The sequence below is a fragment of the Rutidosis leptorrhynchoides genome, chromosome 3, assembly GCF_046630445.1.
Source record: "Rutidosis leptorrhynchoides isolate AG116_Rl617_1_P2 chromosome 3, CSIRO_AGI_Rlap_v1, whole genome shotgun sequence".
NCBI lineage: Eukaryota > Viridiplantae > Streptophyta > Magnoliopsida > Asterales > Asteraceae > Rutidosis > Rutidosis leptorrhynchoides.
Genome location: NC_092335.1, coordinates 606,058,642 through 606,119,589, shown reverse-complemented (window position 1 = coordinate 606,119,589; position 60,948 = coordinate 606,058,642). Strand labels below are relative to the sequence as shown.

Sequence of the window (60,948 nt, the reverse complement as noted above, 5' to 3'; positions counted from 1 at the left end):
TCAAACTTCATTATATTATTGTTGTCAAACGTTAAAAAAAATAGAACCGGTAAAAATATAATTCGCAAAATCGAATCCTAGTCTAAGAAAAATCCGAAAAAATCCGATCGAGATCCGAAAAAGAACCGGTTCCGGAAAAAAATCCGAAAAAAATCCGAAAAAAATCCGACGCCGAGAACCGGAACCGGATCCGGAACCGGTTCCGAAAAATCCGGACAAAAAAATCCGGTTTTTTTTTTGTCCGAATCCGGTTTTTTATCCGGTTTGTGCATCTATATGTCCGATGGATGTCCCGGAATGATAGGGAATATTCTTATATGCATCTTGTTAATATCGGTTACCAGGTGTTCCATCCATATGAATGATTTTTGTCTCTATGCATGGGACGTATATTTATGAGAAATGAAAATGAAAATCTTGTAGTCTATTAAAATTATAGAAATGATTGATTATGATAAACTAATGAACTCACCAACTTTTTGGTTGACACTTGAAAACATGTTTATTCTCAGGTATGAAAGAAATCTTCCGCTGTGTATTTGCTCATTATAGAGATATTACTTGGAGTCATTCATGGCATATTTCAAAAGACGTTGCATTCAAGTCGTTGAGTTCATCAAGAATATTATTAAGTCATTTATAGTTGGATATATTATGAAATGGTATGCATGTTGTCAACTTTCGATGTGATGAAAGTTTGTCTTTTAAAAACGAATGCAATGTTTGTAAAATGTATCATGTAGAGGTCAAGTACCTCGCGATGTAACCAAATGTAATGTATTCGTCCAAATGAATTGGGACGGGTCATGAAATTAACCAAAACATATACCACTAAAATTTACAAACTTGGTTAACTCGACGTACGGGACGCGTTAACATAATGCAACAATAGTCAACAACTATGATTACATAAAGAAAAGAAACAAATTACCAGATTTAAATACGTAGTAAATACCTTTCAATCAAGATAATCAATTGTTCTCCTTGTACAATTAACGTCAGTACAGTAAAAGCAATAAAGATTGGAAAAAGATATCAATAAGATAAACGAGGCTCATATGTTTTTAAAAAGTTAAGCAACAGAAAGTGGTCGCCATGGCTGCAACCTATGGGTTGCCCCGCCAAGATAGGACGCCATTATTTCTTACAGCTCAACTCAGTTCCCACTTTTTCATCATCGTAGCCCCCTTTTTATAAAGATTATAGAGGATTCATTATTTCTCACAGCTCAACTGAGTTCCCAGTTAATCATCATGGGAGCCACATTTTTATAAAAACAATATGAACTCTCAATAATTCGGCAACATAGTGGTAAGATCTTTGTTAAAAGTTAAGCAAGATAAAGTAGCTCGCTATGGCTGCAACCTATTGGTTACCCCACCAAAATACAAAGTTATAATTTCTCGAAGCTCAACTTCGTTCCCACTTATTCATCATGACAACCCTTTTCTTAAATAAAAGAAAAGCTAATTGACAATGTCAACCGACTGCCTAATCGAGAATGGGGATTTCAATCAATAAGCACAGCTATTACGCCTTTTATAGGAGTGAAAAGTTCAGATTAGAACATGATTGAGCATAGCTGCAACTTAAAAGTTGCCCCGTCAATACATCAACCATTTTTATGTTATTGAAATGTAAAAATAACATAAACTCATTATCTTGCTCCTAGAACCAAAATATTCAGGAAAGTAACTCATATATTAAAGCAGTATGATGCAACAAAAACAATATAAGAATCAACATAATAGCATTTACTGTTTCGTGGAGTACATTTGCTGAAAATTTCAAAACAATTTAATTATGAACCCAAATAAAACTTCTTTGAAAACCAACAATTATCAATTCTATATTTTTCATTCATTATTCCTTCATTTGATTAGTTCAAAATTCAAAATATAATACCCAAATTATATAATGAATACATTTATAATAAGGAGTTACAATTATAAAAGTATACCTTCATTAATCAAGGCAGATGGAGGACTCGCAAGCGACAAACAACCTTAATTTATGCTGGAAAATGATTGGTATAGATAGTAAGAAAATAGGGCACCTGAACGCACATCCATAGCTGCAAATATTGTCCAAAAAAAAAGTCACAAAATGAAAAAGAGTAAACAAAAAAGGATTATGGTTAAAACTCCAAATATTAGGCTCCAGTTCTAGCTAATAAATTCATCCATGATTCTCAATAACAATCTTCGTCAATCTTAAATCCAAAAAGACCATAGTAACGAAGTGTAAGCTCTGAATATTCAGCTTCTCCTACCAGACACACTACTGTTTACTACGGACTCGCAAAACAAAATAAAACAAAATACTGACATCTTTATTAGAATAGAAACCACAAACTGAAACCTATGGACATGGAATGATATGAGTTAACTGAGTCAAAAGATAAGAGGTGATTCAAAGTTTGTTGTATTGAGTTAGTTATTTTTCCTTTGCGTTGAAACATCATAGAAGAACATGTATAAGTATAGCATTTTCTCATTTTATTTGCTCTAATAAATAATGGGGGCTAGTGGTTGGATGGTTATTGAGGCTTACGCGTGTTGAATTAAGCTCCAACATAAAGACTAAAAACTTATCCTTTTTATTGACTACCGCTATAGTGTCTCTGCAAAAAGAGAAAATCAAACTACATCCTAGTCAATAACATCAACCTCAACTATTCAATTAGGTAACGGGATAATAGATTGGTGTTATCATCCAAAAATCACCATTTTATCTGTCAGTTAGATTGAGATATGTATCCAGATTTGTTACCATCTCAATTTAATAGCAACTTTATCTCAATCTAGATAGTTGTCTAAAAACAATAAACCAACCTTTCAGATGATGAGAACTGTCATGCCTTTTTATTTTAAGAAGCATCTATTGGAAGCATAATTTTTGCACCTGCATGACAAAATGATCATTTGCATTGATGAGTTGGGCAGAAAAACTTTAATAAATCAAGGCTTCTTGAGACTACAAACCTTTGCATAGACCATAACTATACCTTAGACAAAAACAACAACAAAGTTTGTATATGATTATTGCAATGGGAATCTTTTAGACCCAACGTTCACGCGTAGTATTCCTCAAGCCTTCCTCGCAGCAAAATAAATCATTGTAGCAATTACAAAGATATAGATCAGAAACACATGTACAACGTAAACAAAAAATAACTTAAAAGTATAATAAAATACTGTAATTTTAACATTAATAAAATGATGGAAGTAATAATAGATTATTCATCATTATGCTAGTTTTAGCACCTCATCAGAATGTCCTCTAAAGTATCATATCATTATCACAAAACTTAACACACAATGCAAACTAACAGGGATACACAATCACATATATTAAAGTAATGGAGGACCATTAGCTGCATAAAAGATGCCCAAAAGGGACTTTCAAAAACAGTACCCAATACGAAAATACCAAACAAAATATATAAACAAAGGAAAAGTAAAATCAAACCATACCCTCAAAAGTTATTCGAGAACGATAGTTGACGAAGTACAAACAACATAATTTTCAACATCAATGGCTTCTCGAGTACGATTTCGTTGTTGTATAATACGCCTCCTATTGCAGTTAAGCCGGAAAAAAAAAAAGATCTGGACACTACAACATTAGAACACAATTAGCACATGTAAACAGCAATGTGGAGATTGACCAAAATGAAACACATGTAGAAACTAATAGTTAGGCTGAAAAAAACAAAAGATCTGGACACAAACAACATGCACAAAGTTTCATATAGAACTTACAACATGTAAAAATTAGGTACAACAAAATGAACTGCATTTGTATACTTTCACTATGGTCAACAAATAGTTCAGCTTATAACTATTTAATAATAGAATGACATTTATTGGCACATGTAAATGTTCAACTAAAAAAACAAAATCACATATGTATGCACATTCAAAGAAAACAAACAGGTGGCAAAACTGACCGAAACACACAAAAGAAATTCTGATATGTAACAAATATAGTCATTAACTTGTAGTATATGTGGTAAAGCTAACCCAAAAGACAATGGGCAGATGTAAAAAAATAATTATTTACAGTCATCATTTATACATATTAGGTGTTTTGATGTAAACGTGCAGATGCACCAACCTTTTTAATTTGTGAATGTATATTCAATACAACTATTAGAAAAAGTAATGAAACCTGATGCTACATGGCCCAAATTAAGGTCATTGGACAACTACTTATCACCACGTGGCCTAGATTAACATAAAGTCACCACACAATGCAAAGTTAAGAACTAATATTATCACCTCAAAGTGCATAACTTACCATGGGATGACTCCACATCAAGAATAAGATCAAGTGCTTAATCAAAGTAAGGAACTTGACTGCTTAATCCACATAAGTTAAAATCATCTTGAATATACTCATCATCAACTTCACAGAAAAACTCATTTCCTCTCAAATTGCAAAACCATGAAATCCAAGAAGTATCATCCTCGTCAGAACCACTAACGTCAGACTCCTCGCTATCAGTTTCAGATTCCTCTGCAACATATAAACACATCATAATATTTGTGTCATAAGTCATAAAATTTAACCAATTAGACATAACCAATTCATTTCATTTTCATTAAAATAATTACATCATCAAGCTTCATTAGACAAACTGTTGATGTTCCTAAAATACTCTTGAATGTCATGAACTACACCAAATGCAAACCCATAACCAAAATTAGTTTTTTAGCCCCAGCATCCATAAATCTGATTTCTTACAAATTAAGTTTTCAAGTCAATCATCCATTAAATCTGATTTAAACCCTTAATTGAACAAAAATCAACATCTAAAGGTATTAAATAACACAAAAAATATATATATCATACCAGAATCAGCGAAGAGGAGCAGGGCGTAACAACAAACCCTATTTCGCTAAATTACCATTCATCAACACCACATCTGGACTTCAAATCCATCACAGTGATACAATCAAGCAAACCCTAATTTTTTTTCATTCGGTGGGTTCTATTTATCACCAACAATAAAGGTTAGAAACTCGTTCGGTTAAAAACCTGTAATCTTCAAATCGTCGGTAGAAAGAGAAATAGAAGAAACATTGAAGGAAAAGGGGCTTAGGTTGCTTTGTGTTGGTGTTCGTCGTAGATGGTGTTAGTGGTGGTGAGGGAAGGTAAGCTGAAAATGGAGGTGAAGAAATAGAAAGGGATTAGGGAGGTAGGTTCCAGAAGTTGAGGGTAAAAAGGCTCGTGGGTTGTATACGTAAGGGAAAAAAAAAAGTAAATAAAAAAATAAAAATGCTACAGTACTATTTGCGTTAATAGTGATTTTAAGGGTGTAGGATCAATCACATCTTGACATCATTTACCACAATTTATATATATATAAATTGTTACTTTAAACTATTATATTATATTACTATATTAACTATTAGATAAAAATGATGATTAGTAATAAGAACTTTTTGTTCTTTTAACTTTTTTTTTTTTACTTTTTCCTTCCTTTTCCTAAATAAAGCCCTTCAACTTTGTTCAAAAAATAAAATCGACCCCTCAAATAGGGGGTAAAGTGTCAAATAACTATTTTCATAAAAAATCTTAACTAAACTCCACCCAAATATTCAACGGGTCATATCTTCTCGCTCGCAACGAGTTAAATTTTTCCGACAACATCGTTAAGCTCGAAATAATTTTAGGAACACAATGTCACTAACTATAGGCAAAACGAACGCTTTTTAAAAAACGATAAATATTTGAGAAACTTTTCATACACGTTGATTTTGCGTTAAATTTTTAAAAGTCGACAATTCCATAGCGAAAAGCAGAGATGTAAAATAACATTTAAATCTTTGACAGGTTATACCTTTTAGTTCGACTCGAGTTGCGCTTCAACGACATGATCGTTAGCCACGAAATAATCTTACAAACTAAACACAATAAAATAAATTGAAAATCGAACCCCCGGCGCGAAGCGAGGGTTCGATAACTAGTTATACATTATTACAATATAAATTTTGTTAGAAACAATATAATAAAATAGAATATAATCCATGTTATAAGGGAGATGATTCTCACACACACTTTTTTTATCCTCACACACCTATTTTAACCTTTTACTCTTCTAATAATACTCAATTGGTGTGTGAGGATCAAAAAAGTGTGTGTGAGAATCATCCCCCATGTTATAAGGGTATTATTTTGCGGTTTAACGATTAATTTAAATTGAAATAATAAATAGAACTTAGAAGCATCATTTTGTGTCTTTAGAGCACGATGTATCTATGTTTATTTTTTAGTGTTCATTTTGATGTTCAAAATGAAAGTTAAAATTGACTTTCAGTTAGCGAATAAATTTGATGGTTGTGGTCCTCTTCTCATATTACTCTCAATCGTTTATTTCTAAATTGTATGTGATTAAACTTCCCTTGAATATGGTACTTTCTACACGGATAGAGTAATAGAATTATCAAAAAATCGTACTAATGAAGAGACCCGTGGAATCACGGGATTGTAAAGGAAAATTTGTTAAGTATATATTATAGTTGATGAATTTTATTTAACTAAAATATGGATCTTATATAACCAACATGTAGATAAAATAGCATAATTCATCAAGTTCGACAAAATAGAAAACAACAATGTTTTAATGAATACTCAAAACAACCACATTCAAAAACTACAATCAAAACCCATAATCTCAAAATACAAAACCTTAACATGATATATTACATTACATGATATATACATAGTAACCACAATTCATTCTCTTCACATCTATATTTTGTTATATCACCCGCTTCAATCATTAGTGCAAAATATAAATCCACTATATTTTTCATATCGTACATACCTCTATGTATGACCGGGAAAAAGCTCACATAGCTTATTGTGTATACCTGTTGCAAGTATCCACTAACCAACCCTCCAATGTAAAAACTAAATAGATCTTTGTAATTGCAATTTATATATACAGCATCAAAACATAACTTTAAATATTACACATGTTAATGGGTCCGGATTAGGTAAACAAAGTAAATACTACAAACAGAAAATGGGTCAAAACACAGTTTGGCCAAACTATATGTTTTTGGTAGTAAGACATGGACACAATAAAAACATATGTAATACGGAGTAGTTGGTATAGATAAATTGATAGTCAAAAACTCAAAATCATATGGGTCCAATGTAAATTGGTCTTAAAAAGAAAATGGGTCAAAAAGTTCTCAGGCTGACCCATTCAAATACATTCCAAGTTCTTGAAATATTCTTATAAAAAGAATCATATCAATTTCAAACCACATTCAGCATATCCTAAAAAATAAGGCCAATAAACAACCTGTGAGACTAACCACAATAAACTCTTGAAATGAGTACATGACCACAAACATATATACCAATTATAAGAAAGAAGAAATCACTAATCATAATTATCCCAATGGCAGACACATCTCTAGCTCTCTTACATCACAACACCACCAAACATAAACCATTATTTAGTAATAAAGACTCAAGTCAAAGTTAAAGTTAATATATTGTTTAAAGACTTCATGCCATTAGAAATAAAATTATCTACCAAGTGTTAAAAAGTCAAAATACAAACTGGGTAATGATATATCTATGTTAAACTTGAATTCAATCAAAATTGATGCCAAATAACAAATAGTTTTGCACTACGTTTATGAAGTAGAGCCTTGTTTGCTAATACATTTGTAATGTTTCTAAAAGCCTGATACATCATCAGAGTATATTTTATCCATATGCTAGCCAGTTAACTATTCAATAAAAAATGCACAACACAACAATTTGATTGCCATCAGTCAACTTGGCTCAAAACTATGACACATACTGAATGAACTACATCTGAAAAATGAAAAAGCATATCATCGTTAACTCGTTTAAAATTTGGCATTTAATCGTAAAAGAGAGTAATATGGTCCAACCGCATTACTTCTAGTTGTATTTCAATACAAACCACATAATAATGTATATATGTTTACGGTGAAAACGATTAATTTTAGCACTATCAAGTTTGGTAAAGGAAATCAAATGCAATTGTAAACCCATATACCTTAATGAAGTTGAAGTGCATTCAATCACAAGTGTAAGTATTATATTGTTAAGCTGATAAGCATGTAATCTTTCATTATCTACTACCACTAACAAAATATTTACTCTCTTTTGGTATAAACATAAGAGATTCAAAGTTCAGGGTAAGTGAAGACACTTACATATATACATATAGATAGAGCATAACGTCTCCCAACTCATTAAATTAATGAGAGGTCAAGTAGCTACCTCCAGGTAAAGTAAAACTACCAAAAGAAGTTCCTTTGTATACATTGTAGTTCCTTTGAATACCAGTTGTATGCCAAGTACATGCACCTAGCAAAATTTTTGACCCACTTATGAAAACTAAACTTCATTACTAAAAGAAATAGCGGTTAAAAGTGATATTTGGTATCATTAATTGTTTATGTAAATAACAATGACTGTATTACCTGCAAATATTTCCCTAACCTGCAAATCTATAGATAGAAGTCTGATGAAAGTCTGGTAACATAACTTATCACACCTGCATATAATCGTATTAAAAGTCTGATGAAAATACTACATTGTCATTTGTCTATACATAAAGAATAACCTATGGTAATCAAACAATCAACAATTAAGATAAAATACCAGTTTAATAGCTACTTGTTCAACATCTTGAATATTGACACCTGAAATATCAACAAAAATAACATCAACATGAAGATCTAATATATTAATTTCTAGAAAAATAATTTCCTAAAAAAAGTATTGAATCGTACATGAATAAAGTTCACCAGAAGAATATATAATCCATTATCGTTTCATGAGCTAACTCTAACCCAAATTCAAGATCTGAACAAATCTGCAAGTAAACCATTTCTCTCATCTTTGGTTACCTAAAAACCGCAACCTGCAAGTAAACCCTTTTAGAAACTCTAAACAAATCTAACACCTATAATTAACTCAAACATTCAAATTAATTAGACATAAAGTACTAAAACATAACGGAACTAACCTTGCTAGTAATCACCAACTATTAAGACAACAAAAATCGAACACAGAGCAAGCAAATGTTACGGATCTAATACCATGAAGCGCTGGGAACGACGGCAATAGCAGTAAGGGTAGCGACGATGGCAACAACGGCGGTGGCAAGGGTGGAACCCTAATTTCTGCCCACATATGCAACCGAGAACAATGAATCTGATAAAACCCTTAATTACCTAAGTGATTTTTATAGGAAGACAAAGATGAGAGAAATGGAGACTGAGATTGGAGCAGGTCAATAGAGAAAGATGATGAACTGTATTCAAAATATGATTTAAATTCTTGATTAAAGAGAAAAATGGGATTGTGTCAACTTCGTTGATATGGGTGTATGCGCAATTTAGGGATGCCAACTGATACCAGATCCAGATCCAGATCCAGATTTAGTGGATATCCATCCGATCCACTCGATTATTCGTGGATATGGACGATCTAAATGGATATGGATATGGATGTGGATGTGGATGAAAAAATTTCATCCATGGATGAACCCGCTTTCACCCGAAATAACTAAATATATAAATTTATCACTCAAATTAGTATCATTTATGTAGTGATATTTCATTAATTATATTCATATTCATCTTTCTTTATATTTTCTCTAAAAATATAACTTTTTTCTTATATTTTGTTTTGTTTAAATAATCACATGTATTTATCGTACTTTGGTGGTTCAAATGTGATTCCATGTAACTAAAAGTAAGCAAGTTACATGTCGATATCTTTACACGTTTAATAGGTTATCTATTGAATATTTGTTATATACATTAGTAAAATGTGACTTTCGGTCGCATAAACTATTAAAAATACTATTTTTGATCGTATATAGTGAACCACCGCTTATAATTGTTAAAAATAAAATAAATTTAAACGGATATGGATAATTATCCATTAACCCGCTTCACCCGACGGATATGGATATGGATGGATGAAAAGTAAAAAAAAAAAAAATGGATATGGATATGGATACGGCCTCACCCGATCCATATCCGATCCATTGCCATCCCTAATGCGCATGCTCTGTATTTGTAATTTTGTGTGTCTCAAGAAAATTGGCGGTATTGGAATAGATACAGAGTATAACTCTTTAATTGTTGGTTTAATCTTTTTAAACTTTTCCATCGATTTTCTTTTGCTTATAAACTGATAGTAAATGATTTTCTAATTTGAATTTTAATTGTTTAGTTACAAAATAATCACCCTTAATGACATCATCACCTTGCCTAGATTTTTTTTGCTTTTTATTTTGATTTTTTTTTAAGCTTGATTAAAGCTTATTAATGACATCACTATCTTAGCCTTTTATAAGATTATATATTAGATATTAGATTAGATATTAGATTAGACAGATATACACTCAATTTCTATATATACTTCGGTCTAATCAATTTTTACATAACAAAGATAGTAACTTAATTAACATATTTATCTATAAATCCTCTATAACAAATGTCTGAACACAAGTACAAATTTATACAACCACCCCTTAATTACCTTCATTTTTATTTTTATTTTTATGAATGTTCTATGTATGTATGTGTCGTTTATGTTATTGTCGATTATGTTAGACGAGACATTATTTGTAAGCCCAATGGGCCGTATTTAGCATTACTTGTTCATCACCCTTAGATGTGCTAGGTCATTTATCTAGACTCTATATATGTGATCCGATGTATTATGTTTCATTCATTCAAAATAATAACAAATGTATCATTTCCATCAATATAGCGTATTTCAGTTTCTAACATGGTATCAGACGACCTCTTTCAAACTTAACCCTAATCGCCTTTCTTCTTCATCTGCGGCTACCCATTACCATCTATATTCATCATGTCTACACCTGGTATATACGATAAAATCTATACCGTAACTTCGGTTACTCATCTTATTCCCATCAAACTCGATCTCGCTAAACTCAATTACACACATTGGAGCACCCTTTTTATCACGCATTGTGCTGCGTTTAACGTGCACACCTTTCTTGCTGAGTCGACTACTTCTGATCCGCCAACAGAGGAATGGAAAAAGGCCGACGCTCTCGTAATGGGGTGGATTATTCTAACGATATCTGAATCGCTCCTCGAACGTCTACTTAACACCCAACCAAAAACGGCATGTGAAGCATGGGACTTTCTCAAGAAATTGTTCCAAGATAATAAACGTTCCAAGACCGTGGAACTAATAGCAGAACTTCAGTCTTTATCAATTGCAGATCAAACCGCATAAGCTTATTTTCCCAAGATTGATTCAATAGCAGTCATGCTTCAAAATCTTGGCTCAAAAATGGAAGAAGATGAGCTCGTAACTTATGCCATCAACGGGCTCAATGACCGATTTCCACACGCCACAATATCATTCTCCACAGTGATCCGTTTCCCGACCTTAATACCGTTCGTTCCATGATCACCTTGGAAGAGATGCAACTCAACCGTACAAAACGTATCAACAAAGAATCGACAGGTACCCCCTCTGCACCCACTGTTCTCCTTGCTTAAATAAATACTGGAAATACAAGTACTTATCGACCACAAAATACCGCCACTCAACCATGTCGGAACTTCAATCGAGGTCATTGCCGGTTTGGTGAAAAATGTCGGTACCTGCATCAATTGAATCGTAACAATATTGGGCATAATGTGGCCAACAGTGGCCAAAGTCGAACCAATGGGAACAACCAGGCTCAGCTATTAGGGATTATTGCAGCCCAACAACAACTCATAGCCCAACAGCAACTTTCGAGGCCCAATTCTGCTGCCTCTTCAACGTTTGGGCCGAGGACTTCACTCTCCCAATTAATAAGCCCGCCTGGTTTTGCTTCTGTTGGGCCTCAAGCGAATTACATCAGTGGGCCTCAATATTTATCACAGCCTCATCCTCAGACTAGGCCTCAATACTCGCCACAACCCAACTTTGGTGGACAGCAACAGCAGATCAGTGGGCTTTATCTTGGGCTCCCTCCACAACCTGTTAATTTGCATGACATTTATCACCCTGGACCTCCATCTGTTTACAGCTCACACGTAGCACATCAACAGCCCACTCAGGAGACTTTGTTACCCCAAGCCTTCACTATCAACACTCTTCCGGATCATGGTAACTCGAGTTGGACGATGGATACTGGTGCGTCAACCCATCTTACTTCTAGCATTAATACTTTGAGTACCGTTTTTAATCATTGCATTTATCCTTATGTTTCTGTTGGTGACGGGAATCTAATTCCTGTCATCTATACTGGCCATAACGTTTTGCCTAATATTCATCGTCCCCTTCACTTGTCCAATGTTCTTGTTACGCCAAATATAGTTAAAAATCTTATTTATGTTCTCCAATTTGCACGTGATAATAAAGTTTCTGTTTCATTTGACGAGTTTGGTTTTTCTGTGAAGGATTACTGGACCAACCGCCTGCTTCTCCGATGTGATAGCACCGGAGATCTCTACCCGCTCACATACCCGACATCCACTCCTACTCATCATGCACTCATCACCACTCCCAGCATCTGGCATCAACGTCTAGGACATCCAAGCATTGATGTTTTTCGTCGCCTTGTTTCTAGTAGTTCAATTTCTTGTAATAATACGAAATCTCCCGTGCTTTGCCATGCATGTCAACTTGGCAAGCACGTCAGACTTCCGTTTAATAATTCTGTTTCTAATGTTTCCTCATTATTTGAAATTGTTCATTCGAATTTATGGACCTCACCAGTTCCAAGCATTAGTGGTTATAAATATTATGTTATTTTCTTAGACCATTATTCACACTACTTTGGGTTTTTCCCCTACGCAACAAATCTGATGTCTTTAATATTTTTGTACAATTTTGTGCCTTTATTAAAACCCAATTCAACTGTGAAATTAAAGCTTTTCAATGTGATCATGGTGGGGAATTTGACAATAATCAAACCCATCAACTCTTCAAACAAAATGGCATTCAAATTCGCTTCTCATATCCAAGAACTTCACAACAAAATGGTAAATCTGAACGTATGATTCGCACTGTAAATAACCTTATACATGAAATGTCCCGTTCATATTGATTATAAACGTTCCATATTAATTGATTTCGTCGCGAGGTTTTGACCTCTATATGAGACGTTTTTCAAAGACTGCATTCATTTTTAAAACAACCATAACCTTTATTTTATCTATAAAGGTTTAAAAAGCATTACGTAGATTATCAAATAATGATAATCTAAAATATACCGTTTACACACGACCATTACATAATGGTTTACAATAAGAATATATTACATCAAAAATAAGTTTCTTGAATGCAGTTTTTACATAATATCATACAAGCATGGACTCCAAATCTTGTCCTTATTTTAGTATGCAACAGCGGAAGCTCTTAATAATAACCTGAGAATAAACATGCTTAAAACGTCAACAAAAATGTTGGTGAGTTATAGGTTTAACCTATATATATCAAATCATAATAATAGACCACAAGATTTCATATTTCAATATACATCCCATACATAGAGATAAAATTCATTCATATGGTGAACACCTGGTAACCGACATTAACAAGATGCATATATAAGAATATCCCCATCATTCCGGGACACCCTTAGGATATGATATAAATTTTGAAGTACTAAAGCATCCGATACTTTGGATGGGGTTTGTTAGGCCCAATAGATCTATCTTTAGGATTCGCATCAATTAGGGTGTCTGTTCCCTAATTCTTAGATTACCAGACTTAATAAAAAGGGGCATATTCGATTTCGATAATTCAACCATAGAATGTAGTTTCACGTACTTGTGTCTATTTTATAAATCATTTATAAAACCTGCATGTATTCTCATCCCAAAAATATTAGATTTTAAAAGTGGGACTATAACTCACTTTCACAGATTTTTACTTCGTCGGGAAGTAAGACTTGGCCACTGGTTGATTCACGAACCTATAACAATATATACATATATATCAAAGTATGTTCAAAATATATTTACAACACTTTTAATATATTTTGATGTTTTAAGTTTATTAAGTCAGCTGTCCTCGTTAGTAACGTACAACTAGTTGTCCACAGTTAGATGTACAGAAATAAATCGATAAATATTATCTTGAATCAATCCACGACCCAGTGTATACGTATCTCAGTATTGATCACAACTCAAACTATATATATTTTGGAATCAACCTCAACCCTGTATAGCTAACTCCAACATTCACATATAGAGTGTCTATGGTTGTTCCGAAATATATATAGATGTGTCGACATGATAGGTCGAAACATTGTATACGTGTCTATGGTATCTCAAGATTACATAATATACAATACAAGTTAATTAAGTTATGGTTGGAATAGATTTGTTACCAATTTTAACGTAGCTAAAATGAGAAAAATTATCCAATCTTGTTTTACCCATAACTTCTTCATTTTAAATCCGTTTTGAGTGAATCAAATTGCCATGGTTTCATATTGAACTCTATTTTATGAATCTAAACAGAAAAGTATAGGTTTATAGTCGGAAAAATAAGTTACAAGTCATTTTTGTAAAGGTAGTCATTTCAGTCGAAAGAATGACGTTTAGATGACCATTTTAGAAAACATACTTCCACTTTGAGTTTAACCATAATTTTTGAATATAGTTTCATGTTCATAATAAAAATCATTTTCCCAGAATAACAAATTTTAAATCAAAGTTTATCATAGTTTTTAATTAACTAACCCAAAACAGCCCGCGGTGTTACTACGACGGCGTAAATCCGGTTTTACGGTGTTTTTCGTGTTTCCAGGTTTTAAATCATTAAGTTAGCATATCATATAGATATAGAACATGTGTTTAGTTGATTTTAAAAGTCAATTTAGAAGGATTAACTTTTATTTGCGAACAAGTTTAGAATTAACTAAACTATGTTCTAGTGATTACAAGTTTAAACCTTCGAATAAGATAGCTTTATATGTATGAATAGAATGATGTTATGAACATCGTTACTACCTCAAGTTCCTTGGATAAACCTACTGGAAATGAGAAAAATAGATCTAGCTTCAAAGGATCCTTGGATGGCTTGAAAGTTCTTGAAGCAGAATCATGACACGAAAACAATTTCAAGTAAGATTTCCACTCGAAATAAGATTGTTATAGTTATAGAAATTGAATTAAAGTTTGAATATGATTATTACCTTGTATTAGAAAGATAACCTACTGTAAGTAACAAAGGTTTCTTGATCTTGGATGATTACTTGGAATGGATTTAGAAAACTTGGAAGTAAACTTGCAATCTTGGAAGTATTCTTGATTTTATGAAACTAGAACTTTTGGAATTTATGAAGAACACTTAGAACTTGAAGATAGAACTTGAGAGAGATAAATTAGATGAAGAAAATTGAAGAATGAAAGTGTTTGTAGGTGTTTTTGGTCGTTGGTGTATGGATTAGATATAAAGGATATGTAATTTTGTTTTCATGTAAATAAGTCATGAATGATTACTCATATTTTTGTAATTTTATGAGATATTTCATGCTAGTTGCCAAATGATGGTTTCCACATGTGTTAGGTGACTCAAATGGGCTGCTAAGAGCTGATCATTAGAGTGTATATACCAATAGTACATACATCTAAAAGCTGTGTATTGTACGAGTACGAATACGGGTGCATACGAGTAGAATTGTTGATGAAACTGAACGAGGATGTAATTGTAAGCATTTTTGTTAAGTAGAAGTATTTTGATAAGTTTCTTGAAGTCTTTCAAAAGTGTATGAATACATATTAAAACACTACATGTATATACATTTTAACTGAGTCGTTAAGTCATCGTTAGTCGTTACATGTAAATGTTGTTTTGAAACCTTTAGGTTAACGATCTTGTTAAGTGTTGTTAACCCAATGTTTATAATATCAAATGAGATTTTAAATTATTATATTATGATGATATTATGATGTATAAATATCTCTTAATATGATATATATATATACATTAAATGTCGTTACAACGATAATCGTTACATATATGTCTCGTTTCAAAATCATTAAGTTAGTAGTCTTGTTTTTACATATGTAGTTCATTGTTAATATACTTAATGATATGTTTACTTATCATAATATCATGTTAACTATATATATATATCCATATATATATATATATATGTCATCATATAGTTTTTACAAGTTTTAATGTTCGTGAATCACCGTTCAACTTGGGTGGTCAATTGTCTATATGAAACCTATTTCAATTAATTAAGTCTTAACAAGTTTGATTGCTTAACATGTTGGAAACACTTAATCATGTAAATAACAATTTCATTTAATATATATATAAACATGGAAAAGTTCGGGTCACTACAGTACCTACCCGTTAAATAAATTTCGTCCCGAAATTTTAAGCAGTTGGAGGTGTTGACGTATCTTCTGGAAATAAATGCGGGTATTTCTTCTTCATCTGATTTTCTCGTTCCCAGGTGAACTCGGGTCCTCTACGAGCATTTCATCGAACCTTAACAATTGGTATCTTGTTTTGCTTAAGTCTTTTAACCTCACGATCCATTATTTCGACGGGTTCTTCGATAAATTGAAGTTTTTCGTTGATTTGGATTTCATCTAACGGAATTGTGAGATCTTCTTTAGCAAAATATTTCTTCAAATTCGAGACGTGGAAAGTGTTATGTACATCCGAGAGTTATTGAGGTAACTCAAGTCGGTAAGCTACTGGTCCGACACGATCAATAATCTTGAATGGTCCAATATACCTTGGATTTAATTTCCCTCGTTTACCAAATCGAACAACGCCTTTCCAAGGTGCAACTTTAAGCATGACCATCTCTCCAATTTCAAATTCTATATCTTTTCTTTTAATGTCAGCGTAGCTCTTTTGTCGACTTTGGGCGGTTTTCAACCGTTGTTGAATTTAGATGATCTTCTCGGTAGTTTCTTGTATTATCTCCGGATCCGTAATCTGTCTATCCCCCACTTCACTTCAACAAATCGGAGACCTGCACTTTCTACCATAAAGTGCTTCAAACGGCGCCATCTCAATGCTTGAATGGTAGCTGTTGTTGTAGGAAAATTCTGCTAACGGTAGATGTCGATCCCAACTGTTTCCGAAATCAATAACACATGCTCGTAGCATGTCTTCAAGCGTTTGTATCGTCCTTTCGCTCTGCCCATCAGTTTGTGGATGATAGGCAGTACTCATGTCTAGACGAGTTCCTAATGCTTGCTGTAATGTCTGCCAAAATCTTGAAATAAATCTGCCATCCCTATCAGAGATAATAGAGATTGGTATTCCATGTCTGGAGACGACTTCCTTCAAATACAGTCGTGCTAACTTCTCCATCTTGTCATCTTCTCTTATTGGCAGGAAGTGTGCTGATTTGGTGAGACGATCAACTATTACCCAAATAGTATCAAAACCACTTGCAGTCCTTGGCAATTTAGTGATGAAATCCATGGTAATGTTTTCCCATTTCCATTCCGGGATTTCGGGTTGTTGAAGTAGACCTGATGATTTCTGATGCTCAGCTTTGACCTTAGAACACGTCAAACATTCTCCTACGTATTTAGCAATATCGGCTTTCATACCCGGCCACCAAAAATGTTTCTTGAGATCCTTGTACATCTTCCCCGTTCGAGGATGTATTGAGTATCTGGTTTTATGCGCTTCTCTAAGTACCATTTCTCTCATATTTCCAAATTTTGGTACCCAAATCCTTTCAGCCCTATACCTGGTTCCGTTTTCCCGAATATTAAGATGCTTCTCCGATCCTTTGGGCATTTCATCCTTTAAATTTCCCTCTTTTAGAACTCCTTGTTGCGCCTCCTTTATTTGAGTAGTAAGGTTATTGTGAATCATTATATTCATAGATTTTACTCGAATGGGTTCTCTGTCCTTCCTGCTCAAGGCGTCGGCTACCACATTTGCCTTCCCCGGGTGGTAACGAATCTCAAAGTCATAATCATTCAACAATTCAATACACCTACGCTGCCTCATATTCAGTTGTTTCTGATTAAATATGTGCTGAAGACTTTTGTGGTCGGTATATATAATACTTTTGACCCCATATAAGTAGTGCCTCCAAGTCTTTAATGCAAAAACAACCGCGCCTAATTCCAAATCATGCATCATATAATTTTGCTCGTGAATCTTCAATTGTCTAGACGCATAAGCAATCACCTTCGTCCGTTGCATTAATACACAACCGAGACCTTGCTTTGATGCGTCACAGTAAATCACAAAATCATCATTCCCTTCAGGCAATGACAATATAGGTGCCGTAGTTAGCTTTTTCTTCAATAATTGAAACGCCTTCTCTTGTTCATCCTTCCATTCAAATTTCTTCCCTTTATGCGTTAATGCAGTCAAGGGTTTTGCTATTTTGGAGAAATCTTGGATGAATCTTCTGTAGTAACCAGCCAATCCTAAAAATTGACGTATATGCTTCGGAGTTTTTGGGGTTTCCCACTTTTCAACGGTTTCGATCTTTGTCGGGTCCACCTGGATAACTTCTTTGTTCACTATGTGACCGAGGAATTGAACTTCTTCCAACCAAAATGCACACTTTGAAAACTTAGCGTACAGTTTTTCTTTCCTCAATACTTCTAGCACTTTTCTCAAATGTTCTTCATGCTCTTGATCATTCTTTGAGTAAATAAGTATGTCATCGATGAAAACAATGACAAACTTGTCAAGATATGGCCCACACACTCGGTTCATAAGGTCCCTGAACACAGCTGGTGCGTTAGTCAATCCAAACGGCATAACCATAAACTCGTAATGACCATAACGCGTCCTAAAAGCAGTTTTTGGAATATCATCCTCCTTTACTCGCATTTGATGATATCCAGAACGTAAATCGATCTTCGAATAAACCGACGAGCCTTGTAGTTGATCAAATAAGTCGTCAATTCTCGGTAGTGGATAACGGTTTTTGATGGTAAGTTTGTTCAACTCTCTGTAGTCAATACACAACCTAAATGTACCATTCTTCTTCTTGACAAACAAAACAGGAGCTCCCCATGGTGATGTGCTTGGTCGAATGAAACCACGTTCTAATAGTTCTTGCAGTTGGATTTGCAGTTCATTCATCTCGCTGGGTGCGAGTCTATAAGGAGCACGAGCTATTGGTGCAGCTCCTGGTACAAGATCTATTTGAAATTCAACAGATCGATGTGGAGGTAGTCCCGGTAATTCTTTCGGAAATACATCGGAAAATTCTTTTGCGACGGGAACATCATTGATGCTCTTTTCTTCAGTTTGTACTTTCTCGACGTGTGCTAGAACAGCATAGCAACCTTTTCTTATTAGTTTTTGTGCCTTCAAATTACTAATAAGATTTAACTTCGCGTTGCTCTTTTCTCCGTACACCATTAAGGGTTTTTCTTTTTCTCGTATAATGCGAATTGCATTTTTGTAACAAACGATCTCTGCTTTCACTTCTCTCAACCAGTCCATACCGATTATCACATCAAAACTCCCTAACTCTACTGGTATCAAGTCAATCTTAAATGTTTCGCTAACCAGTTTAATTTCTCGATTTCGACATATATTATCTGCTGCAATTAATTTACCATTTGCTAATTTGAGTAAAAATTTACTATCCAAAGGCGCCAATGGGCAACTTAATTTAGCACAAAATTCTCTACTCATATAGCTTCTATCCGCACCCGAATCAAATAAAACATAAGCAGATTTATCGTCAATAAGAAATGTACCCGTAACAAGCTCCGGGTCTTCCTGTGCCTCTGCTGCATTAATATTGAAAACTCTTCCGCGGTCTTGTCCATTCGTGTTCTCCTGGTTCGGGCAATTTCTAATAATGTGGCCCGGTTTTTCACATTTATAACAAACTACATTGGCATAACTTGCTCCGACACTACTTGCTCCGCCATTACTCGTTCCGACACCATTTGTTCCTTTCGTTCTGTTAACCCCTAGTCCGTAGACCTCACACTTCACCGCGCTATGACCATTTATTTTACACTTGTTGCAAAATTAGGTGCAGAACCCCGAGTGATACTTTTCACACCTTTGGCATAGCTGCTTCTGATTGTTGTTATTGTTGCGGTTGTTATTGTTGTTGGGATGATTGTTGTAGTTGCTGTTGTTGTTGTTGTTGTTGTTGTTGGGCCGTTTGTTGTAGTTGCGATTGATGTTGCGATTGTTGGGATAATTGTTGCGATTATTGTTGTAATTGCTGTTGTTGTTGTATTGGTGATTCTTATCACCGTTTTTCTCCCACTTTCTTTTGACTTGCTTCATATTGGCCTCTTCAGCAGTCTGTTCTTTAATTCTTTCTTCAATCTGGTTCACTAGTTTGTGAGCCATTCTACATGCCTGTTGTATGGAGGCGGGCTCGTGTGAACTTATATCTTCTTGGATTCTTTCCGGTAATCCATTCACAAACGCGTCGATCTTCTCTTCCTCATCTTCGAACGCTCCCGGACACAATAGGCACAATTCTGTGAATCGTCTTTCGTACGTGGTAATATCAAATCCTTGGGTTCGTAACCCTCTAAGTTCTGTCTTGAGCTTATTGACCTCGGTTCTGGGACGGTACTTCTCGTTCATCAAGTGCTTGAATGCTGACCACGGTAGTGCGTACGCATCATCTTGTCCCACTTGCTCTGGATAGGTATTCCACCATGTTAACGCAGAACCTGTGAAGGTATGCGTAGCGTACTTCACTTTGTCCTCTTCAGTACACTTACTTATGGCAAACACCGATTCGACCTTCTCGATCCACCGTTTCAATCCGATCGGTCCTTCGGTTCCATCAAATTCCAAAGGTTTGCATGCAGTGAATTCTTTGTAGGTGCATCCTACACGATTTCCTGTACTGCTAGATCCAAGGTTATTGTTGGTATGTAGCGCAGCCTGTACTGTGGCTATGTTTGAAGCTAGAAAAGTACGGAATTCCTCTTCATTCATATTCACGGTGTGTCGAGTAGTCGGTGCCATTTCCTTCAAAATAGTCAAATGGAACAAGTTAATCATACAGAATATTAAGAGTAGTTAATAGTATTTCGTAGCATAATATGAACTCATTTATAAAAGCTTTTTCTTCATATTAGCGTTTTATAAGTTTAAATTCGGGTAGTACCTACCCGTTAAGTTCATACTTAGTAGCTAATATACAATTCAACTACTATAATTCTATATGAAAAACTGATTATAATAATATTTCGCGTTCAAACTTTTATACAATATTTTACAAACTTACAATACCGCTTATTTTACATAAAGCATGAAATATAGCACACAATAACTTTGATACAAGATAGTTGTGAAGATAATTCTAGCTAGTACACAAGTCGTTCAGCAAAGGCAATAAAGACACGTAATTCATACGTCCAGAAATAAGTCATGCATTCTGGTTTTACTAGGACTACTTCCCATCCTTGGTCTTGTGGAACATAACCGTTATGGCTGTTGATAAGACAGCGTGTTGTAACGTCGTCAAAGGGACGAGGGTTACGTAATGACCAACAGTCTCGTAATAACCTAAAAACCTCATTTCTTACCCCAATTACCGACTCCGTCACTTGTGGGAACGTTTTGTTTAATAGTTGTAGCCCGATGTTCTTTTTCTCACTTTGGTGAGAAGCTAACATTACTAACCCGTAAGCATAGCATGCTTCTTTATGTTGCATGTTAGCCGCTTTTTCTAAATCATGAAGTCCTATATTCGGATACATTGAGTCAAAATAATTTCTTAACCCGTTGCGTAAAATAGCATTTGGGTTCCCCGCAATATATGCGTCAAAGTAAACACATCGTAACTTATGAGTTTCCCAATGTGATATCCCCCATCTTTCAAACGAAAGTCTCTTATAAACCAAGACATTCTTGGAACGTTCTTCGAATGTCTTACAAACTGATTTCGCCGTAAATAGTTGTGCCGAAGAATTCTGACCGACTTTAGACAAGATTTCATCAATCATGTCTCCGGGTAGGTCTCTTAAAATATTGGGTTGTCTATCCATTTTGTGTTTTTATACTGTAAAATAGACAAGAGTTAGATTCATAAAAAAAAATAATTATTAATACAAGCAATTTTTACATATATCATAAAGCATAAGCACACTATATTACATATATTACACCACACGAATACAACTATCTTATTCCGACTCGCTCGTTTCTTCTTCTTCGGTTTTGGTTCGTTTTGCCAAGTTTCTAGGGATATATGATGTTCCCCTAATACGAGCTGTCATTTTCCACAACGGTTTAGAAAAACCTGGTGGTTTAGAGGTTCCCGGGTCATTGTTACAACTTAAGGACTTCGGGGGTTGACGATACATATAAAGTTCATCGGGGTTGGAATTAGATTTCTCTATTTTTATGCCCTTTCCCTTATTATTTTCTTTTGCCTTTTTAAATTCAGTTGGGGTAATTTCTATAACATCATCGGAATTCTCGTCGGAATCCGATTCATTGGAAAATTGGTAATCCTCCCAATATTTTGCTTCCTTGGCGGAAACACCATTGACCATAATTAACCTTGGTCGGTTGGTTGAGGATTTTCTTTTACTTAACCGTTTTATTATTTCCCCCACCGGTTCTATTTCCTCCTCCGGTTCCTCCTCTTCCGGTTCCGATTCTTCTTCCGGTTCTGATTCTTCTTCCGGTTCTTCTTCGGGAACTTGTGAATCAGTCCAATATATATTCGACTCTTCGTTATTATTAGGTGAGTCAATGGGATTTGTGCTAGAGGTAGACATCTATCACACAATATCAAACATGTTAAGAGATTAATATATCACATAATATATACATGTTAATAATATATAGTTTCCAACAAAAATGTTAAGCAATCATTTTTAAAGAAAACACGGTCGAAGTCCAGACTCACTAATGCATCCTAACAAACTCGATAAGACACACTAATGCAAATTTTCTGGTTCTCTAAGACCAACGCTCGGATATCAACTGAAATGTCCCGTTCATATTGATTATAAACGTTCCATATTAATTGATTTCGTCGTGAGGTTTTGACCTCTATATGAGACGTTTTTCAAAGACTGCATTCATTTTTAAAACAACCATAACCTTTATTTTATCTATAAAGGTTTAAAAAGCATTACGTAGATTATCAAATAATGATAATCTAAAATATATCGTTTACACACGACCATTACATAATGGTTTACAATAAGAATATATTACATCAAAAATAAGTTTCTTGAATGCAGTTTTTACATAATATCATACAAGCATGGACTCCAAATCTTGTTCTTATTTTAGTATGCAACAGCGGAAGCTCTTAATAATCAACTGAGAATAAACATGCTTAAAACGTCAACAAAAATGTTGGTGAGTTATAGGTTTAACCTATATATATCAAATCATAATAATAGACCACAAGATTTCATATTTTAATATACATCCCATACATAGAGATAAAATTCATTCATAAGGTGAACACCTGGTAACCGACATTAACAAGATGCATATGTAAGAATATTCCCATCATTCCGGGACACCCTTCGGATATGATATAAATTTCGAAGTACTAAAGCATCCGGTAATTTGGATGGGGTTTGTTAGGCCCAATAGATCTATCTTTAGGATTCGCGTCAATTAGGGTGTCTGTTCCCTAATTCTTAGATTACCAGACTTAATAAAAAGGGGCATATTCGATTTCGATAATTCAACCATAGAATGTAGTTTCACGTACTTGTGTCTATTTTATAAATCATTTATAAAACCTGCATGTATTCTCATCCCAAAAATATTAGATTTTAAAAGTGGGACTATAACTCACTTTCACAGATTTTTACTTCGTCGGGAAGTAAGACTTGGCCACTGGTTGATTCACGAACCTATAACAATATATACATATATATCAAAGTATGTTCAAAATATATTTACAACACTTTTAATATATTTTGATGTTTTAAGTTTATTAAGTCAGCTGTCCTCGTTAGTAACGTACAACTAGTTGTCCACAGTTAGATGTACAGAAATAAATCGATAAATATTATCTTGAATCAATCCACGACCCAGTGTATACGTATCTCAGTATTGATCACAACTCAAACTATATATATTTTGAAATCAACCTCAACCCTGTATAGCTAACTCCAACATTCACATATAGAGTGTCTATGGTTGTTCCGAAATATATATAGATGTGTCGACATGATAGGTCGAAACATTGTATACGTGTCTATGGTATCTCAAGATTACATAATATACAATACAAGTTAATTAAGTTATGGTTGGAATAGATTTGTTACCAATTTTAACGTAGCTAAAATGAGAAAAATTATCCAATCTTGTTTTACCCATAACTTCTTCATTTTAAATCCGTTTTGAGTGAATCAAATTGCCATGGTTTCATATTGAACTCTATTTTATGAATCTAAACAGAAAAAGTATAGGTTTATAGTCGGAAAAATAAGTTACAAGTCGTTTTTGTAAAGGTAGTCATTTCAGTCGAAAAAACGACGTCTAGATGACCATTTTAGAAAACATACTTCCACTTTGAGTTTAACCATAATTTTTGGATATAGTTTCATGTTCATAATAAAAATCATTTTCCCAGAATAACAAATTTTAAATCAAAGTTTATCATAGTTTTTAATTAACTAACCCAAAACAGCCCGCGGTGTTACTACGACGGCGTAAATCCGGTTTTACGGTGTTTTTCGTGTTTCCAGGTTTTAAATCATTAAGTTAGCATATCATATAGATATAGAATATGCGTTTAGTTGATTTTAAAAGTCAAGTTAGAATAATTAACTTTTATTTGCGAACAAGTTTAGAATTAACTAAACTATGTTCTAGTGATTACAAGTTTAAACCTTCGAATAAGATAGCTTTATATGTATGAATAGAATGATGTTATGAACATCGTTACTACCTCAAGTTCCTTGGATAAACCTACTGGAAATGAGAAAAATAGATCTAGCTTCAAAGGATCCTTGGATGGCTTGAAAGTTCTTGAAGCAGAATCATGACACGAAAACAATTTCAAGTAAGATTTCCACTCGAAATAAGATTGTTATAGTTATAGAAATTGAATTAAAGTTTGAATATGATTATTACCTTGTATTAGAAAGATAACCTACTGTAAGTAACAAAGGTTTCTTGATCTTGGATGATTACTTGGAATGGATTTAGAAAACTTGGAAGTAAACTTGCAATCTTGGAAGTATTCTTGATTTTATGAAACTAGAACTTTTGGAATTTATGAAGAACACTTAGAACTTGAAGATAGAACTTGAGAGAGATCAATTAGATGAAGAAAATTGAAGAATGAAAGTGTTTGTAGGTATTTTTGGTCATTGGTGTATGGATTAGATATAAAGGATATGTAATTTTGTTTTCATGTAAATAAGTCATGAATGATTACTCATATTTTTGTAATTTTATGAGATATTTCATGCTAGTTGCCAAATGATGGTTCCCACATGTGTTAGGTGACTCACATGGGATGCTAAGAGCTGATCATTAGAGTGTATATACCAATAGTACATACATCTAAAAGTTGTGTATTGTACGAGTACGAATACGGGTGCATACGAGTAGAATTGTTGATGAAACTGAACGAGGATGTAATTGTAAGCATTTTTGTTAAGTAGAAGTATTTTGATAAGTGTCTTGAAGTCTTTCAAAAGTGTATGAATACATATTAAAACACTACATGTATATACATTTTAACTGAGTCGTTAAGTCATCGTTGGTTGTTACATGTAAATGTTGTTTTGAAACTTTTAGGTTAACGATCTTGTTAAGTGTTGTTAATCCAATGTTTATAATATCAAATGAGATTTTAAATTATTATATTATCATGATATTATGATGTATAAATATCTCTTAATATGATATATATACATTAAATGTCGTTACAACGATAATCGTTACATATATGTCTCGTTTCAAAATCATTAAGTTAGTAGTCTTGTTTTTACATATGTAGTTCATTGTTAATATTCTTAGTGATATGTTTACTTATCATAATATCATGTTAACTATATATATATATCCATATATATATATGTCATCATATAGTTTTTACAAGTTTTAACGTTCGTGAATCACCGTTCAACTTGGGTGGTCAATTGTCTATATGAAACCTATTTCAATTAATCAAGTCTTAACAAGTTTGATTGCTTAACATGTTGGAAACACTTAATCATGTAAATAACAATTTCATTTAATATATATATAAACATGGAAAAGTTCGGGTCACTACAATACGCACTCTTCTTTTTCAAGCACATCTTCCGCCTACCTATTGGGTAGAATATCTTCACATGGCCACTTACCTACTGAACCTCCTTCCATCATCCGCAATCAATCATGAAATACCACACACCCGCCTCTACAAACACCCACCTAACTACTTCACCCTACGTGTATTTAGCTGCCTCTGTTATCCACATCTCGACACTACCAACAAACTTGCTCCTCGTTCCACACCGTGCATCTTCTTGGATTATCCTTCTAACCACCGTGGATACTGCTACCTAGACCTCACAACTCATTGAATCATCTTATCCCGTCATGTCACCTTCGATGAGACATCCTTTCCATTCGGATCTATTGACACCGCTGCACCTCCCACATACGAGTTTCTTGATCCACCACCCAACCTATACTCTAGAGGCTTATCTGACACTCCTCCTACTCCACCCACAGCTCCATCACCTCCTCCTACTCCACCTACACCTCCTACCGTTCCTAATCCCTCTCCTCCTCCTCAACTACCACCAAACCCCACCCCTCCTCAAAACACTACTTCCACTCACCCAATGATCACTCGTCATCGTGTTGGTACTACCAAACCTGTTCAGCGACTGAATCTTCTTGTTACCTCCCCTACTCCTCCTCCTAAATCATACTCTCAAGCTCTATCTGACCCCCACTGTCATAACGCTATGACCGAAGAATATAATGCTTTGATCAAAAATGGTACTTGGACCCTTTGTGCTTCGCCCCTCGGACACGAACATAGTTCGCTCCATGTGGTTATTTAAGCACAAGTTTAATGCTGATGGAACCCTGAGTAGGTATAAGGCTCGTCTTGTCGCTAATGGTCGCAGTCAGCAGGTTGGTATCGATTATGATGAGACTTTCAGCCCGGTTGTTAAACCGGCCACTATTCGGACTGTTCTCAATCTCGCCGCTTCTCGACATTGGCCTATTCATCAGCTCGATGTCAAGAATGCGTTCCTTCATGGACATCTATCTGAGACTGTTTACATGCATCAGCCCCCCGATTTTCGTGACCCTGCTCGCCCCGATCATGTCTGCCTTCTGCAGAAATCTCTTTACGGGCTAAAGCAGGCTCCTCGAGCTTGGTACCAACGTTTTACTGGATACGCTCAGCGCGTTGGATTTTATCACAGTCGATGTGACTCCTCTCTTTTCATCTATCATCAGGGGCCAGATACTGCGTATTTATTGTTATATGTGGACGACATAGTTCTAACTGCTTCCTCGACGACCTTTCTTCAGCGGATCATTTCCTCCCTGCATAAGGAGTTTTCGATGACAGATCTCGGACCATTGAACTACTTTCTAGGGATCTCTGTTCATCGCACCTCTTCTGGGATGTTTCTCTCTCAGACGAAGTACGCCACCGAGATCATTGATCGCGCAGATATGGTTGGTTGTAACTCGAGCCGCACACCCATTGATACTGGCACCAAACTTACAGCCTCGGGTCCCCCAGTTAAGGATCCCACTTTATATCGCAGTCTCGCTGGTGCTCTTCAGTATCTCACATTCACTCGTCTTGAAATTTCATATGCAGTTCAGCAGATATGTTTATTCATGCATGATCCTCGGGAACCTCATATGGTTGCCCTTCGCCAGATCATCCGCTACGTTCAGGGCACCTTGGATCACGGTGTTCAGTTATTTGCCTCATCCACGACCTCTCTGACTGCTTATTCTGATGCAGATTGGGCAGGTTGTCCATCGACTAGACGGTCTACTTCTGGATACTGTGTGTTTTTGGGTAATAATCTTCTCTCCTGGTCCTCCAAGCGGCAACATACTCCATCCCGATCCAGTGCTGAAGCAGAGTATCGTGGCGTTGCAAACGCCGTTGCAGAGACATGCTGGGTTCGCAATCTTCTTCGAGAGTTGCACTGTCCGCTTTCCTCTGCTACTATGGTTTATTGCGATAATGTGAGTGCAGTTTATATGTCTGGCAATCCGGTTCAGCATCAGCGGACTAAACACATTGAGATTGATATACATTTTGTTCCCGACCTCGTGCTCAAGGGCCATGTTCGCGTTCTTCATGTCCCATCTCGCTACCAGTTTGCAGATATCTTCACCAAAGGCCTACCCACCGCTCTTTTTGATGAGTTCAGATCCAGTTTGAACGTTCGCTCCACTCCCGTTCCAACTGCGGGGGGATGTTAGACGAGACATTATTTGTAAGCCCAATGGGCCATATTTAGCATTACTTGTCCATCACTCTTAGATGTGCTAGGTCATTTATCTAGACTCTATATATGTGATCCGATGTATTATGTTTCATTCATTCAAAATAATAACAAATATATCCTTTCCATCAATATAGCGTATTTCTGTTTCTAACAGATTATACATTCATAGACTTATGGGCGTGCTAATCTAATGTAGATGGTGGAAGGGCTTTGATGTTCCAAACAATATGCCTTATGTAAGAAATAGATTAGTCGAATGCTACTTTTGGGTACAAGGTGTGTACTTTGAACCTCAATATTCCAAAGCGAGAATTTTCTTGACAAAAATATGGGCAATGGCAACCAATTCTGGATGACACTTATGACGCTTATACTACATATGAAGAGCCTTTGATCCTTACTAAAGCTTATAGATGAAAATCGATTTTAAAATCAAAAGTTGATTTTAAAATCCATTTGTTATTGTTATAATTAGTTCGGTTAAATAATGTTTTTTTAACTTTATTTTATTTTCACTGAAACCGAACGAGTAACATTTCGGAATGGGGGATCCCGTTGGCAACAACCACGGTATATGTACTCTGTTAACTAATTACAAATCCATCCATTCATCATTTCATCACTTGGTTGGAAAAATGGGATTCCTTTTCACGTAAGAATACAAAAGGTCCATGAAACTTGTTCTTCATGCAAGATTAATTTCTCTCACGTCATCATATACGTGTCACCCCTAAACCCTCCACATTTTGTGCTCATAATGTAATATGCTTGATCACAATGTTCACAATAACATCTCCCGGGTTCTAAATATACTCTGCCCAATTTAATCTTCAATCCTCTATAATAAGCAAGTAATTAATTAACATATTTCCTAAAATCCTCTATACCAAATGTCTAAACAAAACGATAATGTTATTCGTCCCACTGCGAATTTCCCTCCTAGCATTTGGGGAAACCAGTTTCTTATGTATGAACAGGTATACTGATAGCTTAATTTTGTCTGTGAACTTATAAAAGTTTGTTTGTGAACTAATGACACTTCATTAAAATTACATTTTTTTTTTATTTTTTTTATATTGTTGCTCATGTTTATAATTTAAAAGCAAGAGGAGCAATATGAGGTTGAGCAAGAAATTCAACGCTTGAAGGGTGAAGTAAAGAAGGAAATATTGGCAAGTTTGAATGTTCCATCAGAACATACAAATTTGTTAAAACTAGTCGATGCAATTCAACGCTTAGGAATAGCGTATTATTTCGAGAAAGAGATTGATCAAGCCTTGCAACGTATTTACGATGTTTATGGTAATGATTGGCATGGGGATTGCATTTCTCTTTGGTTTCGTCTCATGAGACAACAAGGCTTCTTCGTTTCATGTGGTGAGTGCGTTCTCCCTTTATCTAATAGACAAAGCCTCATGAATAGTAACTCCATATAAAATTACAAAAATGCCCTTTCTCTTTATAACACTTTAGTATCCTTTAAGCTGTTTAATCTTCCAGACCATTCGATCCCTTTCTAGGGTTTATCCTCGACCCCGGCCATCTCTCAAGCTCCAGAATGGTTTCTCCTCTACCTCCCTTTCTTAACCTTCAAATGGATCTAAAGGGAACACCATTTATCAGCCTTCAAATGGCTCTAAAAAAAAAATCCACAACGATGGATTCCGATGGGTTGCGTTCCGTCGAGTGAACACTTTTCGATATCGGAGGCGAAAGTCTTTCAAATTTGGTGTTAGACCGTTTCTAACTATCTTTGGTGTAGATGACATCTCATATTAGTGTTCTATAGATTTACAAATATTTTTCTGTTTTATACCAATGAATTCATGGATCTACACCTATAATTGCAGATGTTGTACACTTAACGCAGGTGAAGGGTGTGTGGTCGTGTGGATGAGTAACAGTGGCGACTCGATGAAAATCTAATGGGTCCCAAAAAAATTTAGAAGCTAATTATATTGGAATGGTAATTTAGTGGTTGTTTACCTCTAAGAAATCTTAAATTCTATAAAAATAATGGGGTCCTATACCTAAATTTAGTAATGTTACATACAATTTAAAAAGTACATTATATTAAAAAAGTTCAAAGTAGTGTGTCCTTTGACCCCACACTAACACATAGAATCGCCTCTGATGAGGAATTAAATTAAATAAAAATAAATGTTACTCGTATTAAATTTAGGGTAAAATAGTCACTTCCTATTAAATGGTGTGGATGAATTAAATTTTAGTGTGGAAGGATCACTTCTCGCAATTAATCTATATATCTAAAAAACAATGAGTAAATGAATAGTAAACTCCATAACTTTTACAACTTCACCCCAAACTTTATATTTTTCCCAATTAAAACACACTCTCTATAATACTCTTTATAATATTTATTTCACCTTTTATAATTTAACCACTAAACTTCTCATTTACAATAAGTATATTAGCCGGCAGGTAGGAATAGTACCCGCCTGACGTCAGCATGGCGTCAGCAATTTCGTCCTGTAGTTTTTTTTTTTTTAAAGTAATTTTGGGGTTGCTGTCTTTTTTTTAAAAGTGTAACAAGATTAGGCCATGGCCCAATATGGCCTAATTACTAGTTATAACTATATACTAATTCTCATGAACACGTCATTGTTCAGAGTGTCATAGCTGTAACTAGTTGTGGAGCCCTCGCTTCACGCCGGGGACTCCGTTCTGAATGCGAGTTAAAAAAAAAGGTCTTTCCTTTTGTGGATCTATTTTGTAAAAAAGAATTTTTTTCGACATCTAACATTGAAGGGTTGTTCCTTTTGTGAAAGTTGCTTCTTTTAGCGTTAAAGTTAGTTGATCTATTTTGTTAAAAAAAATATTTTTCGACATCTTTTGGTAGCATTGAAGGGTTGTTCCTTTTAAGAAAGTTGTTTCTTTTATCGTTGGAGACAAAAAAAAAATGTAGCACAGTAGTGGCTTATGTGGGTCCTACTGTTTGAGCGCAGTGTAGAAGCCGGTAAAGCGTGATGGGTGTTTTTGGTGTTAGTGATGAGATAAATAATAATTTATAATATAGGTATAAAGTAGGGGGTTCGATTTGTATTTTAATGAAAGTTAGGGGATTGATTTGTAAAAAATGAAAAATTGAATAGTACTATTCATAACAAATAAGACAAATTTTGTCTATTAGTTATATTGGTATAGGTATAAAGTAGGGGGTTCGATTTGTATTTTAATGAAAGTTAGGGGATTGGCTTGTTAAAAATGAAAAATTGAATAGTACTATTTATAACAAATAAGACAAATTTTGTCTATTAGGTATATTGGTAATTAACCCCCGACTTCAGGGGTAAAATGGTAATTTTCCATTTTTGGAAACTTTTTTTAAATTTTTATAATTTTTTTTTCACTTCATTTATTCCATTCCTTTATTTTTTAAACAATCAATTAACCGACCAAATCACCCCGCCGCGAAACGCTTTTTCTTCCAAGTACCATTCATTTTACTTATTGCAATGTAATAGCTTTATGTACTTTTTTTTCAGATATATTCAATGGGTATAAGGACAGTAATGGAACATTTATGGAGCATTTGAAGAATGATGTACAGGGGATGTTGGATTTCTATGAGGCAACGTTTATGAATGTACCGGGGGAAGTCATACTTGACGCCGCACTTGTGTTTACTCGAGCTCGTCTCGATGAAGTTGCTAAAGATCCTCATTTGACCAGCAATATTGACACTAACCTAATAAAACAGGCACTAAAACAACCTATACGAAAGAGATTGCCGAGACTAGAGGCGATACAATACATACCTTTCTACCAAAAACAAGCATCTCATAATGAGAACTTACTAAAACTTGCCAAGTTAGGGTTCAACTTGCTTCAATCTCTGCATAAGAAGGAGCTTAGCCAACTCACCAAGTACAATCATACAACCACCCCTTGATAGTTACCTTATTTTGTATATTATTTTTTTTTTATAAATATTTAGTGATTAGTGATATGTATGCTTCGTTCATGTGATTGTTGATTATTCATTTCTTAGACTTATGGATGTGCTAATCTGATGTAGATGGTGGAACAGTTTTGATGTTCCAAACAATTTCCCTTATGTAAGAAACAGATTGGTCGAATGCTACTTTTGGGCACAAGGCGTGTACTTCGAACCACAATATTCCAAAGCGAGAATTTTTTTGGCAAAAATTTTTGGAATGGCAACTATTCTGGATGACACATATGATGCTTATGCTACATATGAAGAACTTTCGATCTTTACTGAAGCTATTCAAAGGTTAAATAGCACAATATTTGTGCACTAGCTCTTTCAATATTTGGAACAGCCTATTTTAGATCACATTTATCATTTACACATATAAAATTGTTTGTAGCTGGTCAAGTATGTGCTCTGATGTGCTTCCAGAAGGCATGAAACTATCATACCAAATGTTTATGGGAGTCTTTAATGAAATGGTGGAAATTATGGCCAAGGAGGGAAAGTCACATTATCTAGAATATGTGAAAGAGGCCGTAAGTTCTCTTGACGCCCTCATTTCTAGAGTTCATTAGTCCCAAATAGAAACGAGTAAACGGATAAAGTTTTCTGAATAATTTTTACTTAGATATACACATCATAACCAGGTTATCATGTGACCATTATCATCCCTTATCCCAGACCCCCTCAATGTACACTGCTAGTGAGGTTTGAACCTGATGGAGTTCATAAGCGTCACTGTAACTTAATTAAGGAGATTCAAATAGAAAGCATCCCAACACATAATTTTTACTTTCAAAAGAAATGAGTACATGAATGTGATTTATATGCAATATACTAGGTGAAGGAATACATAGGAAGCTACATGATTGAAGCAAAATGGAGACATGAAGAGTATATACCACCAATGGAGGAGCACGCATCAGTTACATTGATTAGTTGTGGCTACAAATTCCTTCTGATATCGAGTTTTGTTGGTATGGGTGACGTAATCACAAATGAGTCATTCAAATGGGCTTTCTCTAATCCTCCTCTTGTCAAAGCCTGTTGTAAACTTTGTAGGTTTCAGGATGATATTGTCACCCACGAGGTACAATTAATCTCCAAATGACATTATCTAGCTTTTTTGGATTTATTCTCTTCTTTAAAAAAAAGTCGCAGAAAACTAATTAAAACTTAGCGCAGGAGGAGCAAGAAAGAAAGCATGTTGCATCTACCGTTGAATGCTACTTGAAAGAAAGCAATGTTTCCAAGGAATATGTGATTGACTTGTTCTTACAGAAAGTCGATAATTCATGGAAAGAAATTAATCTCGAGTCCCTTAATTGCAAAAATGTTGTTCCGTTGCAGTTAGTTATGCGAGTCATCAATTTGGCACGTGTGATTGAGGTTTTGTACAAGGATAAAGATAATTTCACACATGTTGGAGAAGAGGTGCAAAATCATATTAAAGCTCTTCTCGTTGACTCTATGAGTACGTAAGTCTTCATATTCGACGAAATCAGTAGATAATATTATGATCTACGCTTTCGGCATAGTATGTTTGATATTGTGGGATTACTTTAAATAAATAAGCAGCTGGTCTGTTGTGTAGTGCTGATGAATAATAATGTACGATATGTATGCTTGCGATTTAGCTCTCAACTTTTATTTATGTATATAGGGTCGTTGCCTGTTTGCAGTATAACAGAAGAGGCCTAAATATTAGGAGTGGTCAGTATTTGGTTTGAAACCGTTTAACCCGAAAATCAAACCAAACAAAACCGAAACCAAACCGGAAAAAAATCAAACCGAATTTTGAAAAATGGTTTTCGGATCGAGTAAAAATCGAAACCGAATTTGAATTCAGTTTTTGGTTTTGAAAATTCCGAAGAGGCCTAAATATATATATGAGGTTATATCAAAGCCACATTAAACTATGAATATCATATCATATATATTCATATTCAAGAGTTTATCACATAAATAATCCTCAAGAAACACTAAACAACATCATTAGAATAAAGCTAATAATGAATAACAACCAGTACATAACAGCAAAAACTGCCAATTATTATATATTATTACCACAAAATACCCTTTTATCAATTCAATATCAATAAAACAGATAGCATCAATAAATCATACCTAATTGAAAAAAACCTCCTCATTCATTCAATTGATCAAGCTCAGCTTTCAGTTGTTCAATTTTGAGGCCCATTGATCTTTGTATACCTCCTCTTTCTTTTTCGGGTAATTTCGATAACAGCCCATCATACAATTCAAGTACATCCTTAACAACAGCTCTAGCACACTCAGCTTCTTCATCAAAATAGACAGTTTCTTTTGATTCCATAGCCATTTCAATCTCTTCTCTAGCTTCTGCAAACTTTGTGTTTATTTCATCAACAACTTTATCAGTTTCAACATTGTATGACCTAAAGATCTGAAACTGGGTGTATAAGGGTTTCTTGAAATAGGGTTTTGTGGGGGTTGAAAAGGGATGGTGAAAAGATTGTGTTTTGAATGATTTGTAAAGAATTGGGGATATGGGTTTTGAAGATGATTGAAAAGGGTATCTGCTGATGAATTTGAACAGTGAAATTTGGATTCTTTGATGCATTTTTTGCGTGAGTATGCGAAAGAAAGATGAACACGAAATAGTGTTAAACTTTAATCAAGAATTTTGCTGTATTTGATTTTAGGGCTTTAACTTCACAATATAAACTTTAGGCTCTATTTCTCTTCCAAGCCCAATTCAGTCAACATAGCCCATGTGAAAATATCTATTAACTTATATTTTTTTAACAGTAACTCACACATTCTAACACCTATTAATCCCACTAATATGTTCACGATGGGGCTTAGACCATCAACATCTTTAATTGAAAGGCTCATCGAGTACCACTATGCTATATGTCATTTACCTTTTTAAACATAATATCCAACTCGCTTTGCGAATAGACAAATCTAAGAGCTTACTACCCGCTTTGCTATTTGCCCGGATTTATCACGTGAACCTTTGTAATCAGGAGGAAATCAAATTTTCAACTTTGTGAATGTGAATCTACAATTCTACTATGAAAAGGTGACCCTAACTCCACTCACTACCTTCAGTCATTTTATTTATTTGAATGAATAGATGTTACGAGTACGTTTGAATAGATGTTACGAGCTAACTAAACTATCTAATTGAATTGTCTATTGAAACAAATCAAACAATTTTTTTTGATTTCTTTTGACAGATAGAAATGGAATATTTGTTTTAAACCAAACAATTTACCAGATAATTTATGCAAAAAGCAGTTAATAACGAGAACTTGTTACAATTAAGATAAGCACAGGTTCCAGCTTAAAACTACAAGAATCTATAAAAACTTCGGCCGACACCGATACTAAAATCGTATCGGTATACCATATACTAAGCTATCTTATCCGTATATTTACAAAAAAAAAACCTTTGATGTAGTGATGAAGAGAATTAACCACAGGGTGGTGGTCGGGTGGTTATAGTCTACCATTCCAAAGTGGAGTCATGGGTTCGAATCCACAAAGCTGAAAAAACTAATCCCCTTGTGGCCAGAGAGGTTCACCTATGATGACTCTAGGTTAGCCAGAGGTTCACCTATGATGACTCTAAGCTGCCCGCAAAGCAAGTAGCGAGGTTAGTCGGCTCGCAAAGCGATTCAGAAACCTGAATATACCCAAAACAAAGTATGCACATAATTGATAAAACCACATGTTCTCATTCACATTAACAAGCATCTGACTAATTTCATATCTTAAAACTTGCAAAACCCAAATCTCTAAAGCGAGTTTTGTTACAAAAACCGTTCAAGTGAAAAGATAAACGTAACAACGTTGGGTTGTACCTGCAAGTGAGAATCTTAAACTTACAAAAATCAAACATTTATTCATAAATCCAGTAACTCTTAATTGACACAGAAACAATAACATATCATCATCGTCTTACAACTTCACAAGAAGTCGATTAAGCCGAAATCCTCAAAATGAGCAGATTATTGAAGCAAAACTTTATGCTTCGGAGTTCAGAGCATGTTTCGGATATCAAGAGACTTCACGTCCGGCATTGGCTCATCACTGAACTCCTCCCTGCAAAAATCATTTAGATTTTAGATCCGTAAGAAAAAGAATAGAAATAACTACTCAACATTGTCCCATGAAAATTACAAACGGTAACTTCTAACTTAATCAACTATCGGTGGATATTTCAAGCCATTTAAAGAGGGCGACTTACCTAGTTAACCATTTTCATTATTCCCAGGGCTACCATGTTTAGGGTTTAAATCAACTAGAGGACCACCTTACCTAGTTAAACATTTTCATTATTCCTAACGGTTGATAAGATTATATTGGTCTACAACATTCCTTTGTTTTCTACAAGTTTGTCTTTCAGTAGGGCCATTACGACCAGTTTACTTATGAATGAGCCAGTTCAGAACGTAATCCCTAACAAATCAAAAAGGATAAAAGTGTAAAAATACAAAGTTAAGTTAATAAGAAACGGGTCAGATGGATCAAATGTACCTTTTCTTTTGTGTCTCCATTGCTTCTAGGGCATCCTTCTTCAGCTCTTCCAGTTGTGCTTTCGCAATCTTTTTCTCCAGTTGTTCTTCGTATTTAGGCAAGTCTTCTTTGCGTATGCCAAGCCTGTGCAGAAAGACAACAATAACTGGAAAGTAAAGCTACACTCAAATAGATGCTGGTTTTAATGCTTCTGCAGCTCAATGTTCAACAATCATTGGTTAATGGGTCAAGACTGTCAGCTCAAAAATGACCCTGGTGCTTTATAAAAACTGTAACAAAACCAACATCAACATTTTCAGTTTGGTTCTTGGAGCTATATTTTCCAACTTAAGCTATAAAGGACCAACCATCCAATATGTGATGCAAGATCTTGCACAACAACTAAACTCAAGGGTCACCATAATACACTTATTGATGGTAACATGTTGTATAACTCAACTAGTAAAGGCTTACTTTTGGTTTATTTTGTTGAACTCATCAGTGAGGAGAGCCATCCCTTTCTTGTCGTTCCTCATAAGTGGCTTCTTAATTTCTTTCTCAACTTTCTCAAGTGCATCCATCATCATAGCCTCTGCACCTAGTTCATCAGTTAGACCTCTCCTGCATATATAGATTTAAAATCCATATAATTAACAAACATAAACTTTAACTGAAATATAAGTTCATACATTGTGGTTGGTAATTTGAGAGAAAAGACAACATACTTGAGACGTATATCCTTCAAGGCCAACAGATATGACCGAGCATCCTGGATTCCGTCGGTTCGTTGCTTGATAGTGAATTGGATCCTTTGAGACTCAGAGAAAAGATCGGCCCTGTACGCATAAAAGACAAAGTTTTAGTAATACGATTAAAACAACAAGTAAACTCAATGATATAGAATTTAATCACCACGAAATGCATACTGGACCAATAAATTGTTGGAATATAAAATTTTTTCAAAAATAAACATCAACATATCCAACCAACTTTAAATATACTTAACTCTGACACTAACATAGATGAAAATGTTGCCAAAAAAATAATTTTTTGATATTTCAGTCATCAAATGAACCGGTAATATAAAGGCCCAAACATCATAATTTTTGAGAACTTACTTTTCCCTTACAGTCTTCATGACTTTAGCATACTGGTCAACTGCTGCAGGGTCTTCAGGATCTATGGTAATTTTCTCTTTTCGAAGAATCCCAACAGCTGTCTCAAATTTCTTCTTCACCTCAAGAAATATACCCTTCAACATTTCTACAAGATTATATAAATACCATTAGTATTTTCAGAAAATAAAAAGTTTATATTCTATTAATTTGTAGTATTATCTCTAGACAAAGACAGGACTTCTACATCAAATATACTTTTCACTCGAATGTACTGCACAGACACAGCAGTACTGCAGATATATATGAGATCTAAAATATATTCACGCAGTTCTAGATCTAGAAGCAATTAAAATAGATTTTATTGAATCACCTACTAGATAATGAAACTATTTATAATCCTAGTTTTTTTTTTTTTTTTTGACAAAAGTAAAACTGCATGTACTAACTATAATAGAATATATGATATATGAAACCATGCCAAAAATAAAAATAAAAAATAAACTCAAACTAGCATGTGTATATATAGATGAAGGAAAAAACACAATGTAAAACTCACCATCACCCTTGAGAGCTTTAGAAGCAGCAGCTTCTTTAGCGTAGAAGCGAATTGGGACTGCATGATGTTTTGGTTGCAGAACAGCTTCACTAAAAAATAACTGCATAACAAGAAAAACATGTTATCTAACAATTGCACAATTGTCGTTTATTGCTAGTGGTGTTGGCCATTTATCATGCAAATTTATCATAAGCCATAGGATAAAATAATTGTACAGTCAATGGGTCAAAAAATCCTACAGGTTTCACAACTCTAATGGAACAATTTAAGCAAGTAACAATGCATTTTTTTTCAAGCAAGGTAAGTTAAGTTTCTACATTAAAAGTTAACAAAATCACAACTTGTAGTTTTTATAACATTCAAAGTTATACTACCACTATGATGTATACACATAATTGATCCACACAAAATAAAATTAAAAATATAACATATAACATATTAAAATATAAACTATCTATGTAATCAAGATATCAGTATGCTAATTAACTTACAAAAATATAATATTTTTCAATATAGTGAAAACCGAAGACTCACAAACCTAAGGTAAAACAGAATCCGATATCCAAATTCTAACAAAATATCCTACTTTATAAATCCATATATATATATATATATATATATATATATATATATATATATATATATATATATATATATATATATATATATTCATCAATTAAATCAATTCAAATCGTATATATCATCAACATCGCAGATAATATGAAAAATTGAAATGATTTTATGGAAAAACATGTAAATCAATTATGTGCAGGTGAAGTAAAGATAAGAAACGGGATAGATTGAATGCCTTGCAAACGGGTCTCGATAACAATCGAGCCATGATAATTGATTGAAGGAAGGATTTGTTTAAAGCAGCTGGTTCGCGTTTGTTATACTGCTAGGGCTCAAAGACTGGATCTAACGCTGTGTGGGGAGGTGAAATGCGAGTACAAAAGGGTTGAAATGTTTTTCTATTCAACGACGTCGTATCGGATGTCTAGTTTATTGGCCGAGAGTAAAAAGTGTAAATAAATTTTTATTTTTACATTTGTAACTAAAATAAGATATCATGTGGTAAATCTAATTTCTAATCTAATCTAATTTTACCATATAAAAGGCGTAGAGTTAGAGCAATTTTTTTTAACGTCAAAATTTATTAACCTTGTCTTAATCTTTTTTTTTTTTTTTTTTTTGGCAAAAAAAAAAAAACTAGAACTTTATAACGACGAGGGAATTCCTCAAAAAAATGAAACCCCGAGAACTTACAAACCAAGCCAACCACCGAGCTAAAAAAGAACTAACAACCTAAACGAGCTCACAAACGAAATACACTACAAACTACAAATTAAACATATTAGAAACAAAACGAACTAAAGCTAAACAAAAGCAAAGATGGAAACCAAACAAACTGGAAGAAGAATCCATCTATGGCGTAAAACCAAAAGAAGGATAAGGGTGGAAACTACATCAAACATCCTTAATAAATTCGGAGAACTTGTTCATTTCTTAACCTTGTCTTAATGTCTAACCTTGTCTTAATGTCAACCTCTTTCAGATATGAATCTATCTTATTCAGACTGTATCAATATCTCAATTATAATTCAAACATGAGTTGAAGTTGTGATTTGGTCCAGCGGTTGGTGGTCTGTCTCCTTTAGAGGAGGTAAGGAGTTCGACCCCCGTTGGCTACATATTAAAAAACACAATTTCATCTATGCCATGAAGTATCCACCCATGGCACCTTTCCCATATCGTTTGGGGGTAAAGGGTAGGGGGTTTTACTTGGCCGTGCCCTTGGATCGATTTCAATGTTTCCTCCCGGGCAGCGATGGGGGCGGGGTTATTATCGTTGCATCGGCATAGTCGAAACGGGAGATGATCGCAACGGGTAGTTTAATCCCCTTCGGGTAATCCCAATCGCTGTTCAAAAAAAAAAAAAAAAAATTCAAACACGAGTTTGATTCATACTCCATGTTCTAATATATACTCCATCCGTCCAAATTTATAGTCGAGTATTTCATTTTTGAGATGTCCTAAATTATTATCCATTTCCATAAATAGAAAAGAATGAGACGATTAAGTTATATTATATCCTTAATGTATGTGAATAGGATTGAAAGGGAAAGAAAATGTAAGGTTATAACTGGAAAGTAAACAGAAAGTACAGTACTTTTATGATATTTCTTTAAACTGTGTATTTTTTATTTGTAACAGTTAATATGGGACGAAAGGAGTATTGACCATCCGACAAGAGGAAAAACAGTCTTTGGCTAAAAAGATGCATTAAGAAAGGTCGAATGTAAAACCTATCAATGAGATCGTGTGTTAGGGCTGCCTCTGGTGGTCGTTCACGACACTGAAACACACACAGTGTGAAAGTATGTGAAACTCACGGACAGACACGTCCAAAGCTTTTTCGGAGTAAATGCGATTTTTAACAATTTAATTAAGATAAGCCAAAACATGGCTCAACCCACTAAAAGATAAGGAAGTTTTGAGAGGACGTCGCAAAGTTCCAACACATGAATGTTAAGATGTACATTAATCGAACTAGTGGTATTGATAATAAATGGGTTATATGGTGATGGCCCGTATGGCATTTAAGCATCGAACCTTGAAAAGGCATAGGAGGATTTAAAGTTATCATCCAAAGTTTCAAGACGCTCGGGTCTCATGAACAATGAATGGGCCACAGAAAAGTACAAGGATGTAGGTGACATGTAGAAACCAGTCAATTTTGACAATGACAAAATCGAAGGTAAGAAATTTGATGCCCTTTTTTTTTTATTAAGGCACGCGATAAACAATTAGAAAGCATGAAAGCCACGATGAAGATAAAAACCACTGAAGTAGTAGATTCATCAATGCCTTTACAACCACAAATCGTGACAGACATGATCACACCAAACAACGGAGACTTGATGATTGTTACGATAATAATAATCTCATAAAAACCCCATCTGCCATAGTAGCACAAGACATTTGTTTGATTTCTAGTTGTGAGGTTTACCAAGAAGGTTGTATTGTTGTTTTCTTGAGTATTCTTTCATATTTGTATGAAAGTTTTAGGTTATATATAGGGTATCTTTGGCAAAACTAGCCGGTAGCATTTAGCTGGTAGCTTTTTAGATATATTTTAGTGTTTGGTAGAGTAGCTGAATCTGTTAAATAAAGAGTAAAATGATAAAAAGTTAGAAGCTAAAAATTAAACGTTAATTCTAGTAGCTTTTAGCTTTTTCCCTCTGTCTAAAAGTTTTAAGCTCTTTTAACCAAACGAAGCTTCCTATTAAATAAGAGCTTTTTCATAAAAGCTAAAAACACATAAAAACTCTTAAACGCTACGCGTCAAACATACCCATAATGGTCTCGTTTTTCCGCTAAAAATAATAATAAACCAAGACGTCATCTGATTGTAAAGTCATAAGAGTGAAAAAAGCTATAGTTACACAATGACTTATGGGAATATGGGTGACCCAATAGTCAACATGGTCAGGGTCAGTGCCCAACACCTACGAAAAAAACATTGCCTTCTTCATAAACATTGCCAATTATATTATTAAAAAAAAAAAAAAAAAAAAGGAAAAAACCTTGCCTTCTTCAGAATTCGTCAAGATACTGCAAAAAAATGTACAATTCCAGCACATACCAAAAAAAAAAAAAAAAAAATTGTACTGTATTGCGTATAAGCAGCGGTGGTGGGAGCCTCACGTAGTTAGGTACAAAATCGCAAATGGTTCCAAGTATCAAAAGCGATAACGAGCATACAAAAGAATGATCAATATGAGATAAAGCAAACAGACGTGTAACATTTAGCATGCACAGTTACCACGTTGCTCTGTTTCTGTTACAACATCGGGTGCTCCTCGAAAGTACCTAAAAAGAACGATTGAGGAAGCAGTTAAAATAACATTATCTTCCGAATGAATAATTGAGAAATATGACTGCAAGAATTGCAAGGATGTGTTATTTGATATCAGACAGGTGACGTTTATGACCCATCTAATGGGTCAATGTGGGTTATATTATATCTTTATCTCCAACAGGCAAAAAAAGATTGATCAAGAAATTAAACGGGTTAAGTAGGTTAAAATCACCCAAAGGTTTACTTACAATTCCTGCTCTTGCTCGTTTGCCATTGCGCTTCTGGCGATACACAGAAATGCATCATCCACATTTAGGTCTTCCTTTGCAGATGTCTCATAGTAAGGTATATTCCCTTTTGAACTACACCATTCGATCGCTTGCTTCTCGGAAACCTAATTTCAAATTCACTTGAGTAAATTACATTATAAGTAGAAAAAAAGAAAAAGAAAGTAAAACATAGTCCATGTAAAATCCTACCACTCGACTGTTTCCGCCATCAATGTCGATCTTGTTGCCAATCAAAATAAACGGAAAAGAACTGGGGTCTGATGGGTTTGCCTGCAAGATGTTCGAGTATATTTAGCATGTAGAATATACGCATGCTTATAGACAGATGGACTTAAAATATTAAATTTGCTCACAGAGAAGATCATTAAAGAAAAAAATAATAATACGCATTTCGAAATGACCTCACAACTCGTTTGGTGATCTGATATGATACTCGAGCGTACATACATAACATATTTGAGGCAAAATGACCAAACACAAGAGGCTCTATAATGCTAATGCACAGCAAATACTTGCTCAATTTCAAATAATAACACACAATTATCCTTTGGCTATTCTATTTTTTATGAGATCGATTCATAAAACCTATGGAAAGAGAAAATTTTACAGTGCATATGTTTGTTTTGTAATACACACAGGCCGATCTTGGCATGTTAAAAGTTTAGGGGGCGATGAAAAATAGAGTTTACAATACATTATCAGTACGTAGACAGCAAATATGAAATATAGTAAGATAACACAAATTTTAAAGCGAAATAGCAAGGTGTAATGATAAAGAATTTCAGCTAACAGTTTGTACAAATTTAGTCCTTTGTGTTATACTTTTGGATCACTTACAATAAACACTATTTGCAGTGTGGAGTTCGCCAAGATACATAGTTTATAAATTTAGTCCGTTGCGACGGCTAGGAGACTTCTCCAACTTGTTTCGGCCATAGCTGGTCAAAGGGGTCAAAGTCGGTCGAGATGGGATCGAGTTTAATATTTGTGTGTGTGTGTGTGTGAAAGTCAACGTTGGTCAACGTCCGTCTCAAATCATGTCTCGACCGACTAGTCCTTCTAAGGTCCCGACTGACTACTTTCTGTCTCGTGACTTTTTAAACTTTGACAACCGCCATGTTATTTGAAAGGCAATTTACAGTAAAACAATTCAAAACTCGTGACAGCACTATTAGGAAAGCCCTTAATATTATCTAATAATACAGTCTAGATACTCCAAATCATTCAAACGTTTTTTCACAGTATAACTCTGTAACAGTACAAAAAGTTAACAGGTAAGCAATAAGAAAATCGAGTTACTTTTACCTGTTTGAGAAATTCATCATGCCACGTGTCAAGAGTCTCAAAAGATCGCATTTCATTTACATCATAAACTAAAACACAGCAATCGGCTCCTCGATAAAATGCAACACCTAGACTTTGAAATCTCTCCTGACCAGCAGTGTCCCATATCTAACAAATTAATTAGACAATATAATCATGTCAATATATTTAACCAACCGACACACATCAAATCAGTAACCAATTAATTATAGGATCCTTACTTGCAGAGTAACAACTTTGTCATCTATCTGCAACTCCTTAGTCACAAAATCAGCTCCAATTGTAGCTTTATATTGATGACTAAATCTTTTATGTACATATCTTCAAAAGCAGTCAAATTAAGGATAAACATAGGCTTAACTAATACAATTCCATCTCGTTCCACACATAAAGAAAATTTGAATAAGTAATCAACGATTAATTTGACACAATATTCACCAAATTAAAAATAACCAAAGGGTCTTAAACCTAGCAGTATGACTATGTATGGAGCTCATCAAGTATGTTACATGGATGCAAAATTGCATATTGATGCAGAAATTAAGACATAAGGCACACTCATTTTAACTTATTTAATTTACAATAATTTTTTTTATAAATATATGAATTTACGCCAGAGAATTTAAACCTAAAGCAGGATACTGATTCATCAAAGATGTTTTGCCAACCCTGAAAAGAATCAATAATAATGTCCACATTAATCATAAATCATCAATACGACATTACAATGTAAATTTTAAACCTAACCCTACATCACCATCATCATATATACGTATATATGTATGTATGTATATATACATACCCGCTGTCACCAAGGACAATGACCTTGAGCAAAGTTCGTCTACGGAAAGACATGGCGAATTCAATCACTCGTAGAAACAAAATAGAGAGATGGGCGCCACATCCGATCTATTTTGCATCAGTTTTTTTTATTTTATTTTTTCGCTTTTATTGTTTTTTCCTATTTTTTTAAGCTAGGCTTTATTTTGGATTTAATGGACTTAAATACTTGGTAAATGGAACTTAATACGATAGTTATTGAAAGTTGTTTGTCTTTGACATTTTTTTTTCGTGGAAAAACAATTATATAAAGAAGAAAGAATATCCAAATAAGGGATCAATAATAGTACGACATATAGCGTGACACTTGCATGTAATTAAAAAAGAAAATCAAAAAAACTTTTTTTTTTTCGAAACATTTTTTTTTGTAAAAACTTTTTTTTCAAATTTTTTTTTTCAATCACATGTGATTTGCTTTGACATGTGGTAAATCACATCTAATTCTGAATGTAAATCACATGTGATTGTAAAACCCAATCACATGTAATTCTGCATGTCAAATCCAATCACATAAAATTGATAAAAAAAATTTGGAAAAAAAATAATTTTTTTTTCAATCACATGTGATTGGATTTGACATGTATAATCACATGCGATTGGGTTTTATAATCATATGTGATTGGATTTAACATGCTAAATTTTTAAGAAAATTTTCTTTTTTTATCTAAAAAATATTTCGAAATAAAAACTTTAGAAAATAAAATTTCTTTCAATTTTTTTTTTTAATTTTTTTTCCAATCACATGTGATTGTCCTGCCACATGTCGCGCTCTGATTGGTCCGTTGAATTTCAAGCAAATTATTAGATTCAAATGATTACAACTCATATAAATAAATGTATTCGAAGATCAATAACATACAAACTGAATACATGAAAAACAGATACTTCGTAATTGGCTTAAAACATACCATAACAAGCAAAAACAACAAGTTAACTCAAACAAAAACCTAACTACCAAACGGGTGAAAAGTGTAACAAAGCCAGCTAAAACAAATAAAACTAATTATCTAAAATCTGAAACCCATAAATATCTATAACTATTCTCGGCAAAACACTAAACTATCCGAAGAACAACAACAACCACAACAACACCGAAAATCCGATAACACAAACCGCCACAAAACTTCTCGAGCTGCCACAAAACTTCTCAAACTGCCACAAAGAAGATCCCATCCGCAAAAATCTATTTCCACTCCAAGCGTAGAAACCAAATCTCTAAGAAATCACATCTCTAGAAAACCAGATCTCTAATAGGGAGATCTTTGTGTGGTTCGACCCCGAATGCACGTTGCTCTTTTATGTGTAAAGAGTTTGAAGGTATTGATGTACGACAAGCGAGTGATCGTACGATATATATAAATGTCGTTCCTAAAAAGATGCTCCTAAATTTGTAAAAGTTATTTATACTCGTATAATCTTACTTGATATCGCTATTCTTCTGGGATTTGTATGAATATCTATTTTAATTTTAATACTAATTTATAAGTTATTAGAGCACATGTAGTCGTTTTCGTTTTTCTCCGTTGCCAAAATCCGGCGGGGAAGGTGGAATGTCCATTCCGCGGCGGCGTTAAACCGGCATCGCCGGTCACCGTCGGACTGAAGCGTCACCTCCACGACATTGAATAATTGCTTCTTTTTCTTTCTTTTTTCTTTTTCTTTCTTTTTTCTTTCTACCATTTTGTTTTTGCTTTTTGTTGTTGTTATTTTTATGTCATTGTTGCAGGTGATGATGAAAGATGGGGAACATAGTTGAAAATACGGATTATATCTTAGGTTTAAGTTGGGTCAAAAGATTGGGCCAAAAAGTTTGGGTTAATTTTCTTAATATAGTAGGCCAAAAATATTTTTAAGTTGGACCAAAATTATTTCAATATTTTGTTATGTAAATAAGAAATAAAATGATTTTAAATGAATCAAATATTAAAAATGAATTAGACACCGAACGATTTCTCATGTTTTGACTTCATTGTTAAATTTCAGGTGTTTGAAAGACACTGAAATTAGACACCGAGTTTGGTGTCACGACTTTTTGTCCTCATTGTTAACGGTTATCACTTTTGGTCTTCCAACTATGATGCTAATATGCTTAAAAAAGTACTTGGTTTTAATAAAAATTTCACTATAAAGATCGCAGACATTGTATGAAAAAATATACTTCCTCCGTCTCAAATCTATTGTCATCAGATAAAAAATACACAGTTTAAGAAAAAATACCTGGCACATGTATTTTCTGTAAACTTTTCAGTTTTACCTCTTACTTTTTACATATCAATTTTTCTTACATGTATAAAGTAGGGGCACAAAATGAAATGTCCCGTTCTTATTGATTAAAAACGTTCCATATTAATTGATTTCGTTGCGAGGTTTTGACCTCTATATGAGACGTTTTTCAAAGACTGCATTCATTTTAAAACAAACCATAACCTTTATTTCATCAATAAAGGTTTAAAAAGCTTTACGTAGATTATCAAATAATGATAATCTAAAATATCTTGTTTACACACGACCATTACATAATGGTTTACAATACAAATATGTTACAACAAAATAAGTTTCTTGAATGCAGTTTTTACACAATATCATACAAGCATGGACTCCAAATCTCGTCCTTATTTAAGTATGCGACAGCGGAAGCTCTTAATAATCACCTGAGAATAAACATGCTTAAAACGTCAACAAAAATGTTGGTGAGTTATAGGTTTAACCTATATATATCAAATCATAATAATAGACCACAAGATTTCATATTTCAATACACATCCCATACATAGAGATAAAAATCATTCATATGGTGAACACCTGGTAACCGACATTAACAAGATGCATATATAAGAATATCCCCATCATTCCGGGACACCCTTCGGATATGATATAAATTTCGAAGTACTAAAGCATCCGGTACTTTGGATGGGGTTTGTTAGGCCCAATAGATCTATCTTTAGGATTCGCGTCAATTAGGGAGTCTGTTCCCTAATTCTTAGATTACCAGACTTAATAAAAAGGGGCATATTCGATTTCGATAATTCAACCATAGAATGTAGTTTCACGTACTTGTGTCTATTTTGTAAATCATTTATAAAACCTGCATGTATTCTCATCCCAAAAATATTAGATTTTAAAAGTGGGACTATAACTCACTTTCACAGATTTTTACTTCGTCGGGAAGTAAGACTTGGCCACTGGTTGATTCACGAACCTATAACAATATATACATATATATCAAAGTATGTTCAAAATATATTTACAACACTTTTAATATATTTTGATGTTTTAAGTTTATTAAGTCAGCTGTCCTCGTTAGTAACCTACAACTAGTTGTCCACAGTTAGATGCACAGAAATAAATCGATAAATATTATCTTGAATCAATCCACGATCCAGTGTATACGTATCTCAGTATTGATCACAACTCAAACTATATATATTTTGGAATCAACCTCAACCCTGTATAGCTAACTCCAACATTCACATATAGAGTGTCTATGGTTGTTCCGAAATATATATAGATGTGTCGACATGATAGGTAGAAACATTGTATACGTGTCTATGGTATCTCAAGATTACATAATATACAATACAAGTTGATTAAGTTATGGTTGGAATAGATTTGTTACCAATTTTCACGTAGCTAAAATGAAAAAAATTATCCAATCTTGTTTTACCCATAACTTCTTCATTTTAAATCCGTTTTGAGTGAATCAAATTGCTATGGTTTCATATTGAACTCTATTTTATGAATCTAAATAGAAAAATTATAGGTTTATAGTCGGAAAAATAAGTTACAAGTCGTTTTTGTAAAGGTAGTCATTTCAGTCGAAAGAACGACGTCTAGATGACCATTTTAGAAAACATACTTCCACTTTGAGTTTAACCATAATTTTTGGATATAGTTTCATGTTCATAATAAAAATCATTTTCTCAGAATAACAACTTTTAAATCAAAGTTTATCATAGTTTTTAATTAACTAACCCAAAACAGCCCGCGGTGTTACTACGACGGCGTAAATTCGGTTTTACGGTGTTTTTCGTGTTTCCAGGTTGTAAATCATTAAGTTAGCATATTATATAGATATAGAACATATGTTTAGTTGATTTTAAAAGTCAAGTTAGAAGGATTAACTTTTGTTTGCGAACAAGTTTAGAATTAACTAAACTATGTTCTAGTGATTACAAGTTTAAACCTTCGAATAAGATAGATTTATATGTATGAATCGAATGATGTTATGAACATCATTACTACCTTAAGATCCTTGGATAAACCTACTGGAAAAGAGAAAAATGGATCTAGCTTCAACGGATCCTTGGATGGCTCGAAGTTCTTGAAGCAGAATCATGACACGAAAACAAGTTCAAGTAAGATCATCACTTGAAATAAGATTGTTATAGTTATAGAAATTGAACCAAAGTTTGAATATGATTATTACCTTGTATTAGAATGATAACCTACTGTAAGAAACAAAGATTTCTTGAGGTTGGATGATCACCTTACAAGATTGGAAGTGAGCTAGCAAACTTGAAAGTATTCTTGATTTTACGTAACTAGAACTTGTAGAATTTATGAAGAACACTTAGAACTTGAAGATAGAACTTGAGAGAGATCAATTAGATGAAGAAAATTGAAGAATGAAAGTGTTTGTAGGTGTTTTTGGCCGTTGGTGTATGGATTAGATATAAAGGATATGTAATTTTGTTTTCATGTAAATAAGTCATGAATGATTACTCATATTTTTGTAATTTTATGAGATATTTCATGCTAGTTGCCAAATGATGGTTCCCACATGTGTTAGGTGACTCACATGGGCTTCTAAGAGCTGATCATTAGAGTGTATATACCAATAGTACATACATCTAAAAGCTGTGTATTGTACGAGTACGAATACGGGTGCATACGAGTAGAATTGTTGATGAAACTGAACGAGGATGTAATTGTAAGCATTTTTGTTAAGTAGAAGTATTTTGATAAGTGTATTGAAGTCTTTCAAAAGTTTATAAATACATATTAAAACACTACATGTATATACATTTTAACTGAGTCGTTAAGTCATCGTTAGTCGTTACATGTAAGTGTTGTTTTGAAACCTTTAGGTTAACGATCTTGTTAAATGTTGTTAACCCAATGTTTATAATATCAAATGAGATTTTAAATTATTATATTATCATGATATTATCATGTATGAATATCTCTTAATATGATATATATACATTAAATGTCTTTACAACGATAATCGTTACATATATGTCTCGTTTAAAAATCATTAAGTTAGTAGTCTTGTTTTTACATATGTAGTTCATTGTTAATATACTTAATGATATGTTTACTTATCATAGTATCATGTTAACTATATATATATATATCCATATATATGTCATCATATAGTTTTTACAAGTTTTAACGTTCGTGAATCACCGGTCAACTTGGGTGGTCAATTTTCTATATGAAACATATTTCAATTAATCAAGTCTTAACAAGTTTGATTGCTTAACATGTTGGAAACATTTAATCATGTAAATATCAATCTCAATTAATATATATAAACATGGAAAATTTCGGGTCACTACAGTACCTACCCGTTAAATAAATTTCGTCCCGAAATTTTAAGCTGTTGAAGGTGTTGACGAATCTTCTGGAAATAGATGCGGGTATTTCTTCTTCATCTGATCTTCACGCTCCCAGGTGAACTCGGGTCCTCTACGAGCATTCCATCGAACCTTAACAATTGGTATCTTATTTTGCTTAAGTCTTTTAACCTCACGATCCATTATTTCGACGGGTTCTTCGATGAATTGAAGTTTTTCGTTGATTTGGATTTCATCTAATGGAATAGTGAGATCTTCTTTAGCAAAACATTTCTTCAAATTCGAGACGTGAAAAGTATTATGTACAGCCGCGAGTTGTTGAGGTAACTCAAGTCGGTAAGCTACTGGTCCAACACGATCAATAATCTTGAATGGTCCAATATACCTTGGATTTAATTTCCCTCGTTTACCAAATCGAACAACACCTTTCCAAGGTGAAACTTTAAGCATGACCATCTCTCCAATTTCAAATTCTATATCTTTTCTTTTAATGTCAGCGTAGCTCTTTTGTCGACTTTGGGCGGTTTTCAACCGTTGTTGAATTTGGATGATCTTCTCGGTAGTTTCTTGTTTAATCTCCGGTCCCGTAATCTGTCTATCCTCCACTTCACTCCAACAAATCAGAGACCTGCACTTTCTACCATAAAGTGCTTCAAACGGCGCCATCTCAATGCTTGAATGGTAGCTGTTGTTGTAGGAAAATTCTGCTAACGGTAGATGTCGATCCCAACTGTTTCCGAAATCAATAACACATGCTCGTAGCATGTCTTCAAGCGTTTGTATCGTCCTTTCGCTCTGCCCATCAGTTTGTGGATGATAGGCAGTACTCATGTCTAGACGAGTTCCTAATGCTTGCTGTAATGTCTGCCAGAATCTTGAAATAAATCTGCCATCCCTATCAGAGATAATAGAGATTGGTATTCCATGTCTGGAGACGACTTCCTTTAAATACAGTTGTGCTAACTTCTCCATCTTGTCATCTTCTCTTATTGGCAGGAAATGTGCTGATTTGGTGAGACGATCAACTATTACCCAAATAGTATCAAAACCACTTGCAGTCCTTGGCAATTTAGTGATGAAATCCATGGTAATGTTTTCCCATTTCCATTCCGGGATTTCGGGTTGTTGAAGTAGACCTGATGGTTTCTGATGCTCAGCTTTGACCTTAGAACACGTCAAACATTCTCCTACATATTTAGCAACACCGGCTTTCATACCCGGCCACCAAAAATGTTTCTTGAGATCCTTGTACATCTTCCCCGTTCCAGGATGTATTGAATATCTGGTTTTATGAGCTTCTCTAAGTACCATTTCTCTCATATCTCCAAATTTTGGTACCCAAATCCTTTCAGCCCTATACCGGGTTCCGTCTCCCCGAATATTAAGATGCTTCTCCGATCCTTTGGGTATTTCATCATTTAAATTTCCCTCTTTTAAAACTCCTTGTTGCGCCTCCTTTATTTGAGTAGTAAGGTTATTATGAATTATTATATTCATAGATTTTACTCGAATGGGTTCTCTGTCCTTCCTGCTCAAGGCATCGGCTACCATATTTGCCTTCCTCGGGTGGTAACGAATCTCAAAGTCGTAATCATTCAACAATTCAATCCACCTACGCTGCCTCATATTCAATTGTTTCTGATTAATTATGTGTTGAAGACTTTTGTGGTCGGTATATATAATACTTTTGACCCCATATAAGTAGTGCCTCCAAGTATTTAATGCAAAAACAACCGCACCTAATTCCAAATCATGCGTCGTATAATTTTGTTCGTGAATCTTCAATTGTCTAGACGCATAAGCAATCACCTTCGTTCGTTGCATTAATACACAACCGAGACCTTGCTTTGATGCGTCACAATAAATCACAAAATCATCATTCCCTTCAGGCAATGACAATATAGGTGCCGTAGTTAGCTTTTTCTTTAATAACTGAAACGCTTTCTCTTGTTCATCATTCCATTCAAATTTCTTTCCTTTATGCGTTAATGCAGTCAAGGGTTTTGCTATTCTGGAAAAGTCTTGGATGAACCTTCTGTAGTAACCAGCTAGTCCTAAAAACTGGCGTATGTGTTTCAGAGTTTTCGGGGTTTTCCACTTTTCAACAGTTTCTATCTTTGCCGGATCCACCTTAATACCTTCTTTGTTCACTATGTGACCGAGGAATTGAACTTCTTCCAACCAAAATGCACACTTTGAAAACTTAGCGTACAATTCTTCCTTCCTCAATACTTCTAACACCTTTCTCAAATGTTCACCGTGTTCTTGGTCATTCTTTGAGTAAATAAGTATGTCATCAATGAAAACAATGACAAACTTGTCAAGGTATGGTCCACACACTCGGTTCATAAGGTCCATGAACACAGCTGGTGCATTAGTTAAACCAAACGGCATGACCATAAACTCGTAATGACCGTAACGTGTTCTGAAAGCAGTCTTTGGAATATCATCTTCTTTCACCCGCATTTGATGATACCCGGAACGTAAGTCAATCTTTGAATAAACAGACGAGCCTTGTAGTTGATCAAATAAGTCGTCGATTCTCGGTAGTGGGTAGCGGTTCTTGATGGTAAGTTTGTTCAACTCTCGGTAGTCGATACACAACCTGAATGTACCATCTTTCTTCTTGACAAACAAAACAGGAGCTCCCCACGGTGATGTGCTTGGTCGAATGAAACCACGCTCTAAAAGTTCTTGTAATTGGGTTTGCAGTTCTTTCATCTCGCTGGGTGCGAGTCTGTAAGGAGCACGAGCACAAGATCTATTTGAAATTCAACGGAATGATGTGGGGGTAATCCCGGTAATTCTTTCGGAAATACATCGGGAAATTCTTTTGCAATGGGAACATCATTGATGCTCTTTTCTTCAGTTTGTACTTTCTCGACGTGTGCTAGAACAGCATAGCAACCTTTTCTTATTAGTTTTTGTGCCTTCAAATTACTAATAAGATGTAGCTTCGTGTTGCCCTTTTCTCCGTACACCATTAAGGGTTTTCCTTTTTCTCGTATAATGCGAATTGTATTTTTGTAACAAACGATCTCTGCTTTCACTTCTTTCAACCAGTCCATACCGATTATCACATCAAAACTCCCTAACTCTACTGGTATCAAATCAATCTTAAATGTTTCGCTAACCAGTTTAATTTCTCGATTCCGACATATATTATCTGCTGAAATTAATTTACCATTTGCTAATTCGAGTAAAAATTTACTATTCAAAGGCGTCAATGGACAACTTAATTTAGCACAAAAATCTCTACTCATATAGCTTCTATCCGCACCCGAATCAAATAAAACGTAAGCAGATTTATTGTCAATAAGAATCGTACCCGTAACAAGCTCCGGGTCTTCCTGTGCCTCTGCTGCATTAATATTGAAAACTCTTCCGCGGCCTTGTCCATTCGTGTTCTCCTGGTTCGGGCAATTTCTAATAATGTGGCCCGATTTTCCACATTTATAACAAACTACATTGGCATAACTTGCTCCGACACTACTTGCTCTGCCATTACTCGTTCCGACACCATTTGTTCCTTTCGTTCTATTAACCCCTGGTCCGTAGACCTCACACTTCGCCGCGCTATGACCATTTCTTTTACACTTGTTGCAAAATTTAGTGCAGAACCCCGAGTGATACTTTTCACACCTTTGGCATAGCTGCTTCTGATTGTTGTTGTTGTTGCGGTTATTATTGTTGTTGGGATGATTGTTGTAGTTGCTGTTGTTGTTGTTGTTGTTGTTGTTGTTGTTGGGCCGTTTGTTGTAGTTGCGATTGATGTTGCGATTGTTGGGATAATTGTTGCGATTGTTGTTGTAATTGCTGTTGTTGTTGTATTGGTGATTCTTATCACAGTTTTCCTCCCACTTTCTTTTGACTTGCTTCACATTGGCCTCTTCAACAGTCTGTTCTTTAATTCTTTCTTCAATCTGGTTCACTAGTTTGTGAGCCATTCTACATGCCTGTTGTATGGAGGCGGGCTCATGTGAACTTATATCTTCTTGGATTCTTTCCGGTAATCCTTTCACAAACGTGTCGATCTTCTCTTCCTCATCTTCGAATGCTCCCGGACACAATAGGCACAATTCTGTGAATCGTCTTTCGTACGTGGTAATATCAAATCCTTGGGTTCGTAACCCTCTAAGTTCTGTCTTGAGCTTATTGACCTGGGTTCTGGGACGGTACTTCTCGTTCATCAAGTGCTTGAATGCTGACCACGGTAGTGCATACGCATCGTCTTGTCCCACTTGCTCTAGATAGGTATTCCACCATGTTAACGCAGAACCTGTAAAGGTATGCGTAACGTACTTCACTTTGTCCTCTTCAGTACACTTACTTATGGCAAACACCGATTCGACCTTCTCAGTCCTCCGTTTCAATCCGATCGGTCCTTCGGTTCCATCAAATTCCAAAGGTTTGCAGGCAGTGAATTCTTTGTAGGTGCATCCTACACGATTTCCTGTACTGCTAGATCCAAGGTTATTGTTGGTATGTAGCGCAGCCTGTACTGCGGCTATGTTTGAAGCTAGAAAAGTACGGAATTCCCTTCATTCATATTCACGGTGTGTCGAGTAGTCGGTGCCATTTCCTTCAAAATAGTCAAATGGAACAAGTTAATCATACAGAATATTAAGAGTAGTTAATAGTATTTCGTAGCATAATATGAACTCATTTATAAAAGCTTTTTCTTCATATTAGCGTTTTATAAGTTTAAATTCGGGTAGTACCTACCCGTTAAGTTCATACTTAGTAGCTAATATACAATTCAACTACTACAATTCTATATGAAAAACTGATTATAATAATATTTCGCGTTCAAACTTTTACACAATATTTTACAAACTTACAATACCGCTTATTTTACATATAGCATGAAATATAGCACACAATAAATTTGATACAAGATGGTTGTGAAGATAATTCTAGCTAGTACACAAGTCGTTCTGCAAAGGCAATAAAGACACGTAATTCATACGTCCAGAAACAAGTCATGCATTCTGGTTTTACTAGGATTACTTCCCATCCTTGGTCTTGTGAAACATAACAGTTATGGTCGTTGATAAGACATCGTGTTGTAACATCGTCAAAGGGACGAGGGTTACGTAATGTCCAACAGTCCCGTAACAATCTAAAAACCTCATTTCTTACCCCAATTACCGACTCCGTCACTTGTGGGAACGTTTTGTTTAATAGTTGTAGCCCGATGTTCTTGTTCTCACTTTGGTGAGAAGCGAACATTACTAATCCGTAAGCATAACATGCTTCTTTATGTTGCATGTTAGCCGCTTTTTCTAAATCACGAAGTCCAATATTCGGATATATTGAGTCAAAATAATTTCTTAACCCATTGCGTAAAATAGCATTTGGGTTCCCCGCAATATATGCGTCAAAGTAAACACATCGTAACTTATGGATTTCCCAATGTGATATCCCCCATCTTTCGAACGAAAGCCTTTTATAAACCAAAGCATTCTTGGAACGTTCTTCGAATGTCTTACAAACTGATCTCGCCTTAAATAGTTGTGCCGAAGAATTCTGACCGACTCTAGACAAGATTTCATCAATCATGTCTCCGGGTAGGTCTCTTAAAATATTGGGTTGTCTATCCATTTTGTGTTTTTATACTGTAAAATAGACAAGAGTTAGATTCATAAAAAAAAAATACTTATTAATACAAGTAATTTTTACATATATCATAAAGCATAAGCACACTATATTACATATATTACATCACACGAATACAACTATCTTATTCTGACTCGCTTGTTTCTTCTTCTTCGGTTTTGGTTCGTTTTGCCAAGTTTCTAGGGATATATGATGTTCCCCTAATACGAGCCGTCGTTTCCCACATTGGTTTAGAAAAACCTGGTGCTTTAGAGGTTCCCGGGTCATTGTTACAACTTAAGGACTTCGGGGGTTGACGATACATATAAAGTTCATCGGGGTTGGAATTAGATTTCTCTATTTTTATGCCCTTTCCCTTATTATTTTCTTTTGCCTTTTTAAATTCAGTTGGGGTAATTTCTATAACATCATCGGAATTCTCATCGGAATCCGATTCATCGAAGAATTGGTAATCCTCCCAATATTTTGCTTCCTTGGCGGAAACACCATTGACCATAATTAACCTTGGTCGGTTGGTTGAGGATTTTCTTTTACTTAACTGTTTTATTATTTCCCCCACCGGTTCTATTTCTTCATCCGGTTCCTATTCTTCTTCCGGTTCCGACTCTTCTTCCGGTTCCTCTTCGGGAACTTGTGAATCAGTCCACGAATCATTCTAATTTACATTTGACTCTTCATTATTATTAGGTGAGTCAATGGGACTTGTTCTAGAGGTAGACATCTATCACATAATATCAAACGCGTTAAGAGATTAATATATCACATAATATTCACATGTTAAAAATATATAGTTTCCAACAAAATTTGTTAAGCAATCATTTTTCAAGTAAACACGGTCGAAGTCCAGACTCACTAATGCATCCTAACAAACTCGATAAGATACACTAATGCAAAATTCTGGTTCTCTAAGACCAATGCTCGGATACCAACTGAAATGTCCCGTTCTTATTGATTAAAAACGTTCCATATTAATTGATTTCGTTGCGAGGTTTTGACCTCTATATGAGACGTTTTTCAAAGACTGCATTCATTTTAAAACAAACCATAACCTTTATTTCATCAATAAAGGTTTAAAAAGCTTTACATAGATTATCAAATAATGATAATCTAAAATATCTTGTTTACACACGACCATTACATAATGGTTTACAATACAAATATGTTACAACAAAATAAGTTTCTTGAATGCAGTTTTTACACAATATCATACAAGCATGGACTTCAAATCTCGTCCTTATTTAAGTATGCGACAGCGGAATCTCTTAATAATCACCTGAGAATAAACATGCTTAAAACGTCAACAAAAATGTTGGTGAGTTATAGGTTTAACCTATATATATATTAAATCATAATAATAGACCACAAGATTTCATATTTCAATACACATCCCATACATAGAGATAAAAATCATTCATATGGTGAACACCTGGTAACCGACATTAACAAGATGCATATATAAGAATATCCCCATCATTCCGGGACACCCTTCGGATATGATATAAATTTCGAAGTACTAAAGCATCCGGTACTTTGGATGGGGTTTGTTAGGCCCAATAGATCTATCTTTAGGATTCGCGTCAATTAGGGTGTCTGTTCCCTAATTCTTAGATTACCAGACTTAATAAAAAGGGGCATATTCGATTTCGACAATTCAACCATAAAATGTAGTTTCACGTACTTGTGTCTATTTTGTAAATCATTTATAAAACCTGCATGTATTCTCATCTCAAAAATATTAGATTTTAAAAGTGGGACTATAACTCACTTTCACAGATTTTTACTTCGTCGGAAAGTAAGACTTGGCCACTGGTTGATTCACGAACCTATAATAATATATACATATATATCAAAGTATGTTCAAAATATATTTACAACACTTTTAATATATTTTGATGTTTTAAGTTTATTAAGTCAGCTGTCCTCGTTAGTAACCTACAACTAGTTGTCCACAGTTAGATGCACAGAAATAAATCGATAAATATTATCTTGAATCAATCCACGACTCAGTGTATACGTATCTCAGTATTGATCACAACTCAAACTATATATATTTTGGAATCAATCTCAACCCTGTATAGCTAACTCCAACATTCACATATAGAGTGTCTATGGCTGTTCCGAAATATATATAGATGTGTCGACATGATAGGTCGAAACATTGTATACGTGTCTATGGTATCTCAAGATTACATAATATACAATACAGGTTGATTAAGTTATGGTTGGAATAGATTTGTTACCAATTTTCACGTAGCTAAAATGAGAAAAATTATCCAATCTTGTTTTACCCATAACTTCTTCATTTTAAATCCGTTTTGAGTGAATAAAATTGCTATGGTTTCATATTGAACTCTATTTTATGAATCTAAACAGAAAAATTATAGGTTTATAGTCGGAACAATAAGTTACAAGTCGTTTTTGTAAAGGTAGTCATTTCAGTCGAAAGAACGACGTCTAGATGACCATTTTAGAAAACATACTTCCACTTTGAGTTTAACCATAATTTTTGGATATGGTTTCATGTTCATAATAAAAATCATTTTCTCAGAATAACAACTTTTAAATCAAAGTTTATCATAGTTTTTAATTAACTAACCCAAAACAGCCCGCGGTGTTACTACGACGGCGTAAATTCGGTTTTACGGTGTTTTTCGTGTTTCCAGGTTTTCAATCATTAAGTTAGCATATCATATAGATATAGAACATGTGTTTAGTTGATTTTAAAAGTCAAGTTAGAAGGATTAACTTTTGTTTGCGAACAAGTTTAGAATTAACTAAACTATGTTCTAGTGATTACAAGTTTAAACCTTCGAATAAGATAGCTTTATATGTATGGATCGAATGATGGTATGAACATCATTACTACCTTAAGATCCTTGGATAAACCTACTGGAAAAGAGAAAAATGGATCTAGCTTCAACGGATCTTTGGATGGCTCGAAGTTCTTGAAGCAGAATCATGACACGAAAACAAGTTCAAGTAAGATCATCACTTGAAATAAGATTGTTATAGTTATAGAAATTGAACCAAAGTTTGAATATGATTATTACCTTGTATTAGAATGATAACCTACTGTAAGAAACAAAGATTTCTTGAGGTTGGATGATCACCTTACAAGATTGGAAGTGAGCTAGCAAACTTGAAAGTATTCTTGATTTTATGTAACTAGAACTTGTTGAATTTATGAAGAACACTTAGAACTTGAAGATAGAACTTGAGAGAGATCAATTAGATGAAGAAAATTGAAGAATGAAAGTGTTTGTAGGTGTTTTTGGTCGTTGGTGTATGGATTAGATATAAAGGATATGTAATTTTGTTTTCATGTAAATAAGTCATGAATGATTACTCATATTTTTGTAATTTTATGAGATATTTCATGCTAGTTGCCAAATGATGGTTCCCACATGCGTTAGGTGACTCACATGGGCTTCTAAGAGCTGATCATTGGAGTGTATATACCAATAGTACATACATCTAAAAGCTGTGTATTGTACGAGTACGAATACGGGTGCATACGAGTAGAATTGTTGATGAAACTGAACGAGGATGTAATTGTAAGCATTTTTGTTAAGTAGAAGTATTTTGATAAGTGTATTGAAGTCTTTCAAAAGTGTATAAATACATATTAAAACACTACATGTATATACATTTTAACTGAGTCGTTAAGTCATCGTTAGTCGTTACATGTAAGTGTTGTTTTGAAACCTTTAGGTTAACGATCATGTTAAATGTTGTTAACCCAATGTTTATAATATCAAATGAGATTTTAAATTATTATATTATCATGATATTATCATGTATGAATATCTCTTAATATGATATATATACATTAAATGTCTTTACAACGATAATCGTTACATATATGTCTCGTTTAAAAATCATTAAGTTAGTAGTCTTGTTTTTACATATGTAGTTCATTGTTAATATACTTAATGATATGTTTACTTATCACAGTATCATGTTAACTATATATATATATCCATATATATGTCATCATATAGTTTTTACAAGTTTTAACGTTCGTGAATCACCGGTCAACTTGGGTGGTCAATTTTCTATATGAAACATATTTCAATTAATCAAGTCTTAACAAGTTTGATTGCTTAACATGTTGGAAACATTTAATCATGTAAATATCAATCTCAATTAATATATATAAACATGGAAAAGTTCGGGTCACTACACAAAAGAACTTTATAACATTAATGTTTTCTATTTATGGAAGTGGTTAATTGATTTGGGACATTCATAAAAGAAATAGTGGACAATAAATATGTGACGAAAGGAGTAGTCAATAAATTGTTAGGCAATATAATTTATCTTTTTCCTACTACAATTATTTTTAACTTTAGATTTATTATTGATTGATTGATTATTAACTAGTTGTTGAACCTTCGCTTCGCGCAAGAGGTTCGATTTTCAATGTATTTTATTGCGTTTAGTATGTAAAAGTATTTTGTGGCTAAAGAATGATGTCGTTGAAGCGCAACTCGAGTCGAACTAAAAGGTATAACCCGTGAAAGATTTAAATGCTATTTTAAATTAACAATATATGTCCATATCCGCGTTTAGCTATGTAATTATTGACTTTTAAAAATTTAACGCAAAATCAACGTGTATGAAAAATACCCCAAATATTTAGCGTTTTTTAAAAAGCGTCCGTTTTGCGTATAGCTAGTGACATTGTGTTCCTAAAATTATTTCGAGTTTAACGATGGTGTCGGAAAAATTTAACTCGTTGCGAGCGAGAAGATATGACCCGTTGAATATTTGGGTGGAGTTTATTTGAGATTTTTTTATAAAAATGGTTATTTGACACTTTACCCCCTGTTTGGGGGGTCGATTTGAATATTTGAAAAAGTGTGAGGGTCCAACAAAG

General features: G+C 34.3%; 4 protein-coding genes and 2 long non-coding RNA genes across 8 annotated transcripts; 2 read left to right on the top strand and 4 right to left on the bottom strand.

Moving 5' to 3' along the window:
* Positions 1-1,772: 1,772 nt before the first annotated feature.
* Positions 1,773-5,216, bottom strand: LOC139898855 (uncharacterized). Of its 3 annotated transcripts, none has more exons than XR_011777164.1 (6): positions 4,858-5,216; positions 4,620-4,679; positions 4,303-4,521; positions 3,008-3,618; positions 2,835-2,904; positions 1,773-2,074 (listed from the first exon to the last, which is right to left on the bottom strand). It is a non-coding gene; the product is annotated as an uncharacterized lncRNA (long non-coding RNA). The 3 variants fall into 3 exon arrangements; XR_011777163.1 differs by lacking the exon at positions 4,620-4,679 and having other exon boundaries at positions 3,008-3,095; positions 3,477-3,618; XR_011777162.1 differs by lacking the exon at positions 4,620-4,679.
* A 1,349-nt stretch (positions 5,217-6,565) lies between these two features.
* LOC139898854 (uncharacterized) lies at positions 6,566-9,377 on the bottom strand. The gene is made up of 5 exons (XR_011777161.1): positions 9,032-9,377; positions 8,796-8,926; positions 8,665-8,705; positions 8,484-8,557; positions 6,566-8,367 (listed from the first exon to the last, which is right to left on the bottom strand). It is a non-coding gene; the product is annotated as an uncharacterized lncRNA (long non-coding RNA).
* Positions 9,378-10,893: 1,516 nt separating this feature from the next.
* On the top strand, positions 10,894-11,289 carry LOC139902219 (uncharacterized). The gene has a single exon (XM_071884865.1). The coding sequence runs from the start codon at positions 10,894-10,896 to the stop codon at positions 11,287-11,289; it is 396 nt and encodes a 131-aa protein (XP_071740966.1).
* Positions 11,290-29,308: 18,019 nt separating this feature from the next.
* On the top strand, positions 29,309-33,858 carry LOC139898853 (beta-caryophyllene synthase-like). The gene is made up of 7 exons (XM_071881657.1): positions 29,309-29,395; positions 29,522-29,795; positions 31,925-32,306; positions 32,458-32,676; positions 32,774-32,912; positions 33,218-33,466; positions 33,562-33,858. The coding sequence occupies exons 1-7, from the start codon at positions 29,309-29,311 to the stop codon at positions 33,856-33,858; spliced, it is 1,647 nt and encodes a 548-aa protein (XP_071737758.1).
* Positions 33,859-36,103: 2,245 nt separating this feature from the next.
* LOC139902218 (probable ATP synthase 24 kDa subunit, mitochondrial) lies at positions 36,104-42,365 on the bottom strand. Its single transcript, XM_071884864.1, has 9 exons — positions 42,322-42,365; positions 42,144-42,171; positions 41,952-42,065; positions 38,557-38,656; positions 38,001-38,145; positions 37,608-37,718; positions 37,357-37,503; positions 36,904-37,026; positions 36,104-36,468 (listed from the first exon to the last, which is right to left on the bottom strand). Exons 1-9 carry the CDS (start codon positions 42,363-42,365, stop codon positions 36,405-36,407), a joined length of 876 nt encoding a protein of 291 aa, XP_071740965.1. The 3' UTR covers positions 36,104-36,404.
* LOC139902217 (ras-related protein Rab7-like) lies at positions 42,271-46,551 on the bottom strand. Its single transcript, XM_071884863.1, has 7 exons — positions 46,448-46,551; positions 44,644-44,700; positions 44,253-44,352; positions 44,014-44,160; positions 42,898-42,978; positions 42,667-42,812; positions 42,271-42,429 (listed from the first exon to the last, which is right to left on the bottom strand). The coding sequence occupies exons 1-7, from the start codon at positions 46,549-46,551 to the stop codon at positions 42,366-42,368; spliced, it is 699 nt and encodes a 232-aa protein (XP_071740964.1). The 3' UTR covers positions 42,271-42,365.
* Between the last annotated feature and the right edge of the window lie 14,397 nt (positions 46,552-60,948).

Coding starts and splice junctions, on each gene's coding strand:
- LOC139902219 (XM_071884865.1), top strand. CDS start 10,894: ATGTCTACACCTGGTATATACGATAAAATCTATACCGTAACTTCGGTT.
- LOC139898853 (XM_071881657.1), top strand. CDS start 29,309: ATGTCTAAACAAAACGATAATGTTATTCGTCCCACTGCGAATTTCCCT. Junction 29,396..29,521: donor AGTTTCTTATGTATGAACAG/GTATACTGATAG, acceptor ATAATTTAAAAG/CAAGAGGAGCAATATGAGGT. Junction 29,796..31,924: donor AGGCTTCTTCGTTTCATGTG/GTGAGTGCGTTC, acceptor CTTTTTTTTCAG/ATATATTCAATGGGTATAAG.
- LOC139902218 (XM_071884864.1), bottom strand. CDS start 42,365: ATGTTACACGTCTGTTTGCTTTATCTCATATTGATCATTCTTTT. Junction 38,657..41,951: donor TACAATCAGATGACGTCTTG/GTTTATTATTAT, acceptor CTTGTTATGCAG/TTATTTTTTAGTGAAGCTGT. Junction 37,027..37,356: donor TTCAACAAAATAAACCAAAA/GTAAGCCTTTAC, acceptor CTTTCTGCACAG/GCTTGGCATACGCAAAGAAG.
- LOC139902217 (XM_071884863.1), bottom strand. CDS start 46,551: ATGGTAGAAAGAAAAAAGAAAGAAAAAGAAAAAAGAAAGAAAAAGAAG. Junction 44,701..46,447: donor GACGGTGACCGGCGATGCCG/GTTTAACGCCGC, acceptor GATTCTTTTCAG/GGTTGGCAAAACATCTTTGA. Junction 44,161..44,252: donor ACAAAGTTGTTACTCTGCAA/GTAAGGATCCTA, acceptor TTAATTTGTTAG/ATATGGGACACTGCTGGTCA.